This window comes from Bactrocera latifrons, unplaced genomic scaffold (genome assembly GCF_001853355.1).
Source record: "Bactrocera latifrons isolate USDA-ARS-PBARC rearing strain unplaced genomic scaffold, ASM185335v1 scaffold_152, whole genome shotgun sequence".
NCBI lineage: Eukaryota > Metazoa > Arthropoda > Insecta > Diptera > Tephritidae > Bactrocera > Bactrocera latifrons.
The window spans coordinates 163,447-233,362 of NW_017534986.1; the positions used below are offsets into that span (position 1 = coordinate 163,447).

Sequence of the window (69,916 nt, forward strand, 5' to 3'; positions counted from 1 at the left end):
TTAAAGTATAATCTATTATTATGCACATCCTTCACATGTCGTGGTTGTAATACAGYGTTCATCACAAATAGGTTTCTCACATACTGAACATATTTTTCTAGTTTTGCGATGCTTTTTGAGTTCACTTTGAAGACATTCATAGCATACACCAGCAATATTTTTCCTTCCAGTTGAATCGCGCTGCTTCTGAGGTCTCAATGATACAGATGATGTCGGCTGCGCGTTTGGATTGACAGCTCGGCCAAGAAGAGATTCAAACGCCACTTTCGTTGAGAATTGCCTCATAATTTGTGCATTATTCGACGATTTTCAACGAATGGAGTGCACAGCTCTCTGCCCAATTGCCGACAAAATAAGCGTCGTTCATACGATTTTTTAACATGAATTTTATTATTCTCATAATACAGAATATATGCTGCAAGGCAGGCAATATCGAGAATATTGTAAAACAATATTAGAGGCCATTGTTCCTACCATCGTTATATCTACCAAGCATTTTATCTGTCTACTTCAGCTTTAGGCCAGTTATAAAACTCGATAATTTCTGGTTTTTTCTTTGCACTATCACTAATTTTTGCTTCGTGATGCATTGATGATACCATAGTTACTACCTTGTTTTTTTTTTGGCACATTATACTTTTTCATGAAAGCCAAACACTGTGGATAATTCTTCTCGAGTTTTTGAAACAGCCCTTGCTGGTGGAATGTATGCTTTATTTTTCTTCAGAGCACCAACAATCGTCAAGTTCCAAGATAGTAAAAATTTTGCTAGTGGAAGAGTTGTGAAGAAATTATCCATTATTTTTATTATATTATTTCCTATGCCATGTAGCCAAATTACACAGAAAAAAAATTTATTCAGTATGCTAACGACTTCTAAATCTGCTCCACCTGGGTACCCGGGTACCCGGTCATTGAACGAATGGTGAAAGTTTGGTCATTGACCGGACGGTTAATTATCATAGATGGTACGGCATATGTTTCCGAACAGCTAGTCTCCATAATTAGCTACGGTTGTAGAACCAATTCAAAACTGAAAGTTCTCGAAAGCTTCATCAAACTTGTCGATTTTTTGAAGAAAAGACTAAATGAAATCGCATCGAAAATTAAAGAAGTGCTTCGGGATTCTAATATCTTTATCTACTTTTGCAGGGCTCAACTAAACCACAACGTTCCAGATATTGAAAAAATATTCTGGAGTCCAATCACTCATTTTACGAGACAATGATCAAGCTTATTAGATGCCTTTTGACTTAATTTTTAACAAATCTTAAACTCTTCCTTGAAGAAGCACCGCAACCACAACGTTCAATATACATAGTTAAGAACGACTGAGTGAATTTGTAATAATATTCTCAGCTGTCAATTAGTTAAGCAAATAGAAACGCCATTACCGTAAGGCATACACTTCAGTATTCTGAGATGATTATTGCACAAGATTTGTCTAAAATTTGTGAAACGCCTTTCTGACTTCACTGACCTTAGTCTGAAGAGACTAAAATCGTTTGCTCACAGCAATAACATCATTTGATTAGCTTCAGCAATTTCGCCGACTCAACACCAAGCCTACCCCAAATTATTTTTTAATCAAAATATATGCGCCAATATCAAAATGAGTGCAAAAAATGCAAGCAACCCATTTTCAGCATTAAGCTTTCCTGCCTCTTTGCAGATAATTTCAATTTTTGTTTTCTTCTTGTCCTCACACTTCAGCTGCACTTGTCACATTTCTGTGTACGCTGTGTCAAACTTGCCATTTCTCACTTTTTGACTCGTAATCTTTGGTAAGCAGGCTTCAAATCACTCGCTTCCCGCCGCTTCTGCTAGCCTTTCACTATTTGCTGTCTAAAAATGATGGCTCGACTTCCTTCAGTTGGGCCGGCGCTAGAAGGACAGCCACTAATGGATTCATGCAAAATTAAACATCACACCAAATGGCCGCATCTTAAAGTGCCTCATCGTGCCGCGGACGAGCATTATGGCGCGCTGTACGGTAAATTAATTATGTAATCCTTTCGCCAAGATGTAAGGAGCCCTTTGATGAGTGAAAAAGTGTGCTTAGCATAATTAATTGTACATATTCGGTTAATTAAATAAATTAATGTTGGGCATATTTTGCCCTCCTTAACATTTTGTAAGACTTGTAATCTTTTTTATTATTATTTGCCCCTTCGGTTATGTTCAACAGCTCCGCTCCATGGAGAGCGCTAATTCTGGCTGGCATATATTGTTTTAATAATATTTTCATCTCACTAGGGTACGTCGCTGACGTCTACAAAGTTTACACGTGCAGCGCATTTGTAATTAGTACATGTTTTGATCTGACATCGCGTTTGAAGGAGCAAAAACTGCTTAGTGTTAGGGTACATTGCGAAGTGCAATAACTCAGCATTTCATTAGCGAAGATTGAAAATATAAGTTGGCGTAGTTACATATACGAGCTGAAATAAATTTATAAATGGTGTGACCTTCGGTAAGGCTTCAAGTAAATTTATCATCTTTTTTTTTTTTTAAAGAGTGTTAACAACCGTTTGCGGATATCACCGTCAGCAAGAAGTGCCGATGGTTTTAGGAGTCATACTTAAAGCAGATAGGCTTCTCTAGAGCAATGCTTTGTAAAGTGATTAGATGTGCCCTTTCAATGGTTGAAGTTTTCAGTTCTGCAACGGCAAATGTATATGGAAAGGAGTCTTAGACTCCAAACTTTACCGGCAAGCCTGAAAAATACATTTTAAGGCCTTTAGTAGAGTATGTATTTGGAATGTTTGGTGCTTTAATGGAAAAGCTGCATCTAACTGTACGATTGATGTCCAAGGAAAGGTCACTGCTAACGTAAAAACTAATCTTATGGCGAGAATTCTGCACTAGAGCGGTGAGAAAAATATTATCAAGATTTGAAAATGATGCAAGATATTTTGATCTAACTAGTTTTGAGTGTAAAGGTACAAGAATACAAAAAGATGTACCTAACGACATCAAGCGTATAAAGATATTATAAAAGGGATACCATTCTAATTTACTCAATGCAGAAAAAAAGCAAATGCTCCCCAGAGAATAATGAACTCGCACGCCAATTTGGAGACAATGTATTTGTCTATACAATTCTTTACGCTACTATACGTATGAAGAAGTTTGAATATTATACATTTCAATACAACTGCTAAGTGCTAAGTTATAAATGATGGCGTATTAGGTATAGGAAGGAATAAAGAATTATGAAATAAGGATTGTTCGTAATTAACGACTTCTTGCATTAAGCCAGCGACGATGGCAATTATTGAAGGTGTGGGTAATGTCAGTGTAATCTATTTTTGACGTTAGAAATAATGTCATGATTTGATATTCGCTGTCGAATTATTCTTAGATGCAGGAGTGAAAATGACACTGAGTCCATGAATATTTTATATGATTATGATGATTATGAATGGTTATGTCATCGGTGATACCAACTGGAATAAAATTTAATGAAAAAGAATATTATAAAACTGAAAAATCCTAGTTTTATAAGGAAATTAGTGCCATATGAAAATAGTTACTTACAACAACAACCCTCTTTAATAAACATTTAAACATATCTCCTAAACCACTTAAGCTACGACAACAAAATTTGTTGATTACAAATCTTGTAAGTATTTCTAGCGACAGCGTGAAACCGGATGAAATCGGAGGATAAACTCGCTCACTCCCTTTTTAAGGTAATGCTAAAAACGATTAAAAGCCCGATAAATGAATAGGTAATTACGCCAGAGATATTAAATCTTACCAGCAAATCGGCATGAAAATTAAACTATGTGTGATACCGCCCACTTTTGGGTGAAATTCCATATCTCGGGACCCGACTAACCGATTTCGAAACAACTTAGTACATGAAATACCTCTTGCATTCTTATGTCACATGGTGAAAATGGACGAAATCGAACTGCAACCACGCCTACTTCCCATATAGCACAATTTTAAATACCACTTGATTCATTCCGTTTGCAGATCAAAGAAGCAAGTCACTAAATCAAGAAGCAATTAATATAACCTGAAAAACTTTGCACGATTAATGTATTTTGTGTGTGACACCTTTTAACCAAAAATAAATCCAATAAAAACTGTGCAAGCACCTAGGTACTGAATTCATAGACCCCGATAATTATAGTTGACTTCTGACTGAAAATATTGGCAATGTGTGAGATGTATAATTGAAATTCAGAGAGAATGCTTTTCTGACAGTAGTATGTCTGTGTGCTAAAAATGGGCTGAATCCGGTTAATACTTCTCTTATCCCTCAAAAGTTTTGAATTATCTTACTTATCAGCCACTATGTGAGTTATCTCAATAAGAATTTCTGAGTGTATTTCACTCATTACACTGTATCTTTGTGCTTTAAGTCGATAAAATTTGGCGAAAATTTGACCTAGTCCTCGCTCGAACGAGTTTTCGAAAATTGGACTCAACGGATAGATCATCTAAGACAAAGCCGCGGGCAACATTTTGAAGAGGAAGTCTTTAAAATAAGAGGAGGAAGAATGTTCTTTTAAATGATAATAAACACTCCAAATTAAATTTGAAGGTTCTGTGGGTTTCATCTAAAAGTTCGAGAACCACGAAATGTTTTCTACATATACTGATTTCGTTTTTTTTACCATATGCTGAATTTGACAATCAATACCTGAGTTGTATATGTACATATATAATTGCTTGCTTTCTGATGCTCTGGTTGACGTTTTACACTTTAAGGTATTTCGGTAGCTTTGATTCCTGCAAGTTGCTAACGTATAAAATGTTCGGTTCCACCCGAACTTAGCACTTCCTTAATTGCTTAATTTGTTTTAAAATTGTATTTTTAGTATATTTTGCTTTTTCGAAAGAAATGCCTTAAAATACTCAAACTTCAACTGTTGATACTATATCGTTTTAAAATTAAATAAACAAAACACTAAAGAGATCATTTTAAGGGGTCTGCAATTTTCTATAAAACTTTGAAACGAAATATTTTTTAAGTAGTTGGAAGTGAGGCAAACGTTTTCCAGCCGTTAGGCGGAGAACCTTCACGTTATAATTAATAACTGATCCTTGTGGAGCTTTTCTTGTCTATCAAAAAATTTTTTAGAGACCAAGCGAAAAGAGATATAGGTTTTTTGACCCACCCTAATTTTCATATATGTTACATATATTTGTATATATATTATAGGATCTACCAAGTTTTGTTGTGAATGTGGTACCGGCTTAGGGTTTTACACTTTCTCGGTCGTTAGCATAATTTTAATTTTCTTCAAAGCAGTTTTTTGTTCCTCTGTTTCTGATGGATACAGTCGATCAATATTTCATCTATTGTTACGAAATAACAGAAAAGCTTTTGCATTGAGCTTGATTAAACAATGTAAAGTTTTTAAGTGATTCGCTTGCTGTTCGGAGTGATAAAATGTGGCATCCCCATGCCGACAGCCTTAAATTTCAAGTAAAATACATATGGTCGACTCAAACATATTGCTAACATTGCTATTAGATATCCATATATTCCGCAGTTCATGGACTTTTTTCACGTTGTCATTCATAGCAGCAATTTTCTGGGCACCTTGGAGCCAGAAAGAACTTTATAGTAAACAAAGATTCCAAGAGTTTTGCGAGCACTCATTTATTATCAATCTAATTAATCAATTTCGCGTAAATGTTTAGCTCTAATCATGTGGAAGTTGCTCAATTTAAGTATCAACTTGGTAAGTCTAGGTAACGGTATTTTAATTGAAAATACCATTTGTTAGCTTTAATAGTTTTTACATTTCGCAGAGTTATTAAACGATGTTTGGAGCTTCCCTGCCGGATTTGGTGTACATAAATGTGATTATATGACGGACACTCTACGTCATTTGACAAGTTCTTTTGTTTTTCAAACGTCCCCTCAAGTTTCAGTGATCGTGTGGAAATTTTTTTTCCAGAATCAAACAAAAATGATGCTATGAATATACATATATCAGATATCAAACGTACAGAATTCACATAGTACACCATGTCATATGAGCAACACGGAATATAAATATAATTCAATTGTAAGAAAGCTTGGTACATGTGATATTTTTTGAAGCATAACTTTCACTGCGTATAATTTTTAAAGAAATGTTTTTATGGAAAAAGTACTAAATTCTTTTTTGTAGTCACTTCTTCATAATTGGGGACGTGCAAATAAAACGAAGTCGCTTAATTAATTGGATAAATGAGAGACAAATAGTTTGTTAGTTTCAGTTTTTCGTTTATTTTCACTTTTCTTAATTAATATTTTACATCTGGAAAAAATATTAACAAAATTAAAATTGAATAGTACTTCAAAGAAAATTAGCATTTAACAATAATCTTATAACTATAATTATGTGATTCTTTTTTTACTTAATAATTTATATCCACATGTCTTTCTGAAACAGACAAACAACCCAACGCAGCTTTAATTCTCGCTATCGTTTGCATTGCTTTTTGCCGAGTTTGTTCTTTCTACCTTCACGTTAGTTCATTCGGTATATTAGGCCCTTGAAACTGTGGATTTTACTCTTATTTAGTACGTTTGGCATTTTGTGTTTGAATTTAATTCATTTTCACCTTTTTTTATAACTTAGATTTATTAGCCTAAAGATTATTTTACAGATTTGGTATTTTTCAATTTCATAGTTCTCTTAGTAGCTTAGTTTTTATTTGGTAATTTTGGTATTTACTTCTATAATTTTTTCGTTCTATTTTTAAATATGTATAATTGCACCACTGATACATTTTTTGCGCTTCTTTCAGTTTTATGTTGCCTAAAATTCATTTCAACATTTCATTGCCGTAAGTTAACATTGGTAGAGTGTGTCTTCTTCTTATTAAATTTTACCGTTTACTTATGAATTAAAGTATTTCTAGAGTTATGTTTTTAAAATTTTATATTTACAACAGTTCGTTGGTGAACCAGAATTTTTAAATATTATAGTTAACTTTACATATTTTATATAATTTTGGGTGCGATTAGATAGAAAACCCTTTGCAATGACATTAAAGATAAAGTAAATGTAATCATTTATTTTTAAATATTAAGCCGATTAATTTTTTATAATTCGAAGCTAAAAAAGATATTTTACTTAAATTTCTGCTCTTAAAAGTATGTTACCGCTGAGCAACTTTATTTGCATGAGATATGAAAATAAATCTGTACGACGTACTAGCTTTATTAAACAGAGCTTATAAAATGTCAAGTGTTGTCAGCAGAAAGCAAAGCAGCTTTCAGCTACAGAGTTTTCTATCTAACCCTCATATCTTTTTTTGTTAATTTTACAAACTATTAAATTTTTGAATTTCTGGTGCAAAATTATTTTGTTTTTATATTTTGCTTATGAAATTTGCATTAATACGGTGAATTTGTGTGTGTATGGGTGAGTATACATTTTGTGAAATTTTCGGTGCACAATTAAACACGAATATAGAATTTGGTTTTAAGTCTAAATATTGGGTAACATTTGTTAACGTTTGGAGAAATGCTTTATATGCTTTGATTTAAAAGATTTAGCGAATTATGATTCTGAGTTAAATTATAAAACAAAAATGTTCATATACTCCTGTATGTACGTATATATATTATTATAATTCTGAATTAAATAGATATGATTAATAAATTAAGAAAACTACAAAAAAAAAAAAAACAAAAAACAGAATTATTTCATTTCTCTACAAAATATAACCACTCAAATTTTCCAAACAAATTAAGGAGCATCCTCAACGAAGTTGGGCACTAAAACAGTAAAAGTAAAAGTGAAGACACAAATTTGGAGATATCATTAATTAAAGTCTAATTTTCCAATTAAATATGAGAGTGCGAAGGTGATTTTTTAACGTCTATAAAGCTGAGATTGAAATGTCTTTGAGTGAAACTTGAAATAACCGATTTCTGAATAAAAATATTACTTCAATTTTCGACATAATTTTCAAAACCAATTTTCGTTACATACGGAGCAAACGGGCTCTAGTTGAACTCAATGCCAGCAAAAGCCAGGAGAATATGGAGCAACACTGCTACAAGGCGTTGTCACACTGATGACAAACTCTCCGGTAACGTTGAAACAGATGAAACTCCTACTTATCCAGAATCGACACTGATGTATCAAACAAAGCCAGCAACGAGTTCCTGCATAACACTAAACATCTCTTTACATGCCTCGCTAAGCCTACACATCTGACACTTTTCACCCTATGGTCCGGCTAAATCGCAGAACCACGTTTCGTGGCCTACCGTTGGATGACCTCGATGGCAACTTAGCTGAACCTTACCACACTAACGGCGATTAGATAACCGTTACAACAACAACTAAAACAATATCTCAACTTTTCAGCTTATCTAGTAAAATAATTTTAGGGCGAATGCAGACACTTACATTTGGTTCTTGTTAGACAAGCGTGAAACTTATTTTAGCTAAATCCGAATGAATGTCTGCATGATTTCACTGGTACAGGGACCAAGGAACATTCGAAGCAGTGAACAGCGCGTAAAGTGTTGGTCAACGTTTTTGGGGTTCACAATGCGTTATCTGTTTTGACAATCTGATCAAAAACAACACTATCACAGAGCTACTAATTTTGATGTTTTGACCAATTCTAAGCTGAATTAATGAAAAAATCGGATCCATTCGACGAGAATGGGAGCTTTTTCGTTATGATATCTCAACGACTCATACCATAATTATTTGAATTGGTGAACCCCGAACAGCTGCCCTATTCACTGTATTGCTTGTTTTGAAAAAACTCGCTCGAATATTTCTTCCACGAAGGCCTAGCATATTTTGCAAAAATCTAGAAGACGTACTTTTCATATGGGTTCAAAAATGGAATATTGCTTTATAAAGTTTACAGAACTAAAAGAGGAATAAATTGAATTTATTTTATCGGACCCTTGTAATGTAGAAGTGTTTAAAATAAAAAAAAATATATATATATACATATAAATATAATAAAAGAAATTAGAAATTATACTATCAAACCTCTGTAATTTATATACATTTACTTACTTATTAACAATAATTATTGCTTTTAGAAAAATATATATGCATGTATGTATGTGAGTATGTGTTTATAAATTTTCTTAATTGTGTAGTTACATATAAGTATTGGGTTATCTGACGACTAAGTACAATAGTCAATATCTTAGTGCTGCTGCCTTACCTGAATGCATTCGTGTTTCCCAAAATAGGTGGAAATCTTATGTAAAAAAATCGCAAATCCGCCTCAAAGCAATTGTAAAAACTTACTTTTAAAATAATTTCGAATATTATTAATGCACTGGCATGGCGCAGGCGCACTTTGAGTGCACACATGCGATGGGTAACTCAGTAAGCGCTTTCTAACACAAGTTGGCGTTCAACTTAATACCATTCAACCTTTGAGAACTTATACTAAGGTACGAGTATCATTGATTTAATAAAAATCCTCTTCCACAATGAGTTATTAATCATAATGAAATGCACATCACTTCCTTATTATTTCAGTTATATAATCCGCTTACTTAGGTATATATTTTCCAGCGTCTTTATCAGTTTTGGTGATTTTTAATTTAAATTTATATTATGTTTAGTAGTTTGTATTTTTATAGGTTACCTTTCCCCCTTTTTTTCATTATATTTACATCATAATTGGTTACATCTAACTAACTAATGTGATATAGTGGACGCAGTCATGGTTGCTCTCGTCGCTGCTTGGCTCTGTTGCCAAATCGAAACAGTTGTTGTTTGCTTCGCCAGTTCCATTTGCCGTCTCTTGGTGATTTTTTGTCGTTTGCTGGTTGCAAATATATCGCAGACAGATCATAAAGATAGTAGCATGCTGCTAAACATTAAACATATCACAAACAAAATGGGTATAACTTTACTAGCAGGAATGCGTCGATGAATGCCTGGAAAGAGATAATGGTGAAAATACACATTTTATAGACTTAAGGTACTAATCCAAATTTTTAGATTTAAAAGTATAGAAATTTCTTCTGTGAGAGCTATAAAGTATCCAAATATTTGTACGAAACTTGAGGAGTATCTCCAAACTCTAAAAGATATATATATATAGGTATGGTAATGCTTGGAAAAATATACATAGAAATACGTAGGTTGGCTTGTTTATTTCGAGATTCGGAACAAAAATAAATTGTACTAGCGAAACTCATTTTATTGTTCTTCAAAATATTCTCCATAGAATGGCATACAAATCACTCTCCTTCCACGCTTCAAATTAAATCTGCTGTACGTAAATTAAAAAAAAAGTGCTTAAACACGAGAAAGAATTAAACACTGAAATATACGAGTATATAAGGAAGATGTGTCCAAATTCAAGCAAGTAAAATCGCCTTTGGAAAGGCCAAGTGTCCACGAAGCCACTACTCAGCTCCAACTTGCCTATGTGAGATTTGGGTGGAATAAGACAAAATTACCACAAAAATGCTAATTGAGGTACCAAATATTGCTGTAGAAATGATTTAAGACAGTTGTCTTCATATAGACCAATCAGTCTTCTACACTGACTTTCTGATATATTTGAAAAAGTAGTACTATCAAAGATGTTTTCTTTCTTCCACGAAAATAATATAATACCAACGCACCGATTTGGGTTTTGTGAAAAACATAGCATGATAGAGCAAGTAAATGGAATTTCTAACGAATTAAGAAAATCATTTTAACACAGGTACTGTTCAGCATTATTTATAGACGTGGCTCACGCGTTTCATAAGGTGTGGCAATAAGGCCTTTCATATAAGATATAAGAAAGTCTACTTTTAGAATTATATAAAACATTGGAGTCTGATTTAACAAGATAAAACGTTAAATTCGTCTGCACCAAAGCTAATATACCCTTCACAGGTGCATTTCTTTTAACTATGTGTTCAGTTTGCATGGAAGCTACATGCTATAGTAATCCGATCTGAACAATTTTTTCGGAGATTATATTATTACCTTGTATGGCAGCTATATGTTATAATGGTCCGATATCGGCAGTTGCGACAAATAAGTAGCTTCTTGAAGAGAAGATTATTCCAAATTTCAAAACGATATTTTAAAAACTGAGAGACTAGTTTGCATATATACACATCTGCAGACAGACGGACAGACAGACAGACGGACATCTGTTCAGCTCAACTGATCATTTATTCCTTCTGGGTATTACAAACTTCTCGGCAAACTTAGTATACCCTGTTCAGGGTATATAAAAGAGACAACTTATGGTTAAAGTAGGAGATTTCATCTCTGATGAACGACAGATAAGAGCTGGTGTACCACAGAGCAGTATTTTAGATCCAACTCTATACATGATATATACAGCAGATTTTCCAACAGCTAATAATAATAATATTGACTTGAAAGTGCAGCTGAGGACCTGTACACGCTCTACTGAGGCTGACACATACATAGATAATACTATTACTCTACTACTACCATCTATATGATTGAAGTTGCTTGCTAACTTGTGTTACTTTACAAAAAAAACAGAAAAACAGTGGATCATAAAGCATTTCGGTGTTAATTCAGCATTGCTTTTTGAGGGAATAAGGGAAAACACTTTTCGACCCGTTTTATACAATAAAGCCTTAAATTTACTAAAAACAAAANAAAAAAAAAAAAAAAAAAAAAAAAAAAAAAAAAACGGCGGAAATAACTTGCAGGAACATAATATCTTCAAATTTGTATTGTCTTTTAATTCAAACTCTACACTTGGCCTAGACAACAAAGAGCTTTTATACAGTGACCGATTTAGATGTATGGCATTCACGCCTTCGTCTTAGTAGATGCGTAATGAAAATATCCATAAAGACCTTGGTATTCCTATGGTAAGAAAGGAAGTAGGGGACAACAGAATGAAACAATACATTATAACATTTCTGTGATCAAACATGCCTAAAAAGAAGAGATGTGCCTGCCTACTAAGGAGTATTTTTTCACTATGATTGAGATATGTCTAAAAGAAGCCTCTTGAACGCATCAATGGCCTCTTCAGGTGTCGAAAACGTGGCCCTTTAGTTCTTTTACGAACGGAAATAAAAAGGAATCGTTTATACCATGTCAGAACTATAGAAAGAGCGACTCATAAAATTCATGTATTGAGCGCTGAAAATGCAGATTGTTGTTGTGTAATCCGTACTCGATGTTTGGTTTTTCTGCTTTCTTGAAATGAAACTTGCAAACAAATGATTGTATACTACTCAGAACACACTTCTCTGCGATGTTTCAGTGGTATGATTGCGAATTATCTAGTTTTTCCTAAAAGTGCTATGGGAAGTGGAAGTGTTTCGCACATGAACAACTTTAGTTGGATTCGCTTATTCTGTTAAGGTGAGTCGATTGTAGCTACCTGGAATCGTGCGCGTAAATTTACGAATTTTCATCCGTAGCAATGTGATAGACGTATTGCGACTATTATCTTTTTTAACATTTCTTACAACCAATCGACAAAAACTTTGAAAGAATGCCAAATTGTATGGCATCCAACGTAAACAATATTTTCAACAACTGATTTTGGAAAAACTTCCTGAAATTCGTGCTAGAGGGATCTACAACCTCGATTGAATTCACCCTACCATCGATAACCACTGGTCCTTGATGGCGCGTCATCGTCAAAAGTTGAGTTAAGTTCATCGGTGCACTTTTGCTGAGTTAACCCACGTCGTAAGTTCTAAAAAATAATCGCTCGAAAATGTTCGAAATTCAATTCAATTTTTTGGTGGAGAAGAATATTTTAAGTCACTGTAAACAATGCAAATAGTGCTCGTATATAAAGACGTTCTGAGTATGCATACCCTCAAAAATGTCAAACTTTGTGTCTAATGGGAGAAATCGGAGGAAAACTATTTAAAATACAATAATTTGGTAAATCAATAAGTAAGCGTCATCAAATTTTACAGTTAGTGTAAATAATGACACTTAAAATATTAGCCGATTTCTACCAAATGGGTCGTAATATTACCCAGGAATGCATATATCACTCTGTTAGTGGTTTTTACCGAAATCGGATAAAAACCACGCCTACCTTCGAAAACAATCTATTTCTTTAATTTTTTCTTTTATAAATAGACACCTCATGACGTTATGGAAATAATACTTATCCCAAATACCAGTTGTGTCTTAAATATGCCATCTCAATTAGTATATTGTTGAGATTGGGCAATTAATTTTTAAATCCCCAAATACCGAACATATTGACCCCTATCCCAAATACCAAATATGAAGACTTTCAATTTTGACGTGCACTTTGTTGGTCAATATGTCAAAAAACTCAGCTATATATTTTTCTGGTTATGATATCTCGTAATGCCAAAAGTGGTTAACATCAGGTCGATGCTTCCCGCAACTCCGATACATCACAATAGTATCGAACGATTACAATTAAGTAAACACACATAAGCATTGAAAATCCTGAAACGTCTGTACGATTATGTTGTCGCTGTCACATTATATTTCCCTTCCGTTATGCCACTTTAACAAAAGCCACTCTTAGTATACTCGCATTTAAGATACTTACCGGGCGCAGCACCACTCGCTCCACTGCCGGCATGTATCAGCATCTGATTGTTCAAATTGTCGTAGTGTGTGATTGCCGCAGTCAATGAAGTTTCACGCTTCAGTTCCGGGAAATTTTCAATTTCCGCCACGCACTTCAATTCCAGATTTTTTCCAGCATGATAGAAGCGTGGTCCGCTCAAATAAAAGCGCACCTGAAGCTTTTGGCGTCGCAGGACATAATCGTGCGCCGGAATGCTGGTGTCAATGCTGGGTTGAAGCTCGCCCAGCGAAGCCTGTACGGTGCGACAAGGAGCGAGAACAATAAGAAATAAAATAGAAATATCAATTTATAACACCGCCACGATACAATTCGTTAATATGAGGTGGAAATAGTAAAAGGAAAGTATGGTATTTTTTGGCGCGAAATAATAGAAAACGTTAAAATCAAATCACCGATATAGTTCCGTTGGATATTAATATTTTACAAGGCATGTCTTTAAGTGCGTGCATTTGAGGGCAACCCTACTCACCTGTTCAGCGTTGATGAACCATGTCAGTCGCGTGGGCAAACTTGAATAGTCCGAGGTGCAGGTGGCGCTCAACAGTTCCTCCATGCGGTACATTGAATTGAAGCTTTCGATCAGCGGGTCGCTCTGAGGCAGCGCTGCGAGTGCGAAAAAGGTGAGACGGTTACAAAAATTGAAAGTGGCATGACGTTGAATAGTAGTTCGTGCACAAGTGGATATCGCACTGGTGCAACTTTCTAAAGAAAAAAAAAAAACAAACAGTATCGCTAACAACACGCAGTTGCGTGAATTTTCGTGCTGATTTTGCTACTTATTTGCAATCGTTAGTTGTCGATACAATTTCTCTCAACTTATGTGTCTGTGCTTGGTTTGAGGGGCGTTGGAGCAGAATATGCGTACGGAATCTTACCTGCCACGGTCATGTTGTCTCCTTTTGCCGCCAACTTGAAGTGTGGCGCATCGCCAGATACCTCGCATTCGTATGTGCCCGTTGATTTGGCGCCGACTAAACTTAAATCTACCCGACACGTGGATTCGTTGCAGAAGTACTTGCCATCTTGCACTTGAACGCCAGGGACGGGAAATTTCATATACACCGGATGCATCATTGGCGAGTATCTGAAAGTTCAAAAAAAGAATTTTTGTACACCTACAGTAGTTCAGTGAAAATTAAAGTTTTTAACACACATGAAGTGATTGTGATACTGGAATTCAGTTAAAGTTGACTTTTATTAGCTTTTAATATATCGTATAGAATGATCAGCCATATATTATAATTGAATGAAACCTGAGACAGGCGGATGTTTTAAAGAAAAAGGACTATGTGTAGCATTAGCCTGAGACAAGCTTCTTATTTCTTCAAAATAAAAATAAAAATAGAAAAAAACAAAAAAAACGTTAAATTTTCTGGCGTTAAGTGGCATTCGTGGTGCATCAGAGTTGGTCAGGCTTGTATTTTTGCATCCATGTAGAGAGCGATCATGTACTGATGACCTTTATTTGGCATCCCTGGGCCTTTATTTTGAATCATGATCCTATTTCGACCATTAAGGTTTGATTTAATATATATAAGGTTCACTTTTTGTGTTAATTTTTATAGGGATATCTTCATAAATGATTCATCTCTTGTAGATAGGAAATATCTGTCATATCTAAAATGGATAATGCCTTTCGCATCAGCAAGGCTGTCATCTAAACAAGAGTATGTGCCACCTACAGGGCACTGAACACTCCCCATCTAAGGCTCTCATTGAGAGCTTCATACCCGCGCACCTGCGTCCAGGTCCCGCTTTTTATTGAGGCAATTAGCTCTTCTATGGTGGTGCGGTTCCGTTGTTACCGCACACATTTAAAGAATATGTGTTCAATGTCAAATTATGTCGCGTTGTGGTAAAGGTATGAAGGGTCTTCGGGTTTTCTGGTTCAATGCAAGTACTTTTTAAATATCTCTGACCGAAAAGGATTTGAGTTGCATAGAATTCGACTTCTAATTTTTTTTCGACTTGTTCTTGAAAAGTAAACCTTTATTGCATTCGATGTTTGCAATTTAAAGATTTGTTCCATATTCAGCCACTAAATAATAATATATTATTATACCACTTTGTCCTAAATTTTTTCAGTTTACAATTTATATATTATTTGTTTGGACAAATGGAACACCAAAACTAAACACATTATTTCTTTCTCTCTTTTGTAAATTCAATACACTACATGTACTTTTCACTTTTTAAAATGGTTTAAATTTCGATTTCTGGCGATTCAAATGAAGTTATACAAATTTTTTGTAAAAAAGGTAAGTTATCATGTAAATGTTATTATCCATCATTCTGGTAGAACACACACATTCGCACATATGAAATTATTGAATCTAAAATGTATAACCATACATTGATTTGGGATCAACTGAAACACATATGTTTACAGAACCACTCTGCTCTAGAGAAATACATAGTTGGAATTTTGGGCAATTAAATATAATTAAACGGAATAGCTGAGCAAAATATATACTATACATACATCAGCATATTGGCGATGGAATTTGAAAATCTAAATGTAATCATAACCCACATACACGTACGGAGAACACAACATCGTCTCAGTTCCTTTCTAATCATTCAGAAAATTCATAACTCGGTAGGTACACACACATATCTACATACGTTTATTATGCGCATACTCAAATGTGCGTATTGGTTAGAAACCAGTGTCTATTATAGGTCTGCCATGTCCAGATTTCATATCGGTATAGATACATAAGTACATATGCAGGTACAGACAGTGGCATGTTAACTACGCACTGAAATATAATGGACAAGTCTTGTATCATTCACATCAAATCAAATGCATACTTATTTTACAATGTGCATACATATTTCTGTGCTTTCAAATTTAGTTTCTCAAATTGCTAATGAGAAATGTCTGACCCAATGCAACCAGGTCTGCTTTTGATACATCGGAGGTAAACTGCAAATAGCAAGCACAGCATAGCATTGATGTGGTACAGGTATAAAAGCATTTAAAATTAGATTTTGTTGGAAAGAGATAAGCTAAAATATATATTTAGCTTTCATTTAAGGTTAATTTGTAGTTTAATTTTGGCTTTACTTTACTTGGTTCATATTCAGTTTTTTTGACATTTCATAATTAATAGCCAAACGACCATTATACCTTTCAAACGGTTGGTGAATGGGCCCAAAACGGATGGAGACCAATCCTTAAGTTGAAAAAAAATCATGTTCAGCGGTGAAACGCACTTCTAACGTACTCATTGTACGCTTATAAATAAAATTGTCGCATTTGGAGAAATGATAATCCACAAGCCATTCTTCAGACTCATAGACGAACTTCGAAAATTCCACATACCACATCATCAGTACGTGGTACCATGTGCGCGGAAACATTACTCCTTTTGCAAGCGACCGACTGAGCGGGAGAGATGTTGCGTAAGGATTCCAAATTGACATGGTCTACTCTGGAATTGAGGATGCAACGAATGAGGTGATACCGTCTTCGGCTGGGATTCCTATCCAGTAATCGTGGGATGACCCGTCATCAAATGCGAAGATAGAGAGAGTAGGGACTTACCCTCAACAATGAGCCCCTTAGGAGAAGACATAGAGGTATTCATATTGCTTTACTTCAGGAAGGCAGTATCTCTTGATGATAGGTATTACATGTAAGGACGTACGAATTGACGGACCGATATACAGTCACCCGGATTTCATCTTTTCTCGATATCCTGACCATTTATATATTGTTTATAAACCTATATCTATCTTGATTAGGTTTAGGTAATAGGTATAACCGTTAGGTGAACAAAATTATTAAAGTCTGTAGCAACAGCTTGCAAGAGTATAAATAGATACTTCACTTTTTAGTCACTTCTTTTGATTTTAACCACTACTTGGTTAAGCTCTTGAAATTTTTTAATTCGGAGTTTCTAACAAAAATTGGGTCTAGGAGCCTAAATGCCAATTTAAGTGTACCAACATTTTCCACCGAATACATCTCCAAACGAATTACAATGCTTTTAACCAATCTATTCAAAGTTTTCTTTGGAGCCAAATGTAAGCGTTATTACGATCATGTCATAATACTCGATCTTGTGACCCGACAAAATGTATCGACAGCCAAAATAATGAGAAGTCAACTTCAAACTAAATATCTGTCTATACGCAGCGCCATTACTTAAACTTTCAGTACAAAACTCTGTGAACATCGTCTGGGTACTCAGTCATACTGGAATAACTAATGAATAAGAAGACAACTTGATCCGCTTCTAGGCACTTCGCAATGCAGTTCCCTCTTTAAAAGTTGCTTGGAGCAATGGACTTAGTGTTAATGGCGGACCGACCAGAAAGCTTCGAATTTTAGCTATGGGAGGTAAGCAACATTGCAATGGTCAGCACAGAACATCTTCCCCTAAGACCCTGCTTTCAGAAACTTGGCAAAGTAGAATCAGTAACGCTAGATATTGGGATACCAGACCTAGACTGCCTTTGACTTCATCATTTCGTCATTGAATTACATTTGAAAGAAGTCATTAAAAAGTCTGTTGGTATGGTGCAATGAAACATGTAAAATTTAGTTCTACAACAAATGACGGCAATAAGAAACTACAATCCAAGGTCTCATTCAATCAGTTTGATAGGTTTCCGTGAGGCGACGTGTTTATGCGTTGACGAATAAATTTCTAACGTCAAATGTAAAAACCTATCACGATGATAATTGAAGATTAATATCTATCTATCCACTAAGCCGGTTTGGATGAATTCGGAAATGCTTATTTTTGCTACAATTCGCGAGCCAAAGCAATTGTATGTTAGTGTGTGAAATAGAAATTAACGCATGTTATAGAGGAAAATAATTTTGAAATTCGGCACAAACGAGTTTTAGTGGATAGATTGCAGATCGCAGATATTGCTGCTGCTGCCCACCAATATGATAATTGCATTGCTACCATACTTCCCATGTGTGCGTGTATTTCCAGTTGAATTACGCACTAGCAGGAGGTATAGTAAGCTTATAAATATGTATATGCACTTGTATCAGCACATCTATAAAAGAGTTTACACAATTTAACAGATTACCGTCAAGTTTAGTTACGTATACGTGATGGGTGGCAGCTGAGAAAATTTAAATGCTGCAATAATTTACGGCATTTTCTGCCATTTTGTATATATTTTCAACATTTACATATCACAATCGCTTACCTGAAAAATTCCTGCTTATCCTTGTACCATTTTACGGAATTCAGCGTATGTCCGCTCATATCATAACTGCAGGATAACGTGACATTATCGCGAAAATCAACAATTTCCGGAACATTGATGTCAGTAACAAAGAGGCAGGAAATTCGATGAAAATCTGAAAGATAATATGTAAATAAAAATGCACAATGAAATGAAATAAAGAAATTTACATTTTAAGCCTGAGCATGTGTATGTGAAAATATACATATATGTGTATGTTATATGCAAGTAAGTTAGATCCTTATTATATCTCAATAAACGTGTAAAATTTAATATAGTAAAACAAAATATATTTTTTATCATACTCCACTTGCTATATTACTTTTGTAGACAAGTATGTCTGCTGTGCGAAAATATGTTGGCACTTCTGTTTAGTTTTTTTGTTTTTTTTATACGAACAATTCAATACTCAATAAGTACGCAGATATCACACAATTTTTACAACTTGTATTTTTTTTCAAAAACAAAGCGGAAGCAAGTATTTTTCGTTTTTATTCAAAAATTCAAAAAAGGACAAACACCACACAAAGGGATATTATTTTACAATTATAATTAAAAATTAGATATTATAACTTCTGTTTCATCAAAGCTATAATTCCTTTCAGAGGCACGTTTCTTATAGCACAGAACTTTTTTTTTTCCTGATTTTTTACTGTCAATTTATATAGCCCCTTTAAGCTAAAGTGGTTTAATCTGAACAATTTCATCGGAGAATGTAGATTGTAATGATGCTTTGGATAATATTTTGTCAGATATCGATGATAATAGTTTTCCAAACAAGAGCTTGATTCCGATCGTTCAGTTTGTATGACAGCTGTATTTTATGGTAGTCCGTTATAATCATATTCATATTCATATTCAATCATATTCTTCTAGTATGACTATGAGCAAGAGTCAGTGGCGAAAGATATCGTTTCGTAAAGATATCTTGTCAAATAAAAAATTTGGCAATAGAAGGACATGGATTTGATCGATCAGTTTGTACGGTAGCTATGTGTGATAGTTATCCAAAATGAATAATTTCTTCGGAGATTGTAGCTTAATTTTAAATACTAATTCGTGAAAATTTTGATAAAGTTACCTCGTCAAATGAAAACAATTTCTTTAAAAGGATTCGCTTTTGATCGAACAGTTTGTCTATGACCCCTCTTTTCTACAGTGGTCCGTTATCGGCATTTTCCCCAAAAGGGCAGCCCTCCGATGAGAAATATATAAAATATCGAAGGATTTTTTCGCGTACATATTCGTTTCAGCTCATCATGCTGATCATTTATATATATACGTTATATATTAGTGTCTCCGATGTTTTGTTCTAAAGAATTTCCTACCAAACTTAACAAACCATGCTCAGGGTGTAAAAACTCAATATTATTCAGCATTTATTTTGTCACGCACTGTAGTACCTGTATAAAAGCAAAGGCTTGCATTAAGCACCGAAATACTTAAATTTGCGAACGCACACATACGCTCACACATGTGAGTGTGATATTTGTTTCGATAACTCTGAAGTGAAATGTGAAAACACCATGCCTGCGCCTACGTGCATAAAATTTATAAATATGTGTACATACATATGTACACTCAAACGCGTTGTGTATTTGCGGAAGGACTTGTAGGCATTGTGAAGTTGTGCAAAAGCAAATAACTGTCGTAAAATCAATTTGCATTTTTTACATGGCATAAATAAAGCGCACTTTATAGGCCAACGTGTGGCCGTGTTGAATTCACAGCATACATTTCATTTTACTTTCGGGAAAAGTTTTTGGTTTTGGGTAAATTACGGTAGAAAGTATTTTAAAGATATTCAGTTCATTCGGTCACTTCTACAGATATTTTGTGTAAGAATATGTGGTGAGTTTCCTTAGCACATTTAAATTGAAATGTATTTGCTGTTATGGGTTTGACACAGTAGAACAATAATAGAGATTTTAGAATGTAAGCTTCCCTGTTTTGCAATTTAAGTAAATGGTGTAACATTGTTATATGAAAACCAATAACAGACTGCTGTTCATAAAAATCAAAGAAGCCAGACACTGCCCAAGGCATGCGTAACACCGAAACTGAACCAAACATTGAGTCTTCAGTTACTATTCGCATTTCAGCACTGATAACGATTATAAATCTGCGAGGTGTAGACTTGATGACCAAACTATGTAAAGTTTTACGATATTTGCTTCATTAAATTAAGCTACCTTAAGCAATATCTCAGGTGTACCACATTTGTTGAAAAGTCTTTCAACTGACAATTTGAGTTAACATTAATCTCGAAGTTCAATCAATCTAGTAACGCTAAATTCTTTAGTGATTGTTTTGCCATTATCGAGGTAGTCGATGAAAATAATACCTAACGAGTTTTTCAATAGGGACGCCACAAAAGTAGATCGATAGGGACCACAAATGACGCCATATTTTTCCGCTATTTTGACATTTTTCTTCAATAAGGTTTCATGCATTTCATCATGCAGAGATATACGATCCAAGAATAAGTCGAGCGCTACATTCAATTTATGGTCCTGTCAAATCAACAATTGAGCACGTAAGGGAAAAATTTAAACCCACAGACACAGAACAAAAGGTTTCCGAGCCAGTGAGACAAAAAAGTGCCCGTAGTGTCGAGAATATTGCTGCCCCTTGCACATCAATTGAAGAAGACCCCAATCAGTCTCTCACACGTCATTCTCAAGCGTTTGGCGATAGCTTACATCCTTACAACTTCAAATTGACGCAAGAACTGAAGCCGTTTGTCCACCAGAATCGCCTTATGATCGTGAATTGCGCGGAGCAAAAACTTGAAAATGATCCAGAATTTCGAGAATAAACAAGATATGACAAGATACCTGAACAATAAGGTAGCAACCCAAGCGTACTCTATAAATCACGATTGTATCCCGAAAAAATTACGGTTTGGTTTGGTTTATGGGCGGCGGCGTCATTGGGCCGTACTTCTTCCGTGCTGATAAAGACCGGCACTTTATTGTAAACGAAAATCACTATAGCTCAATGATAAACGAATAGTTTTGGTCCGAATTGGATGATATGGATTTGAACAATGCGTTCCAACAGGACGACGCCACACAGCGAATGTCACAATCGATTTATTGAAAACCAAGTTTAGTGAAGGTGTTATCACACGAAATGGGTCAGAAATTTCTTCTGAGTATGTTGATCGTGCGAGTGAAATTCGTCTTTTGATCGATAAGGTTTTTCACACATGTTCAGTTGACTTTTTTCTTTTAAATGCAATTGTTGTTAACTTAGTTTTGACAATTTAATTTTTTATGTGAACTCAACACTTTTTCACGATGCTTCGAGGCCTTACTTGCTTTCCTTTGCTTTTGAACAGGATTCATTATATGTGGACTTGCCTTTACGACCAGAAAGAGACCAAACGCGAACCTACAAGTATTGCATTTCTGCTGGGTGTAATGAAATAATTGTTGAGACACCTCTTATAAAGGCTTTCCAAGTTAGAACTTTTAATTGTAACGGAAAGTTCTTCCGCTTTACATTTTTCTTATTATCAGTTAGAAAAATATGTATTTCGCTTCCAACTACATGAAAAGTATTCCAAATCAAAAATTTTATAGAAAATTGAATGTTCTAAAAAGTGGTCTCCAAAATTTTTTTTCGTAAACCTCAAAGTTTAAAAATAAATCTTTTTTTCTTATATATTGTATAACGCAACGATAAAAAAAAATTATAAATCGTAAAATATTTAGTTTTAAGGGAATTTACTGAATTTCTGATTTCAGCAAGATATTTGGTATGAAAATTGAGAATTTTTTTTTAACTTCGAGGTTCTGTTAAAAGAATTTGGTGACTTATAATTACCAGTTTTGGTTTAATTTTAACAAATAAATTGTGGTTCATTTGCTTAAGGACTACATTGATTTGCACTATACTAGCTTTGAGATCCCTTAAGAAAATATCAGAAGACTTCAAATGCAACTATTCTCAAACTCTCACTCGATCTCCTGCCGAATAAATTCACCAACAAACTTGTTTATATTGTTTGTAATATTAGTTCAAAAAAATCGTCTTTTTATTAAAGTATCGTCTTTTTGGTAAAAAAGTTGTTATCACAAAATGTTGTTGTTGCTTTTATCGAGGTTGCAAGTTATTTTCAGCTCACATGCAATATATTTTTTGTGCCCGTGCGACCAAGAAAACGTGCTTCAAGTAACAAACACACTATAAATATTTCCAAGTCTAAGCTAAAATGTAAATACGAAACGATAAAGGAGAAAAATTTCCTACACAGAAAAAATTAAATAGAATATTCAACACCGACACGAGCATGTTGTAATAAAATCAACATAGAACAGAAAGGCAAAAACATTTTTTGAAGTTTTCAAATGTATAAAATATATATTTACACATATACATATATACATGAAATAAATGAACTATCAAAATAGTGTCAGTCCACATAGAAACGTACGCACATTTGCAGAGAGTAACAAAACGCTGCATAGAAACGTGAGCGTGACACGAATATCAGCAAGTGATGAAATGCTTCGGATAAGCAAAAATTACACATAGTCCACATATACACTGATAATGCAGTCAGTATGCACTAACACGCCCGCATGACTTGTTATGGCAATAAATTGTTGCTATTTCGGATAGATAGAAGTGCATATATATTTTGGGTCACCGCATATTTATTTGCATAGATAAGGAAGATAATAAAGACGAAACGAGCAAACCCTACCACAAGTGCAGCACAAATACAAATACAAACAAATGAATTGCATATGGTATAGAGTTGCAGGTATTTTTGTTACTACAAGGGCTTTTGCATATTTGTTTTGTGTATGTGTGAAGGTGTGTGTGCGTGTGAAAGTTAAACATATGTAGTTGTGCATAAATAATGTAATATATTTCGCACAAATTCTGTCGTTTCAAATTGTAGCATGTAGGAAAATTCGTGACTGAAGACTGTTACTGAGAGCTTGTAATAAACCAACAACACCGGGAGCATTGAAAGTGGTTTTAAGTTAGTTTTAAAAGGTCAAGTGTGAAGACCTTATTTTAAAATTTTATTTTATGTATGGGTGACAAGGGCGTTGCCAGCTCTGGCTAGTTTCACTCTGGCTTTGGGTAGAACTTACTAATCATGGAATGTTCCAATGAAAGTCGACTGACAGGAAGAATTCTCTCAACCAAAGAGCCAGCTGCTTACAGAAAAAGTCTGTTGGCATCAGGCGAGAGTCTGGCTTGGAATTGTTCTAAAAGCTCCACTGGTGAATTTACCACCTGCTATTTGTATGCTTTCTATGCGCATTACCCATATTTCTTCTTCATTATTAGCCTCCATATAAATATACCGTATGTCATAATCGGTATTACAATTGCTGTCAAGAGCCAAGGAATTAGTATTTACCACCATCCGAGCACCGCTAGATCTAACGACACTTTTTCGTCGTTACGACCTAGGGAAATGGGGATAACACACCTGCTTGGGCGTACTTGTTTGGACAAAGTACTTGAATCAGTTTCTTGAGATGTTCGGAGTTGAACAGATCTTTAAGCTTGATCAGTATAGCCTTTAGGCTGAGAAAATCCGCATTCTCTGTCAGGAATGACGGCAAGCGCGTATTTTCTTACCTCCGGGAATTTGTCAATATTTTCTACTACCGAGCTTAGTGCTGTTTCTTTCGTTACTCTTTAGAATACGCGAGTTGTCAAACTGCCCGTTTTTTGGGATTCTTTTTATAGGTTGTTGGTACTGTACATTTATATCAAATTTCATGTCAAAATATTCATTAGTGTTTGAGATACGTGTCGTATTGTGAGCTTCTAAAGGTGAGTTTTTCGTTTTTTGCGATGTCGAAATTTGTTGAGCAAAGAATTTGCATTAAATGATCATTTCGCCAAAAACTCAACCTATATCGTTCCGCAACCACCGTTTTCACCTGATCTGACGTCGTGCGACTTCTGGCTGTTCACCAAGCTCAAAAGACCGCTCCGGGGACAGCATTTTTATACGAATACACGATAGCCTTGAATAGAACTGAATGCCTTCCCGGAAAGTGACTACAACCAGTGTTTCGAAGATTGGAAAATCCGTTGGCATAAGTGCATTGCATCGGGAGGGGATTACTTTGAAGGGGATGAAATTGATTTGGAAGAATAAATTAAGAATTTTCAAAATAAATACAATGTTACCTTATTTTTTGGGCTCAGTATATTAGGTTTGTCACGAAGTTTGTAACACCCAGAAGAAAGCGTCGGAGACCCTATAAAGGATATATTTAAATGATCACTATGCTGAGCTGAGTCGATTTAGCCATGTCCGTCTGTCTGTCTGTCCGTCTGTCAGTCCGTCTGTCTGTATATATACGAATATACGTTTTTGAGATATCGTTTTGAAATTTTGCAAACGTCATTTTCTCTTGCTGAAGCTGTTCATTTGTCGGAGCTGCCAATATCGGACCATTATAACATAGCAGTCATACAAACTGAATAATCGGAATCAAATGCTTGCATGGAAAACTTCCTCATCTGACGATATATCTTCACGAAATTTGGTATAAGTTTTTGTTCTTAGAAATAATGTAATATCGGAAGAAATTGTTCAGACCGGTTAACTATAGCATGTAGCTGCCATACACACTGAACGATCGGAATCAAATTATTGTGTAGAAAACTTTCACATTTTACGTGGTATCTGCACGAAATTTTTCATGCATTACTGTTTGAGCTAATAATATAGTCTCCGAAAAAATTGTTCAGATGGTATCGCTATAGCAAATAGCTTCCATACAAACTGAACACATAATTACTAAAGGAAATGCACCTGTGAAGGGTGTATTAGATTTGGTGCAGCCGAAGCTAACGTTTTTTTGTTTCTTCTGCCAACCGGGATTTTTCCACGAGTTTTTCCTTCAACTGATCCAAAAGGTTGCAATAATATTAAAAATTATTGTTTTTTACAAATTCGCAAATATTCCACAAACAAAATTCCGCGCGCATATCGAAAGACTGAATATGCTTGTCCAATTTGCGCACACGAACTCGTTTCGAAACCGAACACGTTCACAACACTCTTTAGCCTCCCGTTTTGATTCGAGGTCATGCTGATAGACCCAAGTTTCATCCATAGTGATGAGTCGACACACAAAATACACTTTGCCCTTTTTAAAATGCTCCAAATATTGCTGAGAAAGTCGCATTTAAATGTGTTTTTCTTCCATTGTTAGCGAATGCGGCACGCATTGGGCACACAGCTTTCAGAAACCAAAAAATTCACTTAAAACATAGCTCACGCTGCCTAATGAGACGCGTAGAGCCTCTACTAAATCTCTCTTAGTCAATCAATGATCTTCCAAACCCATATCCTGTACTTTAGCTACGATTTCTCGTGTTGATGCGGTTCTTTGTTTTTTGTTTTTTTTTTTTGACGTTGTTCACGTGCATCGCCTTCAAGGCTTGTTCGACCACGTTTAAGTTCAGGAACCCATCTTTCTATTGTTCTAATTGTAGGCGAACAATCAGTATACACTTTTAACATTCGTTCATGAATTTCTTGAAACTTTACATACGTTCACAAGAAGAGTGTACCAACAAAACAAAAAAGCAACGCCCTCTCTTAACGAACTTTAAAATTTATTGAACAACCTGGTCTAATCTACTTGAACAGCTGATTTATTAATGTGTTCTACTCTCTAAGACTTGGAGATATGAGAAAGCAATTATCCGACAGTTCTTGCAACTTATGGGAGACTTATATATATATAATTATTGCACATAACTAAAGATATTGCAGAGAAATATAAATTTATTTTGAAATCTATTCAAATATGCCAAAGTGCCTGAAAATACGCAAGCTGAAAAAAAAACGAAAATGTGACTTTTTGCTCGATTTTCTAAAGGGTGTTTCATACAAAATTTGTTAGGCATATTTTAGCAAATTTAAATACGTCATACTCTATGCAGAAAATTTAAAATTTTGTGTGCTCACAACTCAAGAATATTTTCCACTGACTCTTGGACAGTTTCTGCACTAAATAAGAATTGCTTTTTTTTTTTGTTTTTGTGTTTTTTTTGGTAATTTGAATAAGGACATATAGTTATGTATATATCTACAGGCAGGCATTTGTGTTTGTACTTGTTATGCTTTGGTCAATGTTGATGAAGCAACATGCAGTTTTTGACATACTTGTATGCTTGGTCTATTCTAGCCACAATCATCGTTGCTGGATTTCCTAAAATTTGTATGTTTTTGTTTGCAGACCATTGATGGAAAATTGAGATTTTAATGCTTGATGGCAAAATGTGTGTCACATTTACACGTATCTACAGTACACAAAATGTGACATGATTCGGTTTCTTTGTCACATCTAAACTGTGCAAATTCAATTTCATACACAAGTCAAATTTTATGTCTAAATTTGGTGTTCTAGAACAAATATTAAATATTTAATTTAATACTAGAAATATATACTTTTTAATCTTTGTCGAATATATTTTAGTACTATAGAGTTTCTTTTGTAGAATATATGTAAACTAATATATATAACTGATTAAGTTTACAAATATTTTACAAAAAAAATGTCATTATCTCCACAATTAAGTGGGGAGACTTTTAGTATTTTTACGTCATCTATAAGTTTAATATATATATGTATAAATTTCAACACAAACATCGATTTGAAGTACAAAAATTTTTAATTATGCATATGTAAATCTATGCAACTTTGGAAGCATATACTACTACAGTGTAGACTCTACAGTGTAGGCTCTTATTTATGTTTTAAGACCAAGCAAGTCACAACTACCGAAACTCCAATCCACTGAAAGGATTAGAAGGGAACCTAACACATACACTCCATGGAAATTAAAGGCATATGCTTCCGTTTCAGTTATAAGTATGCTTATTTTTGTCTTAAGAATTTCAAAGAAACTTTAACAGAAATCCCTGGCAGAGCACTTCCGTTAACAACCAAATTCAAATCGGCGGTGGTGAAATTATGATTGTTTTTAATAATTTTTGAGATGAAAAATTGTCACACACGTGGCCAGGGCTGATTTTAAAGTGCTAGATTAGTACCAATACAACATAACAATAAAATACATATTTCACTTAACTTAGCGATTCATTTTGCAATGTGGCAAATTCGACTATTTTTCTGGGTTTTGAAAGTTCGTGCCGCAAAACCTCGCAAAAAACATATTTTATATGTTCCGACCGATCATTGAAAGAAATAACTCAGCTATATTGAAAGTTATGCCTTTTTACAGTTTTGACATAGTTCTTGCAGCTCTATTCTCTGCTTCCAACTGAGAAGATCTTTATCGTCAGCCGATCGATATAGACAACACAATTGGGCAAAAAGAACATGACCATGATGAAGCTAGAACAGCAATCACCCTCAGATGGGAAACAAAGCGGCGGGGCCCGATGGATTACCGGCCGTAAAAATATGGTCGGATGAAAACATGCACCAAATACCGTCGGATAAGCCTCCTTAACATCGCGTATAGGGTTCTATCGAGCGTATTGTGTGAAAGATTAAAGCCCACTGTCAACAAACTGATTGGACCTTATCAGTGTTGCTTCAGACCTGGAAAAACAACAACCAACCAGATATTCACCATGCGCCAAATCTTGGAAAAGACCCGTGAAAGGAGCACGAAAAGGAGCTGCCCTTACGCCGCGATGTCTGAATTTGGTATCTTCGCAAAACTAATACGGCTATGTAAGCTGATATTGAACAACACCAAAAGTTACGTCAGAATCGGTAAGAATCTCTCCGTACCGTTCGATACCAAATGAGGTTTCAGACAAGGCGACTTTATATCGTGACACTTCTTGAACCTACTGCTGGAGAAAATAATTCGAGCTGCAGAACTTAAAGGAGCAGTTGAAATCTTTTATAAGAGTGTACAGCTGCTGGCGTATGCCGATGATACTGATATCATCGGCCTCAACACCCGCGATGACAACAACTGATGAGTCGACATTGCGAGTTTTCGAAAGAAAGTTTCTGAGAAAGATTTATGGTATGGTATACGATGACATTGTCATGATGATGATTTGGTTCACTGTTGTAATCGCGCAACCAGTGTCTGAGCCAGTAAAGGGAAAGAAGAATATTATGCGTAAGCCAAGGTATACTTATAATTTTTTGAAGAAATATTGCAGTGAATGGGAAAAAATTCATAGTAGTATTTAAATTAAGGGTACATACGAAATTAGTTAAGACGAAATGTCCATTACATACACGGTGAGCGTACTTGGACTAAGTAAAGTGCTTTCAAAAATAGCTTATCAATTATTTACTAGTTCATCATGACAGTTCAAATGGAGAGAGGGAAAGCAGAAAGTTTTCATTCCTACTTTGTATGAGAAAATGTAATACAGCTGATGAATGCTGCTGGTTATAAAAAGTCCCTGAATGCACAGTCTCCAACATAGACGACGAGATGTGACCATCGAACTTTTAATATTGCTTGCATACGAAGTGTCTAGATTTGATAGGGATTAATGCCAAGTACAAATAAAGAGCTTTTACACACGCGTTATTATACTTTTGCAACATGTTGGTAGATAGGTTGATTCACCTAATGGTGGTTCGTATCACCTGAAACTAAGGGTTATATATAAACAATCAAGATGACGAGAAGAATCGAAATCCGGGTGACTGTTTGTCTGTCCGTCAATCCGTGCAAGCTGTAACGTGAGTAAAAAAGCAAAGGTTGTATAAACTTGGTATGCGCGTTCTTGAGTAAAACAAAAAGTTTTGAATTTAATTTGTTGTTAAGAATAAAAAAATATTTGTCGTACGAGAAAAGCTTACCCACTGAAATAATTAGATACATTTGAAAGATATTACCAAGACAAGTTATCCGATCTGAATTATTTGTTCAGAGATTGGATATCTTTGATAATGATCTGTGTGAAATTTTGTGAAGAGCAGATAAAAGTAAAAGAAATTGTGGTTGATCGGTACAGTTGTCCGATATCAGCGGTTTCGTCATTTATCAGCTTGACATTGAGAAAAGAACGTATGTATAATTTCACATAGATATCTCCCAAACTCAGAGACTATTCGACTCAAGCGCCTAATAACATTTTAGTTATGTACTCGTATTTATAGATTTATACGAATATATTTATTAATATGTGTGCGTGATTAAAGTACACAAGCGAGGAGTGAGCGTGTGCGTAAGTAGTGTAGCTATAGGCTTGTAAGTGACTGATAGAAAAACTTTCGCTATAAATTCCATCTGTATTTGAACCCGTATAATCAATACCACAAATGCACACAAAGCTAGTTAGGTCACGTTTCGTTGAAAACTAAAGTTTGCAGCTTTTTGCGACTCGTTCGTATGTGCCGGCTTGTCTGCTCTTGTAATAGTTGACATTTTTCATATAATTTAAATTGCGAAATTTGTGATTTTCTTTCAACGCAGTTTTCATGCGCGCTTCAGTCGGATGAGTTTTCATAATACTTCCGTTTTTTTTTTTTTTTTTTTTTTTTTTTTTTTATTCTTTTTTTTTTTTTTTTTTTTTGTTTGTGGCTAAAACCCAGTTTGTGTTACCCGGAAATGGGACTTTTATTTTAGACATCTACACATCTACTTTCCATCGCTGCTTCAAAATATTTTAAAGTTTGCATTTCTGCTCTTCATCTATGAAAAACGAAATAATTTAATTCGCTGCCACTCGCTCATATCTCGTGCGGCTGTGTACGCGTCTACGCGCATGTGCTGGAGTTGGCAAACTTTCGCCAAAGTCATTATGGCATTTTGCATAGTTTTCTCTGGCTGTTGGTTGTTGCTTGGCTGCCACACTGCCAGACCGGCTGAATGCCGGAGTTTTTCCGTTTGGAGCGCCAACAGTGGCCAAGATGCATTACTTGGCGCGGAGAGGAGGTGAGCTGACAGCGGTGATTGCGTACAAATTTAATGGTGGAGGAGTGTAGCGTTTAAATTCATTTCCATTGCACGAACTTTAACAACTTTCTTCTTCTTTAACAACCCTTCTCTAGCTCTTCGCTTTGGTGTTCCACTTTTTGTGCGGCGCTTCCGTTATTTTTCACTGCCAACTGCCAGTTAACGTCGTCAACGCCGTTGGCAGCATTCCTAATTACGATCGTTTTAAACGCAATTTAACTTTAAACTCTACTTAGGCATAATATCGAACCAGCGAAGTTGTACATTGTCGACGCAACAGCAGCTGTATGAGTCGCTAAAGAGCTGCAAGAAATCGAGTTGCATTAAAGTTATAGTAACTGTAACTACACAAGTTTCGAACAACAGTTGACGAAGTACTAAATGATATTGAAGATTTATTTCTGCAAAGTTTTCGCCACTCGCCATTTTCAGCACATCGATTTAAACTTCTTGTTTGCCAGAGTTCTGCGCAACTCTGCTAAGTCATTATTAATTGCCATTAACATACTAACAATAACAGACAATTATCGCATTCGTTACTGGCTGAAGATGATTTGAAGTCGTTGTAGATTATTATAAATCGATGAACGCAATATCGCAGTAAATTCTTGGTGGATAAACAGTTCTACAAGCTGTCTTTTATGCAATATTTTGTAATACTGCATCTTTATCACTTGGTCTATAGACAATTTGGAAGTACATCTGAGCTATTTCCAAGTTTGTCTTTAATTAGATTATCAATGGTCATGTCTGTATCTATAGAACTGCTTAGTTTAGTATTTGTAAAATTAAACGCTTGATTTTTACACAGATCTCCCTCTATCTTCGCCCAAAAAAGATAAAAATTTGAGAATAGCGATCGAACCCTAGCTTTATTAGCTTCCTATTTATAAAAACTGTTGACCCATTCCTTTCTAGCCAAACCAAGCTAAACTAGGATAAATCAAGACTAACACCCCTATTCTGTGCACTTGACAAATTAATAAAATATTGAAAATTAACTCAGATATTTATCAAGCAAGAAATATTTTAGTATTTTGTAGCAATTTTGATAAGAGTAAAAGCTTCAATTCGCAAAGCTTTTAACCACACATGTGGTGAACAAAATAATGTAAATAGAAACATCTGATTTCTATTCAAATTATATTCATAGCAATATGCGTGCAGTAAATTGCTTCTATGCTTTTTATTCCAAATTTTCTAAAAAATCTTGAATATGTTTAAAATAAATTACCATAAATAAGTATGTTATTATTTGTATTACAATAATACTTCCCGCGTTTTTATAAAAGTTTCTTCCTCGTTTGAACTGGGAAACTTTATTTCTTCTCCCTTCACCTTCACAATAAGTTTTGCTACAGCCCCCACACTTCTCGAAAGAGATTCATGGGCAGGTTGACGTTGTTACCTACACCATTTCTGGTATGAGCCGTGTACAAAAAAATTCAAATTACAGTTAAAGGTTGTGACGTTTTCTGATTATCGTGAGGGTCTAGTTCATCAATTAGGCAGCAGCAAATTTGACGCGTTAATCGAAAGTTTTACGCAAAGGTTTTCTCACTCAAAGAAAATGCACAGCTATCGTCGCGTAAACATTTTAAATCCGCGCTCGATTGCTATTCTCACAATTTTCATCTTCGTTTAACAATAATAACAAAACTAAAATATCATCCATTTTCACAACAAGATACACAGTCAGAAATTTAATTCAAAACGAGCACTGTCAAGAGCATTTGACATCTTAACAACTTATAAAGAAAAGAGCTTTTTATTTCAGACACAGAATACGAAATGCTTGATAAATTTCAAACTTTGACAAATTAGAGATATATTGAATTTGTCAAGTGCACAGAATCGGGGTGTAAGAGTATTTAAATTCTTTGAAACAAAATATCCGAAATGACATTTCTAAATATATGTACGAAGAATGAATTTCCTAGGGTGTATTGTATAACTTTATGTGTCATAGTACTGGATTTCTTTTCGAATCGTTATATGATGGATTTTAATCCGAATATTTTAAATAAAACAATTTAACTTTTTAAAATTGCATGTCAACTTCCGCTCATTGTTAAAGTCGAACTTGTCCATAATTTAAAAAAAATGTCCGTTGAAATGGTAAGGTTTATATAATAAAATACAATTTAATTTCTTTTTTATCTCTATTTTTTATTAGAGCACATGTGTTCTTCTTATTGCTTCACACCTAGGATCTTTTTGCAGAGTGAGTGTGTATGTGTAATTTGGCAGATAGTATATATTTTGCTTGACAATCGTAGATGGCGCTTTTCATATACCCATCATGTTCATTTATATAAGATTATAATATTTACTAAGTTAGAACAATGTTAATAGCCTATTAAGCACGCTTCTTTTCACTGAAGAAATAATTGGTTTAAATTATGTTTCAATGAGAGCCGAAGGTCCTGGCAGCCAGTGCTCATTTTTTTTCGTGTAAATAAAATAATTGTATTATTTTTTTTCCACATTTATAAATAAATAAAAATGTTTCAATGAAATTTATTTATCTATTTGTGCATCAAAGGCAATAATTTTCACTCAACCTACACACATAAACCTGTACAAGTTTATATACCTCATTTTGTCATCCCACACATATATAAGATTATTGCAAAACATGAGTTATGCTATAGATAATAACTCTGTGAAAACTTCCAATTTCTCCGATTTCCAACAGTTTTTGCATAATTGGGTAGGAAAATTTATTTGAGGATTGTGTTTAATGTTCGAAACACTCTTCCGACGAACAGCTGAACTTAAATAAGTGTACTTTTTTTAATATTAAATATTTAAATATCTACTAATATGTGAAAAAAACTGACGGAAATATTCCATTGTCATTATTTTATATATATTGCTATAACATCTAACCCAGTACTAAGTACACTATGGCGTATACGCAACTTTTACGCACACACCAGTAAAGTAGATTTTAAGCAGTTCTAACTAATTTCGATGTGTGTGTGTATATATGGAAAACTTTATTGATTTATTGTGTAATATGTGCTCAACTATTAATTAAAATTAATTGATAGTTTCTTTGATAAACTAAACATTTTTGGTTACTCATAGGTATTTTTGCTTATTTCCTAACCCTTGTTGCTTTCGTGTAAGCCCAAAAGTTTTTACAACCGTAATTAAAAGTACATTGTGGCACTTCTTGAATATAAAATCCAGGGACAGGGACAATTCAGGGTTCTAAATATGGAGGGAAAGCTTAAATGACGTCGTATAAAATAAATGCGACCAGAGTGAGTCCTCAGTTTAATATTATCAAAAAGTAATTAAATGTTTCCAAATCAATTAAAGTTTTTTTAATATCCAGTTAGTTAAGGTTAATGTTTCGTAATTTTAAAATTTAAAGTCAACAGCCATGGTATTTACATGCCATTCGAGGAGTTGCAGATACATAAACTGAGCGCGAAAAAATGTAGAGTTAATGTAGTAAACATGGCATAAATAATATGCAAAAAACAAATATCTAACCGCTCGCACTATTTTGATTAACCGTTAAATGTATATAGAAGAAGTTGTTGAAAAGATTCATTTGGATGGATGTTGTTGCCGTTTTCATGATGCTTAGGAATACCGTAATTTACATACAGTTTTGCAACCACGATATCCTACGAAGGTCTCACGTAAACTTACGTATGTATTTAAAATATAGAGGTGTAATGTAGAATGACATGGATGAGAATATTTTACACTTTACTTTACTTTACAAAGCGAAAACAAAGTATACAACTTTTTCAAGAACTATTTGGTGAAAAAAATTTTGTATCGAAAATTAGCGTTAATACACTTTTCCTCGTTACTAAACATTCACTTATAGAAACCTTTTTCATATAATGTACACATATCTAGCACAAAAAGTCTTTTAGTTATTTCATTCTTTGAAATGATAATTGAATTTTTTTTTTTTAAATGTCAAAAATAAATATTTTTCCAGTTCTCGCCACGAATCCAAATATTGGTATTTTTGAGCTGTTCTTGCACTGGAGAAGTTGGATACTGTCGCAGACTATTTTTAGTTAAAAAATATAGTTATGGGAACCCTTTTGAAATTAAAATGATCACCTGACTCATAGCCAGTGCTAACTTTAAACTGGCTATAGCCAAAGCTTCTAATGCACTCTATAAGTATCTACATTATATTGGTTGTCAAAAAAGTCTTGCGTTGTTTTCGCTAGTTGGCGCTGAAAGCGCATAGTTCTAGTTTTATTCGTTGCATCGGGTCATGCTATACCTTTTATATAGCGTCGCAAACATGGAGCAAAATTAAGGGAAAATACTGCATATTTTCCAGTACTACTACGATAAGGCAAAAATGCATCTCAAGCCGCCAATAAAATTTGTGCAGTTTATGGACCCGATACAGTTTCCATTTCCACCGCACAACGATGGTTTCAACGGTTTCGTTCTGGTGTAGAGGTGGTCGAAAATTGCGATAAAATCGCTGAATTGGTCGAAAGAGACCGGCATAGTAGCAGCCGTAGCATCGGTTAAGAGCTTGGCATGAGTCATCAAAAAAAATTTTATGAACAATTGAAAATTCAGTAAAAATACCGCAAAAATACCGCAAAAATACCGTAAAAATACCGCAAGACTTTTTTGACAAATACCAATTCTCACATAATTAACGATCTTGCCGATTTCTACTTTCTTTTAGGTACTTGCCATAAGCTGGATCACCAATTTTCTGCGCATTCTTTCTGGAATAACATTGAAATTTTTTGTGACGGACTGAAATGTATGTATAGTTTCTAAGGGCATTGAAAATTTATAGTGATACATTATTACCTTCGAGATTGGCAAAAAATCCACTAACAGAAAGAGCTTGCATTTCGAAGTGTTCTAATAAAATATTCACACATGACCAGAATGCTATTTTGACTAAGTATGTTAAAAACAAACTAGTGAATGTTGTGATAAACTCTTAATATATCACGAAACAAGACAAATCTCTAGCACAAGATATAGTCAGAATAAGTACGTTGGTTCCGTACTAGAAATGCATGCAACTGACAGCTGAGTAGAATGAACATATATATACTCGTATATGGAAGGCAAATTCAATTGACATTTGACGTTGGCGATTAGGGAGAACAGCTGACTTTTGTTTACTGGCGCAGCATATTTGTTTTGGCATACTTATACGTTCCATTCGGCGCTTTATTCGCAAACTTATCCGCCTTTAACGTACAAGTACACATAGTACACATTTTGAAGCATCCTTACTATCAAAAGCTTACGCTGCCTTCCAAATTATAAAACCTAAGCCATCTTGGTAAGCTTCTTACAATGGTCTTCCAAGTATTAGGCTCTCATGACAACGCAACCTAAATTAACTGAGCCAATAGCGAACTTTTATAACGATGGATGAATCATTATTTTCCCTGATCTCTCTTCAAAATGTACATTGGTATATCTAATAACAAATCAAAATTGACCGTATATGTTTTAAATTACGGTGAAAAGCTTGAAAAGTATCAGCTTGAAAATCAACTTTTTAAAGAATACGTCTAAATAACAGAAAATAAAATGTTCCAGTTTGCTCTCTCGCCTTATGCATTTTATTGTTTTTATATTCTGTACCCTTACAGTAATTGCCCTCATTGAAGTATTATTATACATATGCATAATAGGGTGTCCGTTATTCCCCAAGTTGTCTTTTTTATGCAGAAGTATATCAAAGATTTCAGTTATTGTTCCTAAAAAGAATTATCCGACACTTAACTTAAACCTTGGCTAAATCATATTTCTTTACATATACAAAGATGGGATCTGTGATCCCCTGCAAAACACTTTTTAACTCCAAAGCAGATAAATCTATATTTTTAAAGTAATTATACTCTACTACAACAAAAAATAATTAATAATTTTATTCATAAAAATATTCCTATAAAAGTTGTAGACAATTAGAAATAAATAATATTAACAGTAATGTATTCACATAGTTCACCATGTCGTATGAGCAACATAAAATGTATAAATCACTTATGGATGGTCAGTAAATTTTCTGCATAACTTTGACGGATTGTAACTCTTAAAATAATGCTTTTATGCAGAATATAATTATTTTTCCGAAGAGCGGAAAACTTCTTTTGGAATATCAATTCGAAGGTTGTAGGTTTATTTGCTTAATGCAAAATATAAAAAAATGGCATTTTATATCCATTGGAAAAGAAGTAAAAGTTAGTCAATGATTAAAAGAAAATAAATATATATTGGTAATTTTTGTTAGGACAAAAACTGAAACTTCAACAAAAGCAAAACTACTTGGTAAATAAGGATCACCCTAATAAATACATAAATAGGCGAGTGTGTTCCATGCAGAAGTAGAAAACAAAAAAGCTTATACTGACTATCCTCACTGTACTGCTTTCATTGTTTTATTTATTTATACTTTTTGTTTACGACTAAGATTACACAAAGCAACAAAAAAAAAACGCTCATTTACATGCGACTGCTTTGTTGAAGTGTTCGTGTGTGATTTTTTTTTTGTTGCTTGCGCGCATAATCTCACTAAAGCCCCATAAAATATCCTCTGTAATCCCACGGACATTGCTACATAAATCCGAATCATAAGAATTTCAACAGCCCGAAGAAAAAGGCACAGAGAATCTGTTTCAAATTGGTATTGAAAGAGGCAATAAAATAAAAATGCCAAGAATTTCAAATGTATGCAATATCATTTGTGTTTAATTAAAAATGACAGCAGCAACAAAAAATAAAGGACACAACCAAAAGGAGATATTGTAATCGTGTACAAAAGCAGCGACTTACCCGCGATTAGAAGAATGAAACAGTACAAGAGCTGCTCGATATCCATGCTGAGGCTGTGACGCTTACAGCCGTTGAGTTGGCGGGAAAGTTGAGGAAATTTAAATTATGCAGCCGATGTTTCTTCAAGTATGGTTTGCATACAATATTTGTATATTTGCTTGCTTATGGTGAGCATTCACTGATGGTTCAATTTGGAAAATATTCATTCATTCATTTTCGCACTTATTTTTAAATTGTATTTCCTTTTTTACAGTAGGGCTTATGTAACTATTCTTTTCTTAATTTATGAATAATTTATTAGAAGGTTCTTGTATAATTGGCTGTTGTTGGTTTGCAGTACATGTTTGTTGTTGTTTACCTACATCTGTATCTGGTAATGTCAACAAAACCTTTAAAGTAGGTTTGGTATTATTTTTCACTCTTCACCGCCTGCTTCAAGGTCTTACATTCTTCAAATCGCCAGCATTAATTTATATTTGTAATAAAATATAAGCCTTTCTGAAAACTTACAAGTACTGTACGAACATAACTTTTTGACTGTTTTACTTTTGTTTATGCCTCAAGAAATGAAAAAGAAGATGACGCGAAGTGTAAACTGTTTTTTTCTTATCATTACTATCTCTTTACTAAGCGAATTTGAAGAAACAGAAGAGATCTATAAAGCTATATCTATATAAGCTTTAACTTTTTTTAGCTGTAATCTTTATAATTTTTGTATTTCGTATTTTTGTTGACCTCCTTTCATTACATTATATAATAATATTCATTTGTTAGGGTAGAATGACATTAAAATAATTATTTAGAATAAATATTTTTAATTAAAAAAAAAAATCTCTCCACCCAATACACCAATAATATGCGTGTCAATTGTTAAGCGAAATACAGGGTGTGTCATATTCTATTTCAGCCTGCAAATTCATTGCTTAAACAAACATTTTGTACTTGTTTTATGCATGAAACTGAGTGCAGTCTAGAAAACTGGTTGGCCAGTTGAGTCAACTCTTTTTCACTTCCCATCTTCAGATATTTCTATCTGAAATGGTTTCGAATATATATTAGTTCTTAGCATATTCATTGATTTGTAATAGTTTTGAGTATAATTTATTAAATTTTCTGTACTTTTTAAATAGCAGTTAAGCATTAGTTGAATAACATCCATTGTTTGGTCACAAAATATGAACCTAAATTTGAATAATTAAACTGTATCATTAAAAAAACGAAATTGAGCTTTTTATTGCTTACGATTCACCACAACTTTGCGCTGTCAAATATAACCATTTTATAACCAACTCTCAAATTTTGTTTCTTTATGAGTTCTATATAGTTTTTACTTCGCGTGTTAACCTATGAAAAGTGATGTCACGTTATTTTGTATTCTAGGTGATGATATGTATATTTAAACAATGAACAATGTGCATTAAGTGTACCACAAAGTTTGTGATACCCCGGATTATCGCGATGGAGAAGCTCAAAAATACATATATAAATGAAAAGCAAAGACTGACCACTTCCGTCGGGCTGAATATACGCAAATTGCTCCCTCAGTTTTTGATATAAAGATCTGATAAATTAGAGGCATCCTGTCCTTCAAAAGAAACTGCTCATTTGCTTTAACTGTTGATATCGGAGCACTAATGCATACAGCAGTAATACAAATTGAACGAATGTGCTGTCTGCTTTGCTTGATAATTATGACAGCCAATTTAAATAAACTTCTTCTTACTTTCGGACTATATGACCGATTGATAAGCAAATAATTGTTTTATAGAAAAAAATTTGCTATATGGTGGTATATCACCACAAATATTAGATGAGACATAGGAAAAATTCTACCAAAAGTTACAAGTGGGATATATTATTTATATTGATAATATATTTCATTGGCAGTTTGCTTTTGTTTATTTGCTGAGATAAATAGAAATGTTTTAATGATATTCTATTCCACATAAAAAGAAATGCGTCAATTGGTGGCCATTAATTACCAACCAGAAATTAGTATGCCAAAAACCAGAAAAAATATGCTAGATTCATTATTCATTATTAAACTGCTTTTTGTACTACTTTACTAACGGTGACTTCACTTTGTACCGGTAGGAATGTCCTTTTAAGTGGAAAGCCGTTTTTGATGCCAGAACGCATAAATAATTTGGGTTTGTTCCAACTTTTTGCATTCATACTGCACGTGTGTGCGAATAATTATTTAAACGGAAATGATTATAAATGTGTTCATATGCCATGCAGTAAGCTGTGCTACTCGTTGCCGCGTCTGTTTGTGATCCAGCGAAGATTTCGGTATACTTAAACGCTTGCATAGTGCAAGTTCACACATAAATGCAGGCTAATTTTCTCTTACGCCTAGCAGCTGCTATTGCACGGCATCTGCCGCCAAACCAACCTCGTTAGCTGCTGGCTTCGCATATAAATAAACAATTTACATAAGATTACATGGCCTTGAGCGCAGCTTAGTTCTTGCTATTTTTTTGATGAATTTTATAACTATGAGCTGTTGTACAAGTATACATTTGCACATACACATTGTGATGCCCGGCTTGCGATTTCTCGATCATTCTACAAATTATTTTCATTCAGCTTTCACGTTTTTAAGTACCTTTGGTGCTATTCTACATAACCTGGATTTGTTTACAGCTCGAATTTATTGTTATTGTTATCATTGACAAAGTTTTCCATAACTGCGGGTGTTGGTTTATAAAACCGTATGGTCATAATTATTTTTTATTCCGTCCTGTAGGTGGGAGGGAGAAATTTTAGATTTTTTTGTTTGAGGCAGATTGAGAAATTTAATAATATTGTTAATACAAAGAAATGATTATAATTCTCCATTTCGACCTTGTACACCAGTAACAAGTTTGCTTACAATATTTGGAGTGTAATATAAGTTATAAAAATAAAAACAACAGAGTCAAGGGCTTGGTGCCAGTTTTTGCGCTCCTGGAGCAATTGACTGCATAGATTTTTTTATATGAAAATATACTTTTTTATATGGAAAAAACTATCTATAACAAATATTACTATTATATAACACTAAAGCCGATTTGGTTCTATAAATTATTATTCACTTTACTCAAGTCTACGCCTAAAATTAGGCAATCAATTGTTATTCAAGAAACACTTTAAGTTTGGCTTCAACGCTGCTATTATACCCTAGTATGAAGGTTCGTAGGTGCTTTTCTTATAGCCACTATATGTATAACTGAATTCAAAACTTAACCAGCTTAAGTTGTCTGTTAAGTCTTGTTCTTCTTAGTCATGTTGAATGATAAAAAGAACGTTTAAGTCGAAATAACGTTGTTTGTTACAGATAGAAAATGTTTCGGAAATCATCTTGACTCTGATCGGTCACTTTGAACGCTACAGTGATAAACAATTTGTTCGGAGAGTTTAGTGATGCCTGGGATAAAAATTAGTACAAAATTTTTGAAGATTTCTTGTAAAAAAAAACAGGTGTCCATATAAGAACGTGATTTAGATAGGTTGCTTTGTGTTATATATAAAACGTCCCAGCTCGTCTTATGTATTTGTATGCTCATACGGTCTCCAACAAGTTTTTCTGGATATTACGAACTTCTTGGCAGATCAACCAACTTCTGGTACTACAAAAAAAAAAAAAAAAGAAAAAAAATATGGTAGCAATATACTTGTAGATAATAAAACCAAGTTTGCTTGATTCACTCCCGAAAGCTCCCTATATAGCTCTTTAAATATGCTTTCAATTAATTTTTCTAAATTAAATGTGTTTCTTCAAACCATGAGTAATGCTTTTAGAGCTTTAATTCCGCTTGCTGCATTTTTCCACTGTAATGCAAACTCTTAACATGCTTTTAAACTAATTATCGCTTTTTATACCTTCTGCTTTACTAACTTTGTTCACTCTACTTTCCGCTTCACGCCGCCTAAGCGATGTGTATCAAAGGTTTAGCAGCGTATTCCAACTATTTCCTTACTGCTATTACAAATAGTTTTTGCTCGACGCAGTAAACACTTTTTCAGATCTTTGTTATTGTTGTTTCCTCTTAGTGCATGTGTATGTTTGTGAGATTGGTGTATGGCATTAACTGCACCACGGCAAATGCGAGTACAAAAACTACACTAACTTAGATTACTTCAACACCAGTGCCACTACAATGCTAACAACAACACTGACAGCATTCACTGAAAAAGGTCTGTGCGGTACACTTAGATGATGTGCTTTATGCTGCCTCGTTAATAGCAACGCAACACGCACACAGCAGGATAATAACAGGTTTTACACGCCTTTGTTCATACCATCAGCGGCCATGAGCATGCATGGATAGTTCAACAATAGCACACAAAAAAAAAAATAACTGAGATTTTCATTTACGCTTATCTTCAGGCGGATTGCGTGCTTTTAGGCGTTGAAGCACTTTGCAAATAGTTTACTTTGTTTTACATTCAGCATCTCGATAAATTTTCCACATCCAATTGGTATTTGACACTTAGTGATTTATTGTCTGTTATGAATTTGGACACGCACACGAACACATGCACGCGTTCGCAGCAATACATTTACATGTGCGTACACGTTACTACACTTTTACTTTTCTGTGGCTATTCTGCTTTAGCCAGCGCATGGATAACACGGCTCTTCACATCACATCGACAGGTTATGAAATTTTCGATTTTTCACTGCATGTGGTAATATAATTTTATTCTTTTGCATTTTCACTTATATCTCGCCCTTTTTGTGGCATGCACACACAGTCTCCGTCTTCATTTACTACACTGTTTCAAGTTTATGAACTGACTGAAGTGTCAAATGTGCTGAGTAGCTGCTCCAGCTGTCCTGATTGAGCAGCCTATTTGTATATTGGCCAACACAGTTGGCTTTCGTTTCATCTCGGCTTGTATCTTGCACGCATTCGCCAACGTTCGTTGGTCTGGTGGCTGTCAGCCTTTGGTCCCAGCTGATGCTGCGTTCGGCTTTTCCTCCGGATGCTGAGCATTAGCGCTCGTGAGTTAGTCGCATGTACGAGCGCGAGTAGATGTGTGCTCTTTGAGTGCGCTTTAGTTTGCCCAGTCGCAGAATAAAATATAAACAGAGCATTTGAACTGGCTACTTCGCATTCAGCAGTTCACAGCTCTCTTGTCGCGTAGTGGTGCATGTATAACATCCCTGTTTTTAAGCTTACATCTAGTTTCCTCAGTATTTCTGAAAATATTTCTGTTTTAGCTTTTAGACTTCGTTGCATTAAGGTCATGAAATACTGTTATCGTGACGTCATATGTCAGATAATGTTTCATAACATTCTTGAACTATACTTCAATTAGATACTGTTAGTTACAATGTTGTCTTTCTGTTCTCAGAATTATGAAATGTTACACTTGTATTTAATAACAGTAAGCTCCTTCAATACTGAATACTATATCACTGAATGATAATTGCCAAAAACCTCTCGTTACATGTATGTAGTATATTTCAAAGTACATAAAAAAACTCAATTTGAAAACTTTTCGTGGCTTAATGGTTAAAACGATTTACCTCCATCTCCGGAAAACTAAGTACCAGTGTTATAGGTACAGCTATTGTGTTCACACCTTTTCACCTAAACTCAAAATGTATGTGGGAAATTAAAAGAACCAAAAATTTGTTTTTTTTTTTTATTTAACAGAATTTTTATTTTTTTTTTTCATCTGCTACTATGAAATAACAGGCAGGTCCAATTTTTTTGCCATTTCCACCTTTTTTACCTGAAATTCCATGCTGTCATAGAGAATAGCATAACCCATATAGGTATGGGCATATTAACGACTATGAGATAAAAATTCCTGTTATCTTAAAACATAAGTATTTATTTCGATGTCATGAAAATTATTAATTTTTCCGACTTATAACCAAGCCGTTTGGGACAAATAAGGTCTTTTCTTTCTTTTAAGCGTTCGGCTTTGGTTGAAATACTTATTCTACAATAATGTATGCCCATCTAGTTTCAGTGAGGTATATTGTGGAATGTCCAGTCTATCTGCTATAACCTCAATAATATTAATGTATAGAAATGCGCATACTGTGTGGAAGACTTTTCAATTTATATTGACGCGAAACCCATTCTTCGAAATATTTTTCTTCTTTCAGTGATAGCTGTATTAAGTTTCACATCAATCCTAATAATAAAATCGTAATCCTTAGTGTTTAGCATACTTTTGTCTCTCCGAATTACGTAAAGTGCACTCGGATATTTTTACGACGAGTAAAATTATTTAACAAAGAAGTTCCATTAAATCTTGTGAGCGGAATCATATTTCTGTTGCATTCAGAACGATAAAAAAGACTATCGGTGATAATTGTTTGTCTTGAGCATGGGCTATTGGTTGTAATATCCTCAACGTTTATTTCTTTAGTTACTCAAATCTATGACCATTAACCGAACATTTTATGCTCTTGAAACTTGGAATAATCAATATAAGGAAGAAGCCTTAAAGTGTTTACTATACTTACACGACTCAATAACTGACCGATATACCCAGCATAAGATTTGTTAGAAAAACGAAATTATATGTAGTTAATGGGCGTTGGGGTAGTAACGACCCGATCCCTAGGCTACGTTAAGGTACCTCACATACATGAAGTCAGCCAGTCAGTGCGAAAATCCTTGTAGTAGTTATATAGGAGCAAGGTAAAATTTTTTCCAAATTGTATATATTTTAGGCAAAAAGATATACTGTAATGAGGAAAACATGTTCTATAATTTTCATTGAGATAACTCAAATATTGGTGGATACACCCAGTTTAAGGTCACCTGGAAGCTCGAAAATCTGTATATTATTTATATGATGGCCCAAGGAAATAGAAACTCGATTCAACTCATTTTTGATATACAGAGTTGCTATTATCGGGAAAGTATTCTTTCTGAGTTTCAATTGTATATCTCGCCCATTAACCGATATTTTCGGTCAAAAATCAACTATAGCTACAGTGGTCTAAATATTCTGTACTTAGGTCCTTCAAAATGTTTGGTTGTATTTGTGCAATTTTTAATCATAAGCTGGAATACTTTGTTGAAATTATTGGTGTAAAGATGTATTGCCCTCTTGATTTGTGTTATGGAGAGTGAAAGAATCAAGAGGAATTTAACTGTGTGTTATATGGGAAGTAGGCATGGTTTTTATTTCATAATTTTTGCTGAAGATATAACTTTCAAGGACGGATGTACGGCCGGAGGCGTATATGGTATATCAGGAAAAGGCCGGTCAGCAATACTGTACTGACAAATATTTATATATCCCGATTTTTAGTGGGATTATCTTATACTCGTTATATGTGTACTCTTTGCAACATGTTGTAACAGCATAAAATTATTTGTAAATTGAAACCAGTGTCGAGAGGCACTAGTGATATCAAATTACTTTAGTTTTCGTCATTTATTTGGATCACTAATTGAAATATTTCGCCAGCACTACAAAAATTAATATACAGCATTCACGAGTTATAATTTTGGAAATAAAAACACCATATTCAAACGTGAAGTACACTCATATCTTACAACAACACACACGTGTCTGACATGAGAGTAATATGAACTAAACAGGTTGCAAGTGGAAGCACTTGCGAGTGAACGTTCAAATTTTTGGCAACTGACAAAAAATCCATAAACATAGAATTAAGTTTTAATAACGCGTTGCTTGGTGACGCGAAATACAAACTGGCAACTCATTTGTGGAGGGGCGCTAGTCAGCCAGTTGCTAAGTGCAGCGACTCGAATTATAGAGTTGATGCTGATGCAAATACACGCATATAAACATATTTGCGCGCACATTACTGCAGTTACACCATGTATGTATGTGAATTTCGAAGCCCTAATGTGTGCATTTTCCCATAAATTTTTATTGCACATGTGTTTGTGTGCGTGTTGTTGTGCCTCAGGCACTTGTCTCATATGTGACCGCTAATGAAATTTTCATGAAACTATTTTTGGCAAACTGACAAAGTAAATATACATTTATAAAATAGTATTACAACAATAACAATGACGTATGCATAGCAAATATGCGAAAAGCAGTGACTGTGACTGCAAGGTATAACGGTAAAACCATAAAATGGCAATGCTAAATATATATATATATATACATGTCGTGACAGAGCGGTTGCGGTGAACGGTAAAAATACTAAATTGGTTGATTTTAGCCAGTTAAGTTTGCAGTGGCTGCAAGCGTATTCCTAATAACACACAAGTGTTGACTAGCTCCAGCATTAAATAGTAAAAATCACACACAAGTATGCGCCATATATGGCGTGTGGCAATACAAATTGAAAATAAAGACTACAGAAAGGTTAATACGTAGCACTTGTGGTAAGTTACATAAACAGGTGAAGCTGAGACAGCAAGCAACCGCAGCAACTACAATGATAATATTGGTGTTTCCGCATGAGAGCCGAACACCAACAACGCTCGCATTTGTATTATCTCACACGAATATGTATATGATTACCATAGATATCTTGCAGTCGAAACAACTGGTTATAAACTAGTTTAAAACGTGTATGCAGCTCATGCATTACTAGTCAGCCGACTCCCCTTTCCCACATAAATCACTTGCAAGGTTGCGAAAAATGCTTTTTAAGTCTTTAAATTAGCATTCAATTTAATGTTTTTTTTTGTATTTTGTAGTTCCGAAAATCCTTATTTATTTTCCAATCTGTAATACCAAATACCAGATTAAAATTTTTAAAATAAAAATTTAGTCCCAAAGTTGAACAAAATGCTGCGTAAATGTTCAATATACATTATGCGACAAATCCTTGAATGGATTACAATTATATGTAATAGTAATTTATATTGCAGGTATTAGGTTCACAAAGTTTCACTACCACATTTTCATTATATTCCATATTTTTCTCATATTACATATATTTACTACTGTAAAAATAAAAATACTTTTTAATTTTAATTTCTCACGAAAACCCATTTGCCGATATATTTTGTTTTCTAGGTTGGTATGACTGTGTCACTCCAAGTTTCACATCAAATAAAAAAAAAAACCATTAGTATTTAGCATATGCTTGTCTTTCTGAAGTGCATAAAGTGCAATCGGCGAATTTTGCGACAAGTCAAGTTATTCAACAAAGAAATTCCATTAAAGTTTGTATGCGGAATCAAATTTCTGTAGCCGAAACGTTCCCAACGTTGGAAAAGGGCTTCGGTGATAACTTTTTGTCGTGAGTAAGTGTTTTTGGTTGGCACAAATTATTCAAAGAGAGTCAAGAACGCGTTGACGATGCAGCACGTTCAGGAAGGCCATCAACTAATGATGAACACGTCAATAAAATGCAGAAATTTTTGCTTGAGATGAACGATTGGCATCAATGGGATATAAGAAGGATCAGTGAGAACTAGAAAGATAATTTGGGCCTAAGAACAGTGAAAGTAAGATTGGTTCCAAAATCTTTAAAATTTGTTTTGAAACAGTGTCGCGTTAACGACTGTGAAAGAACGCTTTCCGACTACCAGGATGTCATCAAACGTATTAAAACTGGCGCTGAATATTGGAAGTATGCTTACGATCAGTCGGTCAAATATCGTGACAAAGGTGAGCCACAGGCGAATAAACCACACATAAGCAGTTCAAAATCAACGGGCTGTGGTGGATATTATTTAAGTATTATGCGTCATTTGTGCGAAGATCTTCGTAAAAAGAGGCCGGAGTTATAGGCCGATAACTCCTGTTTTTTGCACCACGACAATGCGACGGTACTGCATTGATTCTTCCAAATTGGAGAACAGGGAGAATTACTGACAACTGACAAGGCTGAATTTTTTATATTAGGTTAATGTGGAAAACATCAAATGGAGAATCGGATTAAATTATAAATATTAGAGGTATGAGGTCATATAATTTTTAGCAAAACTTCTTCACTTATTTTCAAAAGATATTATATTTAAAGTAAAGTGGAAAGTCGGACGGCTTACGTATTAAGTTTGAAAATCTTATATTAGGAGCTAGAGGTAGTATTTGCCCGAGTTTACCTATTTTGACATTATGACCCTCCATTACCATATCAATAGCTTCTGACATCCATTACATATTAACAAGTCTAAAACAAAAAACAAAAAAAAATGCATTATTTGCAATTATGCACATAACAAAGCTGGCTTTTCAAGCACCCGATTAACTTTACATCTTAATATGTAATGCAAGTCAGAAGCAATTTTTCTGGTAATGGCGTGTCATAATACCAAAGATAGGTAAAAGCGGGAAGCGGGGTTAAAAATATTAAAAATTGTTAGTATTAAAATTTATTATTCTACTCTAAAAATCTTGTCGTTATCTTTATTTTACAAACTTGTGTAACCTTGTATAATCAATTTTGATTTTAGAATAATTTAAGTCTTGCGTTGAGCCTCTCTGCAAATTCAAAAAAGGACTGCAAGTTTAAGCCGCGCTCATTTTTGTTCTTTTTATATGAAAGAAAATATTCGCTTTTGGAGTATATTTCATGAGCATACGAATTTCAGTACTTTCTACCCGAAAAGCTACAAAAGAGTCTACCCGTTTTCAAATCACTATAGAGTAGTATCCTTTATATCCAATATGCTCAAAATAAGTAACTGGTATATCCAATTTTACTCTAAAGGTTTAATATAAGGAATGTCAAATTCATTCCCAACTGCACCCTATAGAGTGTAGACTAGTTCTGCTCTCCTTAAATATTATTCACGCAATTATTGCTGGGCTTTGCAGTCTTTTGTTCAGATATGCAAATAGTAACTATGTATGACTTTGATTGTGCATCCGCATTTGTCCGGGTTAACGTTGCAAATAATTTTTTGAAAAACCCCAAAAATGATTATCGTTTTAAAGCCGCAACCGGAAATGCTCCAATAATTTTAAGTGTATACATATACAGTATGGGAAAATATGTGCTGACGTTCGCCTCAATTGTACCTGACTAATTCAACTAGGCGACTCTTGCATTTGCATGGACATATTTACACAATGTAGGTATAGTATGTTGTTTTATTTATGACTATTTGGGGAGTTTTTGGTAATTGTTTTTTGTTGTTTTCATTATTGTTGTTGCTGTGGTTGTTACGTGCATGTGTGTAGGTGTTCTTGTGCGGTTGTGTTTGTTGGCCACAGAATGTTGAAGCACGTAATGACGTGTTAAACAATTTAATTGATCAATAATGAAAGCAAAGGAGCCTCGCCGAAATGATACATGCATGTGATGAACTCTCTAATCGGTACCAATACATATGTTTGTAATATTCCAAAATAGTGGTTAATGAATTCTAATTGAACACGTGGGAGTTAAGTGTAAGATTATTGATTTATATATAAATTCATTTCAATCAAAATGGACAACGTCGCCTCCATTAAGGTTGATTTTGTGCCCAGTTCGAGCTGAAGTTGTTAAAATATATGGTCATTGAATCAGTTGAAAATACAGTAGATTTCTCACTACAATTGGCATTATTTAATTGGGAGGTATTGCTTACCGTTCTCGATATATGAGCTGAACGTTGGAAGCGTCTCAAATACCATTTATGGGTGTTCAATAATGTTATGTTTTGTGGGGAAATTACCACTAAGATTTGTGTCGATATCTCGTTACTTGCTGTAAGGATAATAAGCACTTATAAGATTCAAAATAGGTGGAAACATTAATTATTTTACTAAACTTCTAAAATCTCTAAAACTAGCTCATGCATATCTTTGGAACTAGAGGCAGTATTTACCCAATTTAAATTAATTTCGGTACTATGTCACTACACTAAACGACTCTGGTATATTAAAATTAGCTGAGTCAGACTATCAATAAAATAAAATATCGAAAGATTTTCGAAATTGGCTTTAACGCTTGCCTTATACTAAAAACTAAATCCTCCTGAAGGCCTCCATATGTATAGCCGACTTTGTAACACAACAAACCTGAACTTCGGCTAAAAGATCTTTTATGATGAACTTACCATCATTTGCATCGGTTGTTGCTGTTGTTATTTGTAGCGGCAGTGTTCTGCCGAGTTGACAGACCTTCACCTCATAAAAAAATCCGGTTCCGTTTGGGTTACGTAGACCCGAATGTGGTGGGAACGTTGATTTTGATCGGTTAGTTTGAATGRCAACTATATGAATTAYTTGTCCGATCTGAAGACTTTCTTCAGAGATTATAGYGTTGCCCTGGAAATGAATCTATGCAAAAATTCGTTCAGTTAGCACCTTATCAATTCAAAAGCTTTCCATACAAGAAATTGATTTGGATCGGTCAGTATTGGCTGCTACAGACGGACAGACCTCATCAAGCTGATCGATCACTTTTTAATTTTCTGTGGCATTTTCTTCTGTGTGTTACGAATGTGGTGGCAAACTGAATATATATTGCTCAGGGTATAAATCTCAGTCGCATTGTGTAATATTTTCTGAAACTAATAAACATATCTATGGATAACTGGATATGGGAATTTACTAAAAACTAATAATAATAGTTCAGTACTTCCTCTAGAGTTTGACTGGACTTCTCTTATAATAAACACACTAGCCAAAGCTCAAGGTATCYAACAACGTAGACATAATCTGTGAGACATTTGTACTGAAAAATTACAAGCAAAGAAATAGCGAATCGATATTAGCAATAATAAATATGATCCCTTTGGTTGAATGTATATCCCATAAGTCGTCGTCAGTGCAATATATCTCAATAAAGTTTAGTGASAACATTTCTATTATCATTATGTGATTCGTTATGAACATTTAGTGATTTTAACTGCCAATGGCCGCCGAGCCTAGCCCTGGCTGTCGCTTCTCTACACAAATGCCGTCGAGGGTGGCATGGGAAGGAAAACTCGCTGGAGGAGTGGAGCGGAGAACTGTTTTACGGATAGATCAAATGGGGATGATTGGAGGATGAGTACTTTCCAAACTTTCCACCAGATCCAGATTTATGCGTCCTGACCACTGCAGCCTCTTCCCAGCAAAATCGGTCGCAATAAAGGTAATAGATCCACTGCTCCGAAGCGCGGCCGCCTTCACAGCGGTTGCTATTCACGTCGATAGTGTTACAGCGTTATTAGCCATGAGTTAGTTGGCTTTTCGCTCAATACTTGTAAGGGGTTGTCTAGACTACTTATCTCCAGAATCGGGTCATTTTACGATAAGACTGATTTCCGGGACTGACCACACCGGTACCGCAATAAATGTGAATCGGAAGGGTTTAGTGAAATGTGCGCTGGCAGCAATAATAGTTAGTCAACAGTTGTTGGTGCTCTGAATGGACCCTGTTCGTTAGAGATTCATGATTGACTGCCGCCATGTCATACTGAGGAATCAACCATTTTACCAAACATATATTAGGCTGAATGTATATAAATGTTAGTATTTTTTTATAAGAGTTTCTAGGTAGCTAGAAAAGCGAACATCTAAATACGGCTTTTAGTCCTTAACCTATTCTTAATCTGTTGAAGGTATTATAAATACTTTTAAATTTTGTTGCTAGACAACTCCCATCTGCTTAATTCCCCCCAGATATGACTCATATTCATTTAATTTGACCTGACCTTGGCTAACCTTATTATCTTCAAACCGATTTCATGCATTCGCATTATTCTTCAACTTTTACTTAATGAAATCGCTCAGAGTAGAGAAAAAACTGCTGCTTAAGTACAATGGAATATTTCTAAGCAAAATTGGGAAGAACGCACGAAGTTGAACAGTGAAAAAGCAAACTGCAGCAGCAGAGCACGAACTAGTAATAGGAGGTAGTAGAGCAGAATTATTTGCACCGCAAAATGCACAGCCCCAAACACGCACACCAACCATATACATGCATGCACGCTTATGTATCTGTGCTCGCGTGCGGTGCAAGCACTTTAAGTTGTACGTGCAGCATCACAAAGTCATCTTATCATTTCATGAATAATGCAGGGATTTGTTTTGGACACATGACTGGAATTTTTACGAAAACCTACATATACACGAACCCTTACCATATGTGTATAAGTACATATATGAACGTAGATTTTCTTATTTGCATGTATGTGTGTGGTAACGCAGTGCCCCGACGCGACAACGTAGCAGGAAAAGTTGCAACGGCGCTGCCTGAGCTGAAGACGCAAGCTCGACAACAAACAATAGCCATCAGCTAGCCAGTCAGCTGGACAATCTGACACCGGTGATTCGGACGATAGGACGCATTGTTGGCCGAACTGCTAACAAATGTGCAACTCCCAAAATGGAAAGTTGAAGTGACAGTGTTGGCATGGCAACGTGCAACACGTACGCGCAATATGGCAGCAACAGCAGAGCAACCAAGTCGAGAACTGTCAAGTTGCAAGCTGTGAAATTTCCAACTGGCAAAGCTTGTTAGTGCACATAAGCGCAGCAATCCTATTCTGGTTAAACAGGAAGCAACTTTGTCTGTACGCGATTTACTTGCTGCCACTTCAGCTTTCGCAGCTTATCTCGGCAGATAAGAGCGAAAGATGGGCGTAATAAAAATTGCAAAAATTAGTAGCTGCAAGCGGCATGAAAAGTGAAAAAATATACACAAGGTCGCACTCGAAAGCAGTGAAAGTGATTTATGATTAATTCGTAGCGAGTTGCTGGCGCAAATGAGTTGCCAACAACTACGCAGCACCAACACAAACTGCTACAGCTGTAACTAGCCATAAAGAATCACAATTTTGCAACACTGCCGCCCACACTTAATCCGCCCCCAACACCCGTGCTTAAGTCACACTTTTTTCACTCGCTGCCACTGGCTGCACTGCTGTCAGAGTTTGACATATCTTTTTTGGACACTTTTTTGTACTTGCGCTCGTGATTGTACCGAAAAATGTACCGAGAATGAAATATAATAAATTTCCTGCATAAAATAACAACACAGCAAAGCGAGTGGAATTAGAAAGCACAGTGCAAAAAAAAAATATTTTATTTTGTTGCTTTGTTGCAAGATCCCTTGCGTTGCATTTGATATTAATATTGTTGTTTGTTGCATTTACATGCATGACCAAAGCACCAATTCGAGCAAAAGTTATATTCGAAATATGTTTAACCTTTCTGTCGCAATTTCTTCTCAGTGTTTTTGTATCTACAAATACAATTCTACACCCATACATGTACACTTATGTATGCACACTGCATATGTGTAGTGGCATACAATTTCAGAATTGTTGTTGTTATCTTTTTCTGCTACCGTTATTTTGTCTTCTTTCGAAAAACGTTCGTTTATTTCTTTACTTTTTGTGCCACTGTTGCCTTGCTACTAAAATATCTTGTGCACCGGCATGAAAAATTCATAATTTCAACTTTTACCTCATGAGTAATGCCCCGGGTGCAGCATTGAAGGTTGCATGTAGCATGTAGCTTGTTGCATTGTGCTATGCACTTAACGGTATACAGTTTAGTAATATTTGATGCAACATATTTTATAGTTTTTTATAGTAACGGCTTTTGATTTTAGCATTACAAAAGCACAGTGTGTAAATAGTGCCTTGAGTTGTCGGTTAAAGCTTAAAAAGGATTGAAATATGTATGTATGCAAATAAAGTTTCGAATAATGACGATAAAAGAAATTTTTACGACATGTCCGTTCGTTTCTGTTTACACACAAAGAAAACTTGTCAACTTTGATAAGATCTGGAGCTAACGGAAAGTATCTAAAGTGAGAAGAAAAAAAATTAAAATATAAATCATTGCTTAGTATTTTAACTCGTTATACTTTATCTAATATGAGCCAGAATGAATTTCCAGGCTGTTCATTAGTTAAATGTGTGAGTATGAAGAGCTTGACAAGCTGCCCGATAGGGCTCGAAAATTCTACGAAAAGATGGAGGGAACACATCTCCAGCCTGCTGAAGGGCAGTGATAGCACAACGCCATGAGAAGGCGAACCCGATTCCCCCAACCGATGACGATGGAGCAGAAGTTCCATTGCCCAACCATGAAGAATATCGAATAGCATTGCCCGTCTGAAGAACAACAGAGCAGCGGTGGCCGATGTAATGCCGGCCGAGCTATTCAAACACGGCGGCGAAGAACTGATATGGAGCATGCATCAGCTTCTTTGTAAAATATGGTGGGACGAAAGCATGCGCATCGATTAGAATTTAAGTGTACTCTGCCCAATCCACAAAAAGAGCGTATTGTGTAAAATATTAAAGCCCACCGTCAACAAATTGATTGGACTTTATCAGAGTGGCTTTGGACCTGGAAGGTCAACAACCGACCGGATATTCACCATGCGCCAAATTTTGTAAAAGACCAGCGAGAAGGGAATCGACAAACACACCCTCTTTTCGTCGATTTTAAAGCTGCTTTTGACATCACGAAAAGGAGTTGCCTTTATGCCGCGGTGTCTGAATATGGTATCCCCGCAAAACTAACACGGCTATGTAAACTGACGTTGAGTAAGACCAAAATCTCCGTCAGAATCGGGGATAACCTCTCAGTACCGTTAGATACCAAACGAGGTTTCAGACAGAGCAGTTTAAGGTGCAAATATATCAATTACTATTACCTATATATATGTATTATATGTTCGCGAAGAATCGACAATAAATTATTATACAGCTCAATTCTGTTTAACATACGAAAAGAAGATAGATAATGCTTCAAAACTTGCCCCAGCTTTGATAACATGTTTTCACGCAAATCTATGTACATAAGTAGATATAAATAGTAGACGGAGTAATAAGCGAACCTTATTTATATATTCTAGCTATTAAACTATAGAAGACGAAGAAATTTGCTATATTTTGAAAGTTTTGTGTAGAAAATAGAAGAATTAACCAACGAAATTAGTGAAGTTGATGTATCAGTTCGAAGCACAAAAATAGTTCGCTCGCTTTCGTTCTGAAAATATCGAAATTGATTTATAAAGTTGAAGGTGTTTCACTGATGGAATAATGTCTCCAGTAGAAACATGGCAAATATTTTTCGACTAAAATGATACATATTTGTTTATTTATTTATTATTATAAATACACAAAAATTCTTTTTCGACTACTTAGTACATTATATTTGATATTATCTCACATTAGCTGATGTATTGATACCACATAAATTATAAAGTTAACCGATAATTCGTATATTAGGTATATGAAGCATTGGAAAAATACTCACCAAATATTATCCCCTAAATTTGATTGAGATGAATCAAATATTGACACATAATCAAAGAGAATTCAAAAATATTTGCATTTAAAAAATAGAGCATATAGAGCATTTTATAAAAATTTACAGTGATCGGGTTTAATTCAAATATGCGCCGTTTCTTTCGATAACCTGTTTTCATCTTGACGGCAACTTCATAATACCCCCCTCGTAGAAGCCGCCTACTTATTTGCGAAGAACTCGGACAGCCACTTTTCACAAGCCTCTTTTGAGTTCAACTTTCCACCAAAAAGAGCGTTCGCCCATTACACGAACAGAGGGTAAACACTTATGTCCGGGCTTTATGGCGGATGCCACCTCCCAACCGGTCTTCCGTAGCTTCTGACGAGTCATCAACGAAGTGTGTGTTCTGGCGTTGTCCTGGTGGAACACTACACCCTTCCTGTTGGCCAATTCTGGATGCTTCTGATCGATCGTCTGCTTCAAGCGGTCCAGTTGTTCGCAGCAGATGGTAGAATTAAGCACCTTGCCATATGGCAGCAGCTCATAGTGAATGATTCCCTTCCAATCCCACCAAACACACAGCAAAACATTCCTAGCCGGAAATTCCGGCTTGGCCACTGTTTGGGACGATTCACCAGCCTTCAACCACGACCGTTTGCCGTATGTGATCCATTCATTTCAAAAATGGGTCGACTTCGTTCCGTTTCGGCAGCATATCGCAGCCGTTGATTCGGTCCAGAAGGTTTTTTTGCGTCAAATCATGCGGCATCTAAACATCAAGCTCTGTTTTGTATCCAGCCTTCTGCAAATAGTTTAGAATGGTTTGGTGACTAACTTCCATTTTCATGTGGGCGATGTCACGAGTTGCCACATGCCATCTAACTCGCTGTTTTTCATGATTTGATCGGTATTCGTCGTCACAGGTCTTCCGCCGGAAGGTTTATCCATGGTGTCGTTTTCACCCGCCCTGAATCGTCGAAACCATTCCTCCGCAGTTCGAAGTGATAGACTACCTTGCCCCAAAAAAAATAAAATTGTAATTTCGGCGTTAGAGAACTCCAACAGAGTCAGTCATCTGTATTTCAACTCGTCAACCTGTATATGTATTTAAATCTATATCGATAAGCTTTATGTGAGTCATATAACCGTTAGGTGAGCAAAACTATCGTACCCTGCAGCAACATGTTGCAAGAGTATAAAGATTGTGAAAACTGTATTAGACTGAGTGTCGTTTAATTGTGAATGTGAATACCGGTTAAATACTTGAAGAGTTATGTAGTCTACCTTTACCCTTTCACACAATGTGGCTCTTTTACGAAATGGAATACCGTAACTTAGACGCAACTGGCACTTGGTGTTTTCTCAAATATGTGGTCCGTAGTTAGTAGTAAATATCGCCTCATATGCAATACTAGCCTCAACCTAAAGATATAGAAACTTTAAATCAAATTATGGCTTTCATAAATATTATTCATATTATTATATTATATTCGAATGAGCCTACACTCTGATAGGCAGAAATTAACTATGAGATGCACAAAATTACGCTGTGCAACTTCTAATTGTTGTTGTAGTAATTTAATACTAATCTCATATAATATAATATAAATATCGAGAAGGAAATGACTGTTGGGCGAGGAACCATTACAACTCCACTTCATTACTAGAAGTAAACACTTACAGCTCTCAATAAGAAGTTTGCACTAATCTGTAAAATTCTCATTTTGCATTCATGGCACGAGTCATTTCCACGCAAATTGCTTTTATGAAGCTTGCTCATAAGATTTTATTGTAATGCTAACTAGCGTGATTTTCCGAAATACTAAAACAATTAACCTATTAATTTTAATTGCAGCGTATGCACACACTTGCACTTCATGCACACTGCCACGTGTGTGTGTGTACGCTTTTGGGCGTTCAATGACTCCGGCGCTCACCTAAATACGGTCTTATGCAGGTCTGTGCCGGGTAATTGCAACGGCAATTTTGTATCCATATAAGCATATAATCGTAAGCGGCTTTAATTCGAAAGACCACCGAAAGGAACGCACACACACATATATGCATGCATATGCAAAACACTAGCGGAGAAATAAAAAGCCAACCAATCGAAAATGTATTGATCAAGTGGCATGGGGCACTTGGTGAGTTCAATGCATGCAACTATACATTAGTATGTAAGTAAACATATACAATAACAAATACATAAAAGTGCGCAGCATGTCTGTCGCAAAAGCAATGAGTGCATACAAGAATCTTTTATATACATACTAATACATAAATACATATGTGGCATGTACGCTTATGCGCGTCTGTTCGCTTGCAACTATTAACGTATACCGCTATGACTGGAAATTGAAAAAATTTATCTTTTCATTAAGTTAATTGCAAATTGGATGAAACTCCAATTTTACACTTCATTTCGTGCAATTCATGGCTGACTGACAATTTAGTTTGTTATTAAGAAATTTGTTGCCGGCATGTATCGGCGTGCTTACACATATAGTGGCGCATAAGTATCTGGCTAAGTGTATTCATTTCAATGTACATAAGAATATGAGAATATAGTCAGTTGAAATACATACAAACATACAGAAATGCTTGAACCTATAGATGTCGCTCGTCTGTTCATTAATGTTTTCTTAAGTGCCGAAAGTCAAAAAGGGTAGTGTGTCGTGGTTACGTAATCATGACTATGCAAAATACACTTGAAAGTAACAGCGTATGTTTTCAGTATGCGTTCATATAGAAATATATGTGTATTAGGGTTTCCACTATTTCCCGAGTTGATTGTTTTTTCGCAAGTTTCAGTTTTTTTCTATCTTGCATAAGAACATCATAAGCTAAAGCGACGTAAACAAGCTCATTATTTCCAATTTAAGCCGTGATTAATACATATTATTTTTCTATATTTATTTATTGTCATTTTTGACATCTGACACTATTTCGGTAAATTTACAACCTTCAGAAAGTGACATTCTTATGCAAGATTTTCTCCAACACAAACAGATTTTTGTAACTTTTTATAAACGTCCTATTAAAAGTTATACGCAGTTAAAATTGTATACCATATGCATTGAGTGAGCATTCACTACTAGAAGTATTTTGTGTTACTCATACGGCGTGATGTACTATATTAATACGATATGTACGTTTGATGCATAATTTTAATTGAGTTCAACTAAAAAAAAAATCGTAAGAAAAAAATTTATTACAACCTTTCTATTAGAAGATTATAACCTACAAAGTTCTAGGTTTATTTGTTTTGGAGATAAAACATGTGAGACATAAATGGTGATGTTGAATGTATGGGATAAAATGACTTGTTAAGGTAGGATAACTTTTTGTTTAGCTTAAAAACTGAAATTTCCGCAGCCATTTGCAAAAAAATCAACTTAGAAATTACGGGTACTCTGATAGATATAAGTACAAAGCCAAATAATGCATGAAATATTTCTTTATAATTTGAAATACAAGTATATACTTGTGGGATGGCATCCCTGGCAGAAAGGGAAAATAAGAAAGGGGACATGGTGAATGGAAGAGGGTACGAACCCCACATACATACATAAGAGTTTCCTACAATAACAAAAATAAACGTTGTTATTATACTTGTTTCCAAAGGCTTTAATGACGAGAAAGAGCCACAAGTTTTTTTCGCAAATATCGCTCCCCATTGCGAGTTACGGTGTCACTTCAATTCCAAAGGAATACGGACTGATGATTCCACCAGACCAAAAACCATTAATTATAGTATTTGTAATGGTTGTTCATGAAGAATTTGTGGACTTTCTTCGTACCTGAATCGACAGTTTGATTTATTTACCGTACCAAACAAATGAAAAAAAGGAACGTGGGACAAGATGATTTTCTTAAAAAAATCGATATCGCTTCCAAGTTGTGTCAAGACAAAATCAAAAAATTTGCGACGATGGTTCAGTGCTTTAGTTCTTAAGTGAGAACACGTTTTTACGGATGCAATCCCAAATTTTTTCTCAAGTTTTGCCAGGTTGAGGTTTGAAACAGTCCCAGTCCTTGACAACGTCTTGGAATCGGCAAACTGCGGTCTTCAGCAACACTTGCTTGCAGTAATATTTTCATTACTTTCATTTCTTTCCATCTTTATCTTATTGGCACTAGAACATTATGTTCAGAAACTGTTAACTACAAATTTTTAACACTTTGGCGAATAGTGAACATAATAAAATGGCAAAAGCGCATGAAAAGTTGCAATTGGAGAACTGTTATTTTGATAATAAAATTGAATAATTGTAAACATTGTTCTTGCGTATATCTTTCCATGATGAAATTGTAAACATTACTGAATACAATGGAAAAAGCTATTGATCATTTTATAGTAAAAATGGCCGAAACGATACTTATAAAGCAAATCATTCCTACTGCTGTGATCAAATTTAGTCAGAAAGGGCAAGGTCTGACCTATGAGATGGGTTAGGCAGGACTTCTTTAGTCGCGTTAACAACAGCGCGCCAGTCGTATCTGTTTTTTATAGAGTTATAGTTTTTTTTTTTTTTTGTTCGTTGAGAGAGAACTTTACTTCTCAATTGCCTGCTTATTCCAAAGTATCACCTATTAGCAGGAAATATTGCGCGTTGGATTTCGGAGCTGACGTTGTTGTTGCTGTGAATAGTGGTTCCAAGATAGAGGTAATTATCTACGGCTTCGAAGTTATGATTGTCGACAGTGACGTGGAAGTCAAATCGCGGGTGCAACGACTGCTTGTTTGATGACAGGAGATATTTCGTCCTGCTCTCGTTCACCAACAGATCCATTTACTTCGTTGCCAATCATCGATCAATATCATCGGCGTACGCTATACATTCTTATACAAGAACCTTTTCTGTTTAGTTCTGTAGCTCGAATATATTGGTGTGTTACCTTGATAAAATAGAAGCGGAATTATATCTTCCTATTACCGTATTAATACATTTCCTGTTCCTATGTGAATTTTCTTTGTATTCCTAGCAGCAAATATCACACATGATCAACCAGTTAATTTCGAGGACGAGGGTGATCACAGATTATAAAATGCTGGTTCACGTTATGGAAAGCCGGCCATTGTAGAAATGGAATAAATGTCGATGAAATTGTCTTTCAATAGTGAATTCAAAAGCTTAGCACAATACTGCTAACAATAACGTTTGCTCATGGTTTTATACGCTAAATGGCTTGGCAAAGTAGTCATTGTTTCTCGCGACAGTAAATTAATAGTGGATGAAATTCATGTCTAAATTTGTGCATGAAACTTTCTCTGTAAACACTCACCCTTTGATTCTACGACTCAGGATGCATAGGATTTTCTACGAATTCATTATTAAATCTTCAATTGGTTTCACTTAGACTGATAAATGTTATGAAAGCATTGGCTACCCCCCATGTTACGTATACGCCATGACAACTCTACAAATTGCAATCAATGTAGCCCAGCTTAAAAATTAATTGAGTTTTCAAAATTTGGTTTTGAAAATAGCAAACTCGCTGAAGTAAGCGAAACGTCATATGAACTGTATTAAAGCGCAACGGAAATAATTCCTTGCTAAATGTGGCACCATTTTGAGGCACTCTTGGATCAGTCGAATATTTGTCCATATGTAGGCAAACGTTAAATGTAGTTTTTCATATGCGACGCTGGTAAGCACTGCATACAAGAATGTGAATGTTGGGTGCATGTTGGGTGCGTGTGTGGGCTCGCTGCATATGCAATTTTATACAGTTACGCTTGTTTCGCTTTGTATTGTAGATTCGATTTGACTATGGCTACTATAGCAATTTCACTTCATCATTCAAGCTATGCCACGCTCCAGTGACCTTCTGTACACATCATACAATACATTCGTTCGGTGTATCATTTCGATGGCAGCAATAGCAGCAGCAGCTCAAACATTTTTCATTAAGATTACATCTTTTGTAACGCTGCAACATGTGCAACCGTCGCGCACCGATGAAAGGCGCAGTGGTGGCACATGCAGTTTAACAAAGGACAATATGTCAATACGGCGAGGAAATACATATATATATATATATATATATTGTATGAGTATGTATATTTGTTTACTGAAAAAGCAGATATTTATATGCGTAATGTATTGAGCTGCTTACGAAGTGCTCTGTAGCTTTGTCATCCAAGTAATATTAAACGGAAGTCCGATATGTACGAGTAGACCATAAAATATGCTAAAATACGAAATTTATTATATAAGTGAAGATTAGTAAGTGAATGAAAATGTGAGACAGGTTAGAACATAATACTTATAGTACTAAGTATCATGCCAATGTGATCGCTAATATGAAATGAGTATTAACACATTGAGTGCCATGGCTGCACTTTTTCGTGCGACACCAAAAACTTCCTAGGGTGCCATGGCTACACGTTTTCGAGCGACAGGCATTGTCTGGCCTTAGGTATTGTCATGTGTTGACGCTACAGGATTTTTTAAACGTATTTCTAGTAACCTAATGTTTGCCCTAAATTTTGGTCCAAGTTTCTTCATTTTTGCGGTTTTTATGATAAAAACTCGGAGGTTCTTTTTAATTTTCAAAATTTATTGGAATTCAATCGATATTTCGGAAAAAAGTATAAAAAATATATTGAAAAATTAAAATTAGGATATGATAACTTCAATTACATTGATCTTTTACATTCATTTTTTAGATGTGTATATTTTGGAAAGCAATCAATGCACAATTGGGGAGTGTTGGGGCCTTGCGGATAGCACGTAGTTGTCCTTTTGATATTATTTCTTGCTTAGTTTCGACTAAATTTGCTTCAGCGTAGCATAAAACACAAGCACGTTGAATGGTTTCATTATTTTCATCTACTCTTTTTGTGATAATATGTTTTGATTGCGATACAGGCTGCGTGGCTGTGAGATCTAGTAGGCCCTTAGCAACGCGTTCACTGAATATTCGTATGTTAATGTTTCTATTCGTAGCTGCTTTATACACAGTATAGGCATTTACCACGGAAAGTCCAAGTAAAAGTTCAATTCCCAGCTATCGGTACCATTTTAACCCTTTGCGAAGGGTATTTGCGTATGAAGCCATTTGGTCGGAAAGATCAACGCCTGATTTCCCCTTATTATATTCTACCACAGCCAGTGGCTTTTCTGTTGCTCGTCTTTTACGTCTCGCTCCTTGACTAGTTGAAGGCTCTCAGGATTACGTGCTCCATCAACTTTAGAACAACTATACCATAGGGATCTTCTCTAGCCACTACTTCGCCTTTCTTTATAGGAGCAACCATAACTTCTTTTGGGAAATGTTTCTTGTTGGCACGGAGTGTACCGACCACATGTGTTTTTATACTCTCGCAACAAAGTTGCTAAAGAGAGTGTTTTGTTCACATAACGGTTGTTTGTAAGTCCTAAAACTAAAAGAGTCAGATATAGGGTCATATATACCAAAGTGATCAGGGTGACGAGTAGAGTTGAAAACCGGATGTCTGTCTGTCCGTCCGTCCGTGCGAGCTGTAACTTGAGTAAAATTGAGATATCATGATGAAACTTGGTACACGTATTCCTTGGCTCTATAAGAAGGTTAAGTTCGAAGATGGGCAAAATCGGCCCACTGCCACGCCCACAAAATGGCGGAAACCGGAAACTTATAAAGTGGCATAACTAAGCCATAAAAAAATATATTAAAATGAAATTTAGCAGAAAGGATCGCATTAGAGAGGGGCATATTTGGACGTAATTTTTTTGGAAAAGTGGGTGTGGCCCCGCCCCCTACTAACTTTTTTGTACATATCTCGAAAACTACTACAGCTATGTCAACCAAACTGTATAGAGTCGTTTCTCTTAGGCATTTCCATATACAGTTCAAAAATGGAAGAAGTCGGACAATCACCACGCCCACCTCCCATACAAAGGTTATGTTGAAAATCACTAAAAGTGCGTTAACCGACTAACAGAAAACGTCAGAAACACTAAATTTTACGGAAGAAATGTCAGAAGGAAGCTGCATCCAGGTTTTTTTTTAATTGAAAATGGGCGTGGCGCCGCCCACTTATGGACCAAAAACCATATCTCAGGAAGTACTCAACCAATTTCAATGAAGTTCGGAGCATAATGTTTTCTTAACACCCTGATGAAACGGTCAAAATATGGGTGCAATCGGTTCGCAACCACGCCTGAAATCTCGATTATCACTTTATCATGCGAGAGTATAAAATGTTCGGTGACACCCGAACTTAGCCCTTCCTTACTTGTTTGATCTAGCATTGAACGAGCAAAGTCATAGCTTGTGTAAAAGTTGTCTACATATAAAGTTTGACCCTGACCTTTCAAATCAATGATCAGATCCTTGCAAACAGTTTTAGCCAAACCGACTGCTCTCAATCCACTTGATGACTTTCCGCAGTATATTTTCACTGACCAGGTGAATCCTTCGGTAGAGCAAAGCTTAAAAAGCTTTATATCATAAGAATGAGCTTTATTTGGTATATATTGTCGGAATAATAGTCTGCCTCGCCATGGAATAAGTTTCTCATCAATTACTATGTTTTCAACTGGTACGTAAATTCTTTGGTATCTCATTTGTAGTATGTCCAATAGTGGTTTTATTTTACCAAGCCTATCACCTGGTATAATTGAGTTATTGTCTGAGAAGTGCATGAAACTAAGCAATAGCTGAAAGCGATTGCGTGACATTACTTTCCCCGGAATTGAAAAGTTGTAGAGCTCTTCTTTGGACCAATAGTCTTTTAAACACCCGACCTTCACCAAACGCATCCACAAAATAAGGCCAAGAAACTTTTTCATTTCAAATGTCTGTTGTTGGTATCCAATTTTTTTTTTTTTTCGAGAAAATCTGGTAACAGCACTTTTATTTATATATTCATCCGCATACTTATTTGCTTCTGATACAATGAATTCAATAACGTCGTTGTCAACAAATAGGAGAAATACATCCAAACAGGAAATATCTGAGGGAATAGACTGTTGCGAGCCTGATCGCCCAGTGAATGTAAAAGTTTTCTGACGAGAACTAAATTCAGTCCAATTGATTGTTTCGCAAGAATCGACTACGTTTGACAATGCTGTTGGTTCGTCCTCATCCATGTCCCAGTCGTCTTCAGTATCGCTGTTATAAATGTTACCACTGTTATTAGTATCATTGTTATTAACAGAGTCAGTGTCCAAATCATCTGGTAGCCAGTTTTCATCAATCAAGTCATCGCAAGAAAAATCACAATCATCAGCACTTCCTTCCAACGCTTCACGTATTTCACGATCTCTAAGGCTTCGCTTCGCCATCTTTCTAATTCAAATCTACAAAAATAAAAGAAAATAAAGCAAAATAAAAACAGATATAATAAGAAATTTAAATAAATGTAAAGGAAAATGCGTAAAAAGAAAAAAAAATAAGAAATAGCTAAAAAATCGCGTCGCACATTTTCGTACGACATCGATTTTTACGATTACAATTCCGTTGTGCAGTGCCATGTCGTAAGGAAACGTGCGACAAAAAAAACCGTTATAAAATCCAAAATAAACCACAAAATCATCCGGTATTGGCGCAGAACATAATATTTTCTACTTTTGCACCAGTTTATAGCAAAAAATGTGCTTGGCACCCGGGGAAGGTTTTCATCAAAACCCATTGGCACTCAATGTATTAAGGCCAGCTCAGTTTAGAAAGTAGATTTTTTTTTTTAATCAATTAAAGTTACGGTTTTGTTCTAAAACAGGATCCAGCAAAAACAAACTCTTTATTTTAATAACACTTGATGCCACATAAAGGCATCAAACCCAACCATTTTGCGATATTGCTTGTCAGCTTACTTCGAGGTAAGTCAACAGTCTTAAAAATATGGTGTTTATATTTTTAAGACTGTTGACTGTTGGCCCTCTGGAAGCTAAAAAAAAAAGTAATGAGTTTTACAAAGCAGAAAAATTTGTCATATATTTTAATTGGCAAAGTATATTTTCTTAAGTGTGCAAACGGTAAAGTATGTAAGAATCTGAAAGCTGTCAGCACACATCTTTTTCTCGACACTCATTCCTTATAAATTTGATGCGCTCGTCATGTGTTTTTATTTTAGATTGCACATGACGTTTATCACGAAACTTTTCGTGCACTTTTTCGCAGTAATTTTTACTTCCATCTTTGTAGCCACGTATGCGTATAAATATGACACTCTATGCTGTCTTTTGAAAAGTTTTTGCGGACTTGTTTGGCCTTGTTGGCTCCTTTATAATTACTTCCGTATGGGCTTATGTGTGTCTCTACACAGAGTTAATGTACTTTACATATAAAAACCAAATAAGAGCTTTCAATAATTTGCGCCTTACGAAATCAAAAACAATTTGCCAAAAGATCTTACATGGTTGATATTCTAAACTGAAACGGCTTAATTAAATCGTTTAAGTCGCCTCGTGTTGCGCTTTTAGGTACATTTTATAAATCTAAGCTTCATTATATCTTGATAGATGACCTGCTGTTGGACCTCATGCCTAAGAAAATCTGCTTCCATATTCCATGTGTCCACAAGGTACTTTCCAAAGTAAACAAAACTTAAAAAAAACAGAACAAATGAATATTTTAGCAAAATCAAATTATTTTATTCAAAATAGTCTCCTTATGTTTCAGTACAGCTTTTTGCAAGGCCCAAAAGCATGTCGAACCGGCTTGTTGGCCGGTACGGAAGCCAATATGGCCTCTACGTCTGCATAACGCTTTTCTTTCATGGGCAAATGTATTTTTGCAAAAAGGAAGAAGTCGCGCGGCGCTATATCAGGTGAATACGGGGAGTGGTTAATGGTTAATATGTGATTTTTGGTCAAATAATCGGTCACAAGATGTCCTTTGAATGTTGGATTCTGAGCAATGTTTGGTCGTTAGTCAACTTGCGCGGAACACCTTTCGTATCTGTTCGGTCAAAATGCAATATCTCGAGGTTTTGGAGTTATTCCATTCCTTTTCCGTGAATTTCAGTAATGATTTCGTCTCATTTTTGATGAATTCACGCACAGTTTCGATGGAATTTCCGGTGGTGACGGATTTTGATCGTCATTTATGTCCTCACGATCACTTTAAAAACCTTAAAACAACTTGTGCACTCTGCTAGGGGATGTGCAATCATCGCCATAAACTTGATTCATCAATTGAAACGTTTCGCTGACGGTTTTACCAATTTTAAAACAAAATTTAATATTGTCTCTTTGTTCGAAGCTCATTTTCGCAATAACTTCACATACAATCAATGAAATATCACGAAACTTTCACTGGACAATCGATAAAGATAACAGTTTCTAACGCATTAGTCAACATATAGATGACGCCACCAGGGGGCGCTAGATTCAGAAAGCCCTGTTTACTTTGGAAAGCACATTGTGTATGTATTCAAAACTGAACCTGCTAATATTTTTTTACATAAATAATCGATACAAGTATAAAGTTATATATTTCTAGTTATAATACATGGCATGACATGATGTTGGAATAAAACACAACATCAAATTTGGTCAAATGGGTACTATTGTATTTATGTCATCTTTGGATTAGTTGTCGAGTGGAACATACAAGTTGGTAAAAGCATAACTTTCATAGCATCCAATAACAAAATTTAAAAATGGGAGTGGCACCGCTCATCTTTAGATGAAAACGGTTCCTCAAGAACAAGTAGGTTTATTCCCTCGAAGTTCGTTTTTTTAAAATTGGTGAAATCGGGTCAATATTCCTAGCTTCCACATACCTGATATAAGTTATAAAAGTTATAAAATAATGACCAACTATATGTCAATCCACTTTTCCAAAGGTTGATCCATTTCGAGGTTCCCTAATTAAAAAAAAAACTGAAATTTCACATTTGTTGGAAATTCTTTCTATCATTCGAAAGAGCATTCTTTCGAATTTATTTGTAAAGATTATCTCTTTCAAATGTTGGCCGCGACTGCGCCTCAGATGGGATGGTCCATTTAGTCCAATATTCACTGACTCCTTCGAGCATTTTGGTCGAGTAGCTGGCGAATGGAACGCGTGATGTTTTGTTTGTTGAAACTTTCCAGGAGCTTATAGCTTTAAAAGTTGTAGACTCTTAGATACGGCTGCTGTATTTTCTTTACTGTGTGCTGGACGTGATTTATTTGTTCGAATGTTATGCAATAACGAAAGCTGGGTCTCAAGATGCCGATGGTGCTGCAAATAGTACGCTTAGTAGGCCGATTGAACATTAGTTGAACGAAGCGCACAAAACACATTATTTACAGTAAGTTTTCGTAATAAAGTGGCGTTAGTGGCGTTTCCAAGATGAAATGCCAAACGATACTGAACAGAAATAACATGACAGCTTGACACGACTCACGCGTGAAATGGCAATAAAAGGCAATACAAGTATCTATGTTTGGATTACCCGTTAGTTGCGGGAATATAAAATGTTCACACACACCCGCACATAAACCATCTCACTTGTTTTTCATCATGGTTGGGACCACCCATTTCGAGATAAAAATGGCGCTCTAAAAACATACAAATGCATATTATATTAATCAACTATGACTCTACAGGAAGGAAATTATCAACTCGTTGCTTATTTGCATTAAATGCAAGAAAAATTACAGTATAAGGTAACAAATATTTCTAGAAATATATATTTTTCGTAGATAATGGTTTTCTGCAAAGCTATCTCTAACAGAAAATTTTGATAAACTAACCGCTGTTGGATTTATTAAATGAAAAAAAATATTACGTTTACTTCATATTTAACCCTGCAAGTTGACTGTACACGCACATGCCACCACAAATTTACATGAAAACTTTAATGTGTTCTCTTTTGATTTAAAATTAGACACAAAATATAGAAAAGTTTTCGAGGGCTTTTCATGTAGAACACACGTAAGGTGGTTAACTAAAGTCGAAGCCAAAGCCAAAACCAAACCAGAAATGTTACAACTACTTACATGCTTATATTAATGTATTCTAGATATTATTATACTCATATGTAGTGTTGTATATACTGTACGTACAGGGAACTTCTATGCCGTTGGCGAATGCCTGTTGTACGCCTAGATCCTTTTACAGCAAACGCAAGAACTTTCATTTCTAATAATATCAAATAGGCAACATTGGCTGTGCGGTAATTGAAATCATATTTTATGCATAATATTTTATATTTAAAATGGCTGGATCTCCCTTTCAACTAGAGTTTCTTGCCACAACATTTTGGTGTGTATGTACGTTGAAGGCGGCAGTAAATATGACGCATTAATATTTGACTTCTGCGGGATGATTTTAAATATTTAATTTTTCAGTTTTGCTCTTGCCTTTTCCCATTCGCTTTGCTTCTCTAGTAAATTCCTGGCGTCCTTTTGTCACACGCATTTTTTTTTTCTTTTTTGCGGCCTAAATGTCCTAAAACAGCACTCGATATTATTGTAAGACACACACACGCACATGCAGTGACTTTGAGACAAATTACTAATGAAGACCCGAAATAAATAAATTGGCTGTTCGGTTTTGGTGTCCCTTTTTGCTTTGATGCTCTGCACTTTACGTAGTGTGTTTGGCTTTCTTTTGCTCTTCACGGCCATTTGAAATATTTTACTTTTCAATTGCTTTTTTATGCCGACCACTTCAACCGCCCATTCACATTTGTTTCAACTTTTACTTTCAACGAGCACTTATTTATTTGACGGCATTTAAACTGTATGGAAAACTTTTCGGCGCAACGCTTTTTCTTTCTTTCCCCAAAGCGACGGCTAAGAAACCTAAGCAAAATCTGTGTGTGTGTGTGTGTGTGGCAATAAAGGGGATGTGCGGAGCATAAGAGATCATTTTAAATTAGCATAAAGTTTGTACTTTGTGCATTGACCTGCCTCATTATCACAGGCATAGGCAAAAAAGCACGCGAAAAGTAAATAATAACAATAATAAATCGAGAAGAAAAACGTAAACGCAGCTCCGCCATTTCTTATCTATCCACGCCCATTGTTATCCCAAATTTTACTCTACTCATTTTCAATTGAGTCACTGTGATTAATTGCCTTTCAATTTGGCAGCCACGCCAAGCACAACAAATGCCGCAAACAACAGTTAAAATAACAGACCTTTAAAAAGTCAGCATGACATCGCAAACAAACAAAAAAAAAAAAAAAAAAAAAAAAAAAAAAAAAAAAAAAAAAAAAAAAAAAAAAAAAAAAAAAACGGCACTCCGTAATAAGAAATGCGAAGCAGAGTGAAATAGCAAATGATTTTGGTCACCGTCTGAGCACGACGGATCTGTTTCATTTGTAAATTTTATAACTAAGCAGGCATGAGCGAAATCACAAGCAACAAAAGAAGAGAAGACGACAAAACGAGAAATCATTAATACTGACTTTCCGATTGTAAATGGCCGGGCTTAAGACCGCCGGCATTGATAGAAAAAAGGATGCGCAGCAAATTTAATTAGGCGCGCAAAAGTTTAACATATTGCCGTTTCTTTAGGAGTTTTTTCTTAGTAAGCACTTTGCCGTTTTCAGATACACTGTCTGCATCGCGATTGTTTGCTTGAGTAGGGTATGAAGTGTGTAGGCAGGCAGATAACCAGCAAAAGGAGGGACACTTGAAAAAAGGTCATAAATTATGAAGCTAATTAATACTACGCCAGCCGGCAGCACATATTGGAAAAATATGAAAAGTACTAAGGCAGATATTGCTGATATACAATAAATCCTGGAAAAGATCGACATGAAATTACTTTGCTAAACGGCCATTAGATGAGCTTTAACATAATTTATCTATAAAACAAAGTTGTTGCCGCAATTAGTATCTACAAGGAAATCGTATCTCTCTTTTTACAGGCTCATTAAACGTTCGAAATGGCTGCAAATTTGGTTTCTGGTTAAACTTCGAAAAATTACAAGCGGGAAAAATATATAAAAATATTATGAACGGTGGCATGTTAAAATTACTACGTCTATATATAAATGTATAATAAAACTTTTTTGAAAATTCTAAAACGAGGCATTATCTAAGGAAATATGAAAAAATGTTCCAAACTGTTATGCATTGCGAAAACGTTAGTTGCATGAGGACTCATTAATTAAAGTTAAATACGCAAAACACAGTAACGCCAATGTTAAGCGCTACAGTCAAAGGACTCGCGATTTTTTTATTCCAAATTCCAACATTAATTGTTCAGATGGCGAATAAGTTTATATGTTTCGTGCCATTTCATCGAATTGTCGCAACCGTACTATCACAAACTATGCACTAGACAATAAGCCTAAAAACATATAAAAACAAGTAAGGAAGGGCTAAGTTCGGGTGTCACCCGAAAGGCGTGGTTGTGAACCGATTTCACCCATATTTGGTACATGTCATCACGGTGTTAAGAAAATATTATATACCGAATTTCATTGAA

The 69,916-nt window shown here is 35.1% G+C and overlaps 1 protein-coding gene across 1 annotated transcript; it reads right to left on the reverse strand.

Annotated features, from left to right (window-relative positions):
* Nucleotides 1-9,067: 9,067 nt before the first annotated feature.
* LOC108965983 lies at nucleotides 9,068-37,901 on the reverse strand. The gene is made up of 6 exons (XM_018928673.1): nucleotides 37,468-37,901; nucleotides 18,718-18,871; nucleotides 14,415-14,623; nucleotides 14,009-14,142; nucleotides 13,498-13,771; nucleotides 9,068-9,889 (listed from the first exon to the last, which is right to left on the reverse strand). The coding sequence occupies exons 1-6, from the start codon at nucleotides 37,511-37,513 to the stop codon at nucleotides 9,801-9,803; spliced, it is 906 nt and encodes a 301-aa protein (XP_018784218.1). The 5' UTR covers nucleotides 37,514-37,901; the 3' UTR covers nucleotides 9,068-9,800.
* Between the last annotated feature and the right edge of the window lie 32,015 nt (nucleotides 37,902-69,916).

What these genes read in the sequence shown, in the direction of transcription:
- LOC108965983 (XM_018928673.1), bottom strand. Translation starts at nt 37,513, where the DNA reads ATGGATATCGAGCAGCTCTTGTACTGTTTCATTCTTCTAATCGCGG. An exon ending in TTTCATTCTTCTAATCGCGG is followed by an intron (nt 18,872 to 37,467) that starts GTAAGTCGCTGC and finishes ATTATCTTTCAG; the next exon opens with ATTTTCATCGAATTTCCTGC. An exon ending in AGCGAGTGGTGCTGCGCCCG is followed by an intron (nt 9,890 to 13,497) that starts GTAAGTATCTTA and finishes ATCTCTTTCCAG; the next exon opens with GCATTCATCGACGCATTCCT.